At 39.4% G+C, this 62,764-nt stretch overlaps 2 protein-coding genes and 1 non-coding gene across 3 annotated transcripts; 2 read left to right on the top strand and 1 right to left on the bottom strand.

Moving 5' to 3' along the window:
* Positions 1-11,869: 11,869 nt before the first annotated feature.
* Positions 11,870-16,300, top strand: LOC133033942 (probable glycosyltransferase At5g20260). The gene is made up of 4 exons (XM_061108993.1): positions 11,870-12,359; positions 12,545-12,696; positions 14,105-14,471; positions 15,089-16,300. The coding sequence occupies exons 1-4, from the start codon at positions 12,111-12,113 to the stop codon at positions 15,749-15,751; spliced, it is 1,431 nt and encodes a 476-aa protein (XP_060964976.1). The 5' UTR covers positions 11,870-12,110; the 3' UTR covers positions 15,752-16,300.
* Positions 16,301-29,509: 13,209 nt separating this feature from the next.
* Positions 29,510-29,616, bottom strand: LOC133035279 (small nucleolar RNA R71). The gene has a single exon (XR_009686555.1). It is a non-coding gene; the product is annotated as a small nucleolar RNA R71 (small nucleolar RNA).
* Positions 29,617-30,178: 562 nt separating this feature from the next.
* Positions 30,179-30,871, top strand: LOC133034210 (uncharacterized). Its single transcript, XM_061109254.1, has one exon. It carries the CDS (start codon positions 30,179-30,181, stop codon positions 30,869-30,871), a length of 693 nt encoding a protein of 230 aa, XP_060965237.1.
* Positions 30,872-62,764: the final 31,893 nt, after the last annotated feature.

Genomic DNA, 62,764 nt, shown 5'->3' with positions numbered 1-62,764 from the left:
GCTAAATTGTGAAGAAAGAGTTTTTAGGGTTTATTTGTTAATTAAGAGACTTTGGTTAGTCTAATTAATAAATATATTAAATGACAATATTATTTAATAATTAATTTTTAGTTATTAAATAATTGGAATTGGCATTTAAGTAGTTAAATTGGAAAATTGGCGTTTTTGAGAAAATGAGATGTAGAAATGATAAAACAGCAAAATTATAAAAGTGGGGCCCATTATCCTAAACCATGGCCGGCCACTTATGTAGGGTATTTATCATTTATTTTTTCATTATTTTAATGCCAAATAAATCTAATCTAACCCAAGGTGGTTGACTATAAATAGGTAGTGATGGCTTCAGGAAAAAGATGATGCATCTTATTCCTTCAGAGAAAAACTGAGTGCCTTCTTCCTAAACCTAGCCGCCACTCTCTCTTCCTCTTCTTCACAATTGAAAATCGAACCCTATAGTGAGTGAGTGAGTGCCCCCACAAATCAAGTGGTACCTCAATCATAGTGCGGAAGATTGTGAAGAATCCAGATTCAAGAGAAGGACATTCGAGCTCAAATCTTGGTGATACTCTGCGACACAAAGGATACAAGGGTTAGAGATCTGAGTGGAAGGAGACATTATATTCCGTTGTAACCACTGTAAGGTTTCTTATACTTTATCTGTGTTTATTTCATATCATTTTAGAAGTTCATATTTAGGATGTTAAACAACATACTTGTTAGTAAATCTAAGATCATGGTAAAATATTTCCAATAACTTGTATCAGAGCCATGGTAATTGATTTACTTTCAAGAAATTTGGACTTAAAACGATTTGTGTGTGATTTGGATGGTTTCATGTCGATCTGTGTGTTATATGATGATTGATTGATGCTTGTGAAATTTTATGAAAAGTAATTGAATTTACATTTCTAGAATTATATTTGTTGGATAGTTTGAAAAAAATTAAGCAATTCACTTTTTCATAAAATTTAATTTCGATTTTATTTGAATTAGTTATGATTTTTTGATGTTTTGAAAAAAATAGGGTGATCACTCTCCCTCACGCGCACGGAACCGAGGTTCACTCGGTCAGTAGCGTGTTCGGACAGCATCTGTCCGAAGGAACACGCTCAGGGATGTCTGAAATCCCTCCCTGCGCACGCGGAGATCATGCCAGAAACCTCTGGCACCGAGAAATCTCGGCTGTGCACTCTGTGGGCGCGCGCGGATGAGTATGCAACGCATACCATCCGTATAGCTTACATTTTTTTTTTGTTTTTCTTTGATTTTTCATGCTATTTCATGGAATTAATTTCTGATTTCTGTGTAGTTTTGTATTTTGATTTTACTTTTCATATTTCAAATCTAATTATCAGAATTAAATTAATTAGTATTTTTTAAAATTAATTTAAGATATTAGTGTTATTTGAATTTGAAATAGGTAAAAATCTATCTTTTTGCTTAATTAGTTATCTTATTTTTAAAATTTTATTATTTTATCTTATTTTTAAATTTAAGGTCATATATTTATATTTTTTAAATTATTTTATTTTTAAAATAAATTGACCTTATTTAAATTTAAAATAAGATTATTTTAATCATGATATTTTGAATAGAAATAGGATATTATGCTAACTTTTAAATTTTGTTATTTTTTATTTAAATTAAATTATAAAATCAGAAAAAGGAAATTAAATTATCATTTGAGATTATTGAATATTTAATTTATGAAATAACATGAAATTTGAAAGACAGTTAGCATTTTTTTTAAAAGATATTTAGGTTAGTTGAAACCTAATTTTTTTTCAAAATTGTAGATTTAATTTTAAATTATTTATTTATTTATTTATTTTTTTAAAATCGAAATAAATATATATTTTTTTATTTATTTTTTTTTTGGAAATATTAAATTCATTAATTAATTTAAAATTAAATAAATCCTATATTCAACTTGTTCCAGGAGTATGTGTTTTAGCTTATTTGTAAGTTTTATAAAAACCTATTATTGCTTGATCTAAATTGCCATGGTTAACTTGTTGACAGATCCAATGATCTTATTTTAACCCATGGTTCAATTGTCAATAGGTCAAGTAAATAATTTGTAACAGATAAATTTTACATTCTTCTTTCATCTGTGTATGACCTAGTATCATGATAGGATCCATCCAAATCTGTGTTCCTGTGTGAGCCTATATGTTTACTTTATGTTTAGATGCATATAGGTAGTTCATTTAATTTTTAATTAAGCTAAACTAGGTTGCTAAATAAAATGTCACACCATGATAGATTTTATTTAGGCCCATTTAGTTTTTGGGCCTATTCAATTAATAACAGTTGTTCATTTTAAGGTTAAATTTCTCTCTTTTGGGCCTTGTGTGAGAGTTAGGGGGCCAATAGCAGTGGGTACGACATACTGAACCCAGCTCTCCCTCACATGAACAACCCCAACTGTGAAGGGCTATTTGCCTGATTTGAAATAACTGTACTAGGTTAATTAAATTAGTTTAACCTAATAAAATTGATTAGCAACATAATTAATTTCAAAATAAATGGAATTTTTTTTCATTAGTATATTTTGAAATTAATTTAAGAAAAACACACTTAGTTTAATGAAATTATTTCTAGATAAACTATATGTATTTTTCTTGTATTTAATTAAATATGAATTATAACTAACTATATTCTTTCTGAAGCTTATTTTAATTAATTCATTAAATATTCCTATTTAAGTTGTAAATTGGTTATTTCTAACTAATTTTTTTTATCAACTTAAATTTGAATATCTTTTTGAATTTCAAAATTAAGTTGAGGAATTCTAGGAATTGGTTATTGAAGATTCTTAAGATATTTTTTAAGTTGATTTTTTTTTAAAAAAAATTTTGGATCAACTTAAAATGGAATATCTTTCAAAATTGAGTTGGTTACAACTTAATTTGTTATTTAATTAAATTTTTGTTTGAAAGTAATTTAAGTTGAAAAATCAAATTTTTCTAGAACAACTTAAATTAGATATTTTTCAAAATATTTATTTTATTATATTTTATAATTTTTGAAATTTTATATATTTTATTATATAATAATTTTCAAAAATTAAACATTAAAAATTAAATTAAAGTTAAAAATTAATTTTTAATTAATTTTGGACCAACTTTAAATTAATAAATTTTCATTATTAAAATATATGAATTAAAATAAATGATTAATTAAAAATACACTGTTTTAAATAATGAGCTTTAATCAAGAGATGTTCGATCTCCATTGTTGGTCTTACAATAGTTAAATATTTTCAATATAACCTCGAGACGCTAGACTTCGTCCCCCTTATGGATAGTTATTCGTTGAAAGCATTTAACACCGTAAGATCTCATTTGATAAGTGTTTTGTAAGTTTTCGTCTCTATTAGACTCTCCCCTACGGTGACTACTTAGAGATAAATTTACAAAACATGAAACAATATGGTGGAAGCTCATAAAATGAGAATAACCTTAACTCTCGCCTACCGGGACAACGTTGGATTCTCATTTTGATTGAATAAAAGGTTGCTAAAATGGTATCCATTTTAGATGAGCTGACTACTCTATTCAACTAATGTTATCTTTGACTCTCGCCTACCGGACACTGTATTTCATTATGTTGGAAACTTTTAAACATATAATCATGATTATATTCTACTGTTCTGACGACACTATAATCATGAACAAATATATGCATATTTATATATGTTCTGGACTTAATAGAATTTATACATTAAACATAATCATGAAATAAATCATGTGAACCATGTAACATTGAATGATTTTTGATCTCTTATTAATTAGTAAATCTGATTATTTTGAAACGGGTTTTATTTAGGGCACAAACCCAACACAATCTCCCTCCTTAAATTCTGATACTCATTGGTGTCATAGCTGAAGTCGTTGTGGAACTGAAAGAACTTCGACATGTCCATCTTGCTTAGTTCCCTCTTGATGGAAAAGAGCTTTCTATATGGGATTATTCCTTGAGTGGCCATGAAGATGGCCTCACATTTCTCCGTTAAGAGGGTAAAGCATGTATACTTCTCCTCCTTGTCTTTCTGATTTTGTGGCGTGGGAGAAGTGTTAAACTTCCCCTTTTTGCCACTCTTTCTCCCAGAGTTGTTTTTGTTGTGCTTGCTCCTAGGGTTCTTGCCACTGGAGATTTGGGTAGAGTTGCTGGTGCCTGCCTTTGCACCTGACAAGTCATGGGACTTTAGGATGTCTTATGACTACCTATTGTTTACTTTCCTTGTCTGGGCCTGTCGTATAACTTCTTCTCGTTTGATGAAGTCATCAGCTCTATTGGGGAACTCCTTCATGTTGTTAGTTGAGATCCTCTGGATGTCTTTCCATAAGTCACTCAATGGGAGGATGCCACCCAGTATGGTCGTATATTGGACCTCTTTTGTAAGGCCTTTGACCTTTGTGGCCTCGGTCATCAACCTTTGGATGTAATCCTTCAAAGGTTCTCCTTGTCATTTCTTGACTTCGACAAGGTCTTCTAGCTACGATGGGACAAGCCTTGAGGATGAGAATTGTGTGTAAAATTCTCGAGAAAACTCAGCCTAAGAATTGAATGTTCCCAGAGCAAGTTTAAAGTACCATTGCTGAGCTATTTCTGACAAAGTTGCTGGAAATATGCGACATTGCACATCACTAGTAATCTTCTAGAGATCGAGCTACATCTCGAAGTATTTAATGTGCGTCAGTTGTCTTCTCGCCCAGTATACATCTTCTGATGGGGATTATTTACCAAGATCTAGATTTACTACAATGTATGTTATTTAACACCCTATATGTGAATTTCTAAAATAATGTAATTTAAACACATATAAAGTTTAAGAAACCTTACATTAGTTGCAGCAAAATTAAATGACTCCTCCCGCTCGGATCTCTAACCCTTGTATCCTTTCTTTAGCAGAGTATCACCAAGATCTGAGCCCGATTCTCCTTCAGTTGATTTGGATTCTTCACAGTCTTACACACTATGATTGAGTACCAACTTGCCATGTGTGGGCACGTACTCTATCACTATAAGATTCAAAATGAAGAGAGAAAGAGAGAGGAAGGATTTGAAATAGAGATAGATAGAAGGCTCAAAATTTTGGTTGAAAGGCTTGAGTGCATCATCATTCAATTTGAGACCATCACTATCTATTTATAGGAATTCATATAGGTTTAGGTTTGAATTATTTGACATAAAAAAATTGATAAAATAAAGGGTAAAATCATGCTTAAGTGGCTCGCCATAGGATGTGGGCCCACCACTTGCAATTTTGCCATTTTCAACTATTTATCTTATTTTTCTCAAAAATGCCATATTTTCCAATTCAACCACTTAAATGATAAAACTATTTATTTAATAATTAAAATTAATTATCAAATAAAATTACCATTTAACATAATTATCAATTAAACTTAACAACGTCGCTTAATTAACAAATAAACACTAGAATCTCTTTTCTTCACAATTAAGCCCTAGCTTAGTGAAAATTCATAAATAAGACATAGTCCAATTTTAGAATTATAATTGATTAATTAAAAGGGTAAATGACAATAAAACCCCCAAAACATTCATTTTGGTTTCACTTAACCCCCAAAACCCAAATTTAGGCGGTAAAATCCCCAATACTCGTGTTCTGTTAGCAATTTACCACTTCCGTCGAAATTTAGCTGTTAACTGCCAGGTTGGATTGTCCACGTGGACACAATATACACATGGCACAATTTTATTGGCCCACATAAATAATTATATTAAAAAATTAAAAATTAAAATAAAATTAATTTAAAATTAAAAAAAAAATTATAAATAAAAAATAATTTTGTTTTCCTTTCTTTCTTTTTCTTTTTCTTTTTCTTTCTTTTTTTTTCTTTTCTTTCTTTTTCTATCTGTTCATCTCAGCTCTTTCTCTCCCTATCAGTCCACCATATCCATTGACATTCACTCTAAACACCACCACCAACACAACCGAAACCACCGTAAACACCACCTCCATCCATAGCCACCGTAAACACCACCACCCACCATTACCGAAACTACCACCACAACCTATTTTTTAAATCCATATCACACAAAAAAATTAAATACTACCACCAAATTTAAACAAATTCAAATCCAACAAACAAATAAACACACACAAATATAAACACAAAATTTCAGTCCCAAAACTCAAATCTGAAAACCCTAAATTTATTTTCCCCACAACAATTATCTTTTCTCACATCTGAAAATAATAAACACATACCCAAATAGGGATATCTATACACAAATCTTCATGATTGCAAAAAACAAAATTATAGAAATCCCTAGATCTAAAGAGAGAGAAAGAGAGAAAGGAGATCGGGCAGATAGAGAGATAGGGGATCGGGTTTTACCTGGCTTGGTGGTCCTTAGTGGCGGCGATGACCCCTGGGTCCGTGGTCCTCAGTGACGGCGACGGCACCTCGATGGTCCTGGGGAGAGAAAGAGATGATGGCTGAGAGAGAGAGAGAGAGGATCGCGAAAGAAAGGATGGCTGAGAGAGAAAGGGGGATCGAGAGAGATGGCTGAGAGAGAGAGGGGGGGATCGAGAGGGTGGTCTTCGGTGTTGCTGCCTACCTGCGAGAGAGAGAAAGAGAAGATGGTAAGAAAAAGAAAGAAAATAAAAAAAAAAAAGAGAAAGAAAGAAAGGGAAAAAAAAAAAGAAAAAGAAATATTTTTTTATTTATAATTTGTTTAAAATTTAAATTAATTTTATTTTTTTTAAAATAATTTGTTACGTGGACCAATAAGATTGTGCCACGTGTATATTGTGTCCATGTGGACAATCCAACTTGGCAGTTAACAGCTAAATTTGGACGGAAGTGGTAAATTGCTAACAGAACACGAGTATTGGGGATTTTACCACCCAAATTTGGGTTTTGGAGGTTAAGTGAAACTAAAATGAAAGTTTTGGGGGTTTTGCCGCCATTTACCCTAATTAAAATTAATTAATTGAGTCTTACAAGCAGTATTGTCTCAACTAGTATGGAGACCATGGGCCTATATAACCAAGTTCTAATAAGCAGATCTAGAATTTATCAAGTAAATTCCATAACTTATTAATTCCTCATTGCACCACTATAAAACTTGGAATTGCACTCTCAGTTATATAGAACACTTTATATGTTCCACGATATAGATAGGCTATAAATATTAAACCATCGTTCTAATCCCAATAATTAAAGATCATTTATAGATGATTTACACCGAATATGGAAAAATTTATTGTTTTACCCCTCAATGTATTTTATCCTTAAAACACTTAGCTTCCTATAAATGATATTTTAGTAAACTAATATAATCATTGAAATAAGAGCTCTTCCATTTATCTCTATTAAGCCAAGCTCGAAGGAAATCATTATTTCACTTCTATGTCAAGATAGAAGTTATAGATTCCATATCTATGTTTAGCGCTCCCACTCAATTGTACTATCATGTTCCCAGAATGTACGTTAGACTTGGACCAAATGGTAGGTTTTAACTAACAAATCAAAGAAGACAAATAACATTCTTGAGATCAGACCTAAGCATGTCAGGATTAAGATGTTTTGATCTAAGATCAACCAGTGATATTTACTTGTAAGATTATAATATCTTTACCAAGATCAATATCGGTCCTAGTCCAATGTATACTCCATACATCCAAAATTAGCATATTTTGCCAATGTTCTGAAAGAACATAACACTTATCAAAGGTGTAAGTAAGCTTTATCGCTGACTATCACATTAGTGTAAATCCAGTGCACTAATGAATTAAGGGACATTATCTTTTGAAGCATATAATCACAATTACCTTCTACTGTGTTCACATCACTATAATTATGAATAATTATATGCTCTGGATTTAACAGATTTTGTACACATTAAACCATAAACATGAAACTACATGTAAACATAAATGATTTCTAATCTTTATTAATTAAAAAAATCAGATTATATTGAAATGAGTTTTATTTAGGGCATAAAATCCCAACATCTTCCATACCGACATCTTAAATTTGAGCAAGGGCAAGACATTAATGTATGCCGAGAATAGTGATCCCCTTGACCGGTCTAGCATAAGATTTGAAGGTTTCAGACCAGCTAGGCCTTGGATCATATCCCTTAGTTGGTCCAATTGTGCTTGCACAGAAGGATCAGTTGTTGTAGGGATTTGACTGAATGGCCCTCCTTGGAGGGGTTGCAGGCTTTGATGTGCCAAGGTTTGGCAAGCCATACTCTAGGAGAGTGTACGGTGGAGGTCGGCCAGACCTGTGTTTTGTTGCAGGCCTTGGCCAGCCACTCTTTAGTAGGGTTATGAGCTCTGGCCAGCCAAGCCTACACTTGGTAGCTATACATGACAGGCCAGCCCTCTACCAGGCAGGGCCTGGCTGCCCGTGATTCTTCAATTGGCTGATGTTGTCGGTGTGTTGATAGGAGGTAGATCACACCAGTTGCTAGAGTTTAGTGGATCTGTACATACCTAAACTGATCCGTTTCACTTTTCAAATTGTTACTTTAGGTCCGCTCCTTGTCCTTGTCGGTTGAAGGTTGTCCTTTGAGTGGCCTGCTCCCCTACAGGAGGGATTGTACTCCCTTGGCTGGCTAGAGGTGCTCTTGTAGGTAGTTGGCCAGCCAAAGGTTGGTTGATGGGGACTGTTGTTGAGCCTGAGATCCCTAGCCGACCCCCCATGCCCCTGGTTGCCGAGATCTGACTATTCTTGCCATTAGACCTTTGTAGGATGACCTGTCCTCCCTCGAGTAGGGGAAGGTCGGTCCTGGTTCGTGAAGAACCTGGTTAGTTAGCTTGTTGATAGACCCTCCCTGATCTATCAACCAGTCTTCTTTGGAGTGGATCTCTAATGAGATCATGGTCTCTTCCACCAGTTCTCTAATTGAACTGGCTTATCAGGTCACTGGCTTCTCTGTTGCAACGATCCATCTCTATTTGGTGAGATCAAAGTATGTACTCTTGGTCATCTATCCATCTCAAGAATTGTAATTCTGCTTAGCAAATACATCACAATCAGCAGTGTGTGGTTCTTCAGTTGGGTCAGCTTGGTAGACGACCTCTCTAAGTCTGGCTAACTCATGATCTTCTTCCAAGTCTACATGAGGCTCGCCAATAGTAGGCTCACCAACTGCCAGTTCCATCTTTCCTGCATAGTACTGGGGACAAAGTTCGATTGTTGTTCTTGGGGGCTGTTCCCCAAGGGTCCTTCCTTCAGTGGGAGGCGCTAGTGGAGGTTCCTCCCGCAGAGGCAAGGGCTTGCTATTCAGATCCATCAGGATGTTCGTGTCACTCTAGCCAGTTGTAGAGGCCAAATTTGTGGTGCCTACCGTGGTAGCAAGATTGACACATTTTTAGTGTTCATGGAAATTCCAGTCGTGGCTGGAACATGGACATTGAGATCTGCAGTCTTTGGGTCTTGAGGAAGACCCGAAGATGCATATGGTGCAACAGGAGTTCTTCTCGTGTTAACAACAGCGTTTGATCAAATGTGATATCAACTCGCTCTAAATGAAACTTTTGACCTCAAAAAGTAGCCAACCGATAGAAGAGTCGTATTAAGCTGATGCTTGCCACATGTTAAACAATTAGAACTAGAAAGTAAAAAGAGACAAGGATTTTTAAAAAGGTTCGACCCCCTTAGTTAGCAGGTAATGACCTATGCCCCTTTAGTTATATTGATACCGAGGGATAACACTATTCACTTCATCATTAATGGGATCTGATATAGCTCTCATAAGGTTACAAAGTGCGAATTGAAGATGGCAAATCTCAAGGGTTAAGGAATGCTCTAGTTGGAATGTGTGAGAGAAAGAGAGAGAGTCAGACTTAGAACATTAACAACTTAAATGAGACTTAAAGAGACTTAGTGACTTAAGGTTTTTAGGGTTGAGTTAAGGCTCTTTATATAGAAGAGCTTAAACCCTAATTAACAAATAAAATAAGTATATATTTACATATTAAATTGGTAAAGTCTAAAGATTAAAATGCCCCTTAAACATAGGTATTTTTTATCTACTTTATTAGGTTGTTAAGGCTCAATTTGCAGTTTAGCTGGCAATCCACTTGTAAGGCTGTGCACCAAGATCCTGCCAGGTCCAATCATGGCCGGACAGGCACCTGCAGAAAGCAGGCTGGCCGGCCTTGTGCTGTCCAGAGGCTGGCCGGCCAACCCTCTTGAGGTGGCTGGTCTGTCACTTGTCGTCCCATTTGAGTGCTTAGACTCCCGTTGGCTAAGGTGCTGACTTGACCTCCTTGTTGGTGAGCTGTACTGCCACGTGGCGCTGATATTATCCACTCAATCATGCCACCTCATGTGGGCAAAAATTGGAATCTATTCTACCCAGTTTTTTTGATGGTCAACTAGACAACGGTCTTAGAGATCAAAATGAATATTTTATCCCACTTTTAAAAACAGTTGGGAAAATCTAATTTTTTTAGTAGTGTTATTTTCTAATGTAAAACAACAAAAAAGATATATGAATAGTTTATAATTTAATGTTATAGTAAATATACTAAAAAAAAATAATATTATGATATAAAATTTATATATAAAAAAAAATAGTGCATTTAGGCAAAGCTAGCCTTAAGAAAAAAAAAAATAATTCAGCTTTTTATTAAAAAAATATATATGTTATTTTTGAAAACCACAAAATATATAAGAGGTAAGTTGAGAAATACTATTTTTATTAATCAATTAATCAAATTTCCCTCTAATTTTATATTTAATTGAAACATACCTCTTTTTATATGTATTATACGTAAAATATCCTGACATAAAAGAATCACATGGAGAGTATCTTGAAGTGATAGGGGCAAAATTAGTACAATGTTTAAAGAAAGAGGTAAAAATGATAGACTTTCAGAAAGAGGGTAAAAATAAAAGAGAGCAATATAAAAAGGGTATATAGTGTAATTTCCTCCATATATAATTTTAAAAGAAAAACATGTTTTTTTGGACTCTTAAACTGGATGAGCCCAAAATGCAAAACTTTTCCATTTTGCTCAGCCCAGTCTTGCATTTATAGTCATCTCAAATATTATGTCAAATTTGTCATAATATTTATTATGTGACATATTTATATTTTTGCTAGATGAATTATATTTTAATCATGCATCATTTATTTACATCTTCATTAAAGATATGGTAAAAAAATAATAATATATGTTTTGTTAGTTATACTAAATTGATGTTTTTTTCTTTTTTTATTCTTTGTAAGATAATGGTTATTGAAATTATATCAAACAAAATAATTTATATATTGGATATAAAAAAAAATGTAGAGAAACAAAATATACATTGAATATAAAAAACACGTATAATATTATCACGAGTTTTATTTGCATTTTAAAAATTTATAAATACACGATATTTTAATAATTTTTTTATTTATCTAAAATATATATCTTTAATTATATTATTTTTTTTTTTATTTTTTTCTTCTAATAATATTCTTAAAAAATATACTTATAAAAAATAAATGATCTTTTAAATATTATAACAAAAAAATTAAAATAAGAAATTATATAAAATTTTATGTAAATAAAAATTAAAAAATATATACATGGTTTAAAAAATAAAAACAATAAAATAAATTTAAAATAAGTATTGAAAAAATTAAAAAAGTATAAAAAGTGACTTTCAAAAATTATTTTAAACTTCACTTTTTTAAATTTTGAGGTGTACTAGCTTGTGTGTGGAAATTGGACTCCGCATAGTACTAAAGAAATTAACTTTTCTATGCGAAAACAAATTAATTAATTAAATCTTTCTAAAAAAAGTAATTGAAAATAACGTGATAAAAAGAATAAGTAATTCATTATAATTAATAATAAATTGATAATATATAAAAATATCTCCTTACTAAATACTACCTGGAATTTAAATTAGTTAATCAATTAATTATATCATCAATTAATAAATATCCTATATATTATATCTAGTTTAACATTACCGAAGGGAGTGATAAATACGCTATCGCTATATATATAGAGAGAGTGATCATAGAAGGCGTAACATGACTAAGTAGTGAATTTGTTAAATAAATAGATCGATGCCTATAATTTTGGGTGAATAGCTCTCTCCCATCAAAATCAGATATATATGGCTTCATTAATGAAAAACTACTTACCATACTTAGTCCCTCCAATTTTTGTCATACTCTTCTTTTTCATCTCATTCTCCTCTCCATTAAACAAATATCACACATTACTAAGCCCTTCTCATCATCATCTTAAACCACCTGCTTCTCCATCAATTAACAATTTTAGTAACCCTAATTTCACATCACATCATGATCAGCAGTACTCTTCTTCGAACTTTTCTACTCTTGCTAGCAGCAACCACGTCAAAGTATAACATTATTATTATTATTATTATTATTATTATTATTATTATTATTATTATTATTATTATTATTATTATTATTATTATTATTATTAATATGATTACTATATATCTCTCTCATATATTTATTATTTATATGTGGTTGTTTGATTAGTTATATAAATTAATTTGTATTATATATATTTGAGCAGAATAAGAGCAGTGTGCAGAGACTTGAAGATGGGTTGGCAAGAGCCAGAGCAGCTATACGGAAAGCCATTCTTACTAAGAATTACACTTCTGATAGAGAAGAGATTTACACTCCTAGAGGACCTGTTTACAGAAATCCTTATGCTTTTCATCAGTTAAGTATCTTTTCTTTTAATAGTACCACTGATTTCTTTAATTATTTTCTTTTGATTAGTTTTGAAAAATTTCTATAATCTCCTCCCCTGAATATCTAAATTAAGTTAATCATTTAAAAAAGTAGATACAGTACTCTCAATTATTGGGGGAAGAGTTGTTTTCATGTCTATAAATATAATTTCGTAATATGTGTGCCTAATTTGGCAAATTAAAAGAATTAGTATTATAATTTACCAACTAGCTAATTGAGTCTTTGTTATACCATAAATAAATGATTTATCTTTTCTTTTTCTTGCTTTGAATCGGTAGTTCTTTCTAGGAATTTGAACCTAAATTAAAATCCCAAAGCTAAAATTAACCCTATTTGGAATATATTATTAAGTGACTCAATCTAAAATTTACACAAAATTATCTACTTAAATATTTAAAATTTATGAGTGTAAATTTGTTTCCCATAAACTATTCACAAACATTGACTCTTATAATATTTAGCTATATAATTAGTCAACTCAACTCATCTCGATTTTCCAGTAGAAACACTTGGCGAATTTTTACGATAGATTTGAAAAGGTCAAGATCATAAACTTTATAATAACCAACTAACAATAATGGCATGAATTTATCTATTTAATCTTTCTAATATATATGTATATATAGAGAGAGAGTGTGTGCATATATGCTACGTAACTTAATTGTGTTTGTTTTATTAAATGTCATAAAATGTAATCATACTATAACCAATTTGTCTTAGCTTTTATAAAGTTTTTTTTAAACTTTTAGAATTAACAAAGTCTTTAGAGTCTTTTGGCAAAAAGAAGAGGTATTGTTAGATACTAGTAGTGTCTAATACTTTGTTAACATCCCATTAGTGATATTTTTTAAAATCTAACTTTTTAAATTATATGAGATTCGATATAATTACACCAATAGCAGATGGTATGATAACGTAGAGCGTACTTATTATGCTAACTGGACAAAGTATTAAGTACCAATAATACTTTTTAACAATTCTAAAAAAAAAACATTACTTTTTAATTTAAAAATCTTTTTAAAAGAAGCTAGAATTTGTAGTTTCTTCTAAAAGAATTCTTAAGAAACTATTTTATAAATTAATAATTTATATAATTTTTAATTGACATACAAAAGATATTTTTTATAATGCCATTCAAATACTACTTTGAAAAGTATTTTTTATTAAAAATGATCTTCTTATAATAGTTATCTACATGTAAAAATAATGAGTCAAACTTATATTTATCATAAACAAAAGTAAAAGTAGAAATTACCCAGACTAAACCTATATATATTATATATGATTGTCCATACACTACATAGGTCACATGCTATCACCAGTACCACATAAGATATGGGAAACTATAACAATTAATTATATACATGTATTGTAGGAGTCATATAGAGATGGTAAAGAGAATGAAGATATGGAGTTACAGAGAAGGAGAAATGCCAATGGTCCACAATGGGCCAACAACATACATATACTCAATAGAAGGACAGTTCATTTTCGAGTTGGAAAGTGAATTATCAAATCATTCATTCATGGCAAAGCATCCTGATGAAGCACATGCCTTCTTCCTACCCATGAGTATATCAAAACTCACAGACTCACTCTACCCAACCTATAGTAAAGGTGGACGCTTCTCTGAAACTCTCTCTCGTGTTTTCACTGACTACGTTTATGTTCTCTCTCGCAAATATCCTTATTGGAATCGAACTAATGGAGCTGACCACTTTTTTGTCTCTTGCCATGACTGGGTACGTACATAACTTAGCTACTACGTTAATTACTTATACTATTGTTTATATGTATTTTCTTGTTTTAATTACTTTCTCCATCCATTTAATATTAATAGTATTTTGTATCATATCTCATGATCATATATAAAATATGAAAACGAAAAACGTAGGTTACAGATTACTATGTTAAAATATAGGAAACTTAATTGTATAATGCTCAAACACGCCATATATATGATGATGCAATTTCATATAATTGGTGTCCATACTCTTAAATTAGACTAATATTAACTGCCCTTTTAATGCATCAAAGTAACCTTAATTTATATCTTAAGATCGATATTAAACAACAACACTTATTTTTCTTAATGTGTTTTCTTCTTTTCTAATTAATTTGTATTTGTATATTTTCTGATTATTAAGTTTTGTTAAGCTGACTATTCATAATGTTTGTAAATATGAAAACCCATTATACATTCTTTTGAACTTAATTGCATTTTATTTTTTACTGATCTCCATTCTTTTATTAGTCCATTATAATCACACAAATATTTATCCTAACAATTAATAGTTGCATTACTATCATAAATTATGATCATATCATGACTAATTAAATTATTTTTAATGATAAATAGGCACCACTAATTTCACGTATAGATCATCACATATATGACAACTTCATGAAAGTATTATGCAATGCCAACACATCCGAAGGCTTCAAACCATCAAGAGACGTATCCATACCCGAATACAACCTAAAGAAATTCGAACTAGGACCGCCGCGATTGGGCCAACCGCCCAATCAGCGGCCGGTGCTAGCTTTCTTTGCCGGTGCAGCTCACGGCGACATAAGAGCAAAATTATTCAAGCATTGGAAGGAAAAAGACAACGAAGTACTCGTCTTTGAACAACTTCCAAAAAACTACAGCTACCATAAAATCATGGGAGAGACCAAGTTTTGCTTGTGCCCTAGTGGTTCGGAAGTGGCGAGTCCTCGAGTTGTTGAGGCAATGCGACAAGGCTGTGTCCCAGTTCTCATATCTGATTACTACTCCATACCCTTTGAGGATGTTCTTGATTGGACCAAATTCTCTGTACAAATCCCACCTAGCAAAATACCTGAAATCAAGAACATTTTGAAAGCTATTCCTTACTCGAAATACTTGACATTACAGAAGAGGGTGATGAAAGTGAGTAGACACTTTGAGTTGAATCGACCAGCTAAGCCCTTTGATGTGTTTCATATGGTGCTTCACTCAGTTTGGCTTAGAAGGCTTAATTTTAGGTTGCCATTTTAAATAATTAGTTAAATTAAATTATATAATCTTTTTATATAGTAATAGCTAACCATAAATTTGTTAGGAAAAATTTATAGTTTGATGTTTGTGTTCCATATATTTTATATCATTATTTTTTCTTAATTATAAAATTAGAGCATTGTTATTAGGTATACCAGTTGTACAGGTTAGGCTTTGAATATAGGCGGATTAAGCTTGTGTCTAGGGCCCATCTAGCTCAGGGTTCAAAAAAAAATCTTTTAAAAATACATATTTTCTTACTAATTTTGAAAAATAGCACAATTTTTTCTAAATAAGGGTCCAAAAATATTGTTTTCCTATGGCTCGCTAATTTTAAAAGGTCAGTCTTGCAGTGACGCCTAGCACCACTTAAAAGTGGCGCCTTGTGATTGATAATACTCAATAGAAGTTATTATATTAAAATACATGTCATTCGACATTTAATTGTACCAATAATAATATTACACCTTAACAAGGTGCTAGACATTACTGGTGTCTTTAAGCGTTTCTCATAAATTATTATTATTGTAAGAACATGCATAAAAGAGAATTCCTTTGGCAACAATAAAAAAAGTAAAATTACCTTATATACTAATTTTTTATTTTTTTTTTAAAAAAAAATTACGTGTTTATGAGATTTTCATTAACCAAAATTAAATAGCCTTTAAGTAATTAATATTCCACAGAAATTAATAAGCAATAAAAGAAATTATAACTCCAGATATTTTTATGTAATTTTGTAGTTAAAATGTACATACTCCACGAGTCCTTATTATTAGGGATCTTTTTTGAGCACAGAGTACAACTTCAGAATTTGAATAATAATAATTTACTTCTCAAATTTTTCATCTCTTTTCTCATGGAATCTGCCCCTATTTATATGAATATAGGTTGGCAGTTATTTTTTTTGAGATTAATTCAAATATAATTGTTCATGAAACGTAGACAATCCCCACGCTTCATTTAAATTACATGTGGGATAATTGTTAGGCTATTTTTAGCCTAAGTTCCGAGTTAATTTTATAGTTGTTTTCTATGTCAATGTTATCTTTTGGAATGGTTTTACACTTAATTTTCCTTGTTTTAGATCCCTGAGGCATGAGAGCTCAAATTGTATCAATTGTTCAGAAGACAGGGCATTCTGGAGAAAAATCTGCTGAAGCTGACAAAAACGCTTCAGTAGTCGCGACCCTTTTCTATGGTCCCGACCAGGGTCGCGACTATGGAGTAGGCAGAAAGCTTGATTTTTGTGCTTTGCCTATGGTTGCGACTAGGCTTTAAGTAGTCGCGACTATGGGCTAAACACGAGAATTTTGGGCAGTTTTTTACTTTGACTATTCAGAGGTAAAAACACTAATTTCTATTTAAGGGGCTTGTGTTTTAGAACGAAAATAATTAGAGATTGGTCACGAAAAGTGAAAGAAGGAGGAGAGGAAGCTATTGTGACGATCCGGAGCGCAATCACTAACTAGTTCTTTCTTAAACTCTTGATTTCTATGTTAATTTCTGTTTTAGATTTGATTATGGATTTTATGAACTAAACTCCTATTTGGGGAGATGATGAATATCGATTGACATTATCTTTAGTTAATGATAATTGTTGTTGCCCCTGATTTTGCCCAATATACGTGGACCAACCAGACAGAGACACGTGGACACGAAGATTTTAACACTCAAATTAATAGCTAAGTCTTTATAAAGAAAGGCATTATCCCAGAGGTGCCTCCCGGAGAAGGCATTCGAGGTTTTCTATCTCCCGGAGATCAAGGTGGCTACAAAGCATCTCCGGGAGATGTCAGGCTTCCTCTGAGCAGTCATCTCGCATTTAATGCCGCATGGGAGGAGGCGTGTTGGAACTACCACACGCAATAAAGTCTGACGACACAACCCCCACTTTGCACCTACGAGATTATGACCACTAGAGTCTACTGACGGCTACTTTGTGAACAATCACATTAGTCAAAAGGGAATAAGGACAACCCACATAAAATCCCTACAGCACCTAGGGATTTGACCATGCATTACCCATGGTATATTCATTGGGAATACCCAACTTTACGGATAGTTACAGAAATACATGTACTATAATTCTGGGAATCACCCCACAAAAACACTATAAATACCCCCTCAAAGCTTATTAATGGGGGTCGAGAATTTTGGGTTGCATAAGTGCAAGAAGAGTAAATACTCACCAAGAACATTCTCTGTATTAAATACACTCATAAATATACAGACTCGTGGACTAAGGCTCATTAACGCCCCAGCCACGTAAAAATCCTTCTCTTAATTTCTTACAGCTCTTTTAATTCTTATTATTTTATTGGTTGCCGAAAACCTCGGTCAACATTTTGGTGCTTTCATTAAGAGCTGAAGAAAGCTTCTATAAACACACCGTACATTACAACAATGGTGGAGACTCGAAGCACTCGTCAACCTCGCCCTCTAGAAGATGCTCAAGACCCGAATGAGGAAGACGTAGCCTCAAGAGCAGTTGAGGGTTTCGAGGAAGAAGAAGGAATTCCTGATGATGATTACGAGGGAAACCTCGATGAGTACGCCTACGATGACGGTAGCTACTCAGAATTAGTGCTCTTAAGACAAAAGGCTGTCGATCATAAAGCTGAGATCGCAGCCCAAAAAGCACAAAACCAAAAGATGCAAGAGGTAATGCTGGCCATGCAAAAAGCCATGGAGGCAGCTGCATCCACGTGCATCCCAAAGCCATGTCTGCTGGACTTGGAAAGGAACCAGAGGAATCCTCGCCAAGTACCCAACGGCAAAAATCTAGGGAACCAAGCCCTATAAGGTATCCCGCTGAAGGGAACCAAAACAAAAACCCTACTTCTACCCCCGGGAGAAAGAAAAAGGCGCAGGATCCGCAAAAGGTCCGCTTAGATTTCCCGAAAGGGAAAGGTCCGCAGAGGGGCAAACTCCAAAAGGGGAGTCTTGGCCCTTAGGATCGAGAGGACCGAAAAAGCGTTTCCGTGCACCAGGAGCCCGGAGGTAGAGGAAGAAGAGGACAGAAATGTCCTCCCGTTGTTTTGAGAAATCAAATCAATGGAATCAGGGTGACCTCCGGGATCACCTTGACCAAAAGAAATACGGGCCCGCGGTCTCCACGGGAACGTTAAACGAAGGAATCATGGCGGAACTCGCCATACTCCGAAAAGATATCGCCCGAGTCTCCTGGAGACATAAAGGCGACGACTCCGACTCAGACTGTGAGGACCGGGAGTCGTGTGCCAAGCACATCCTGGAAGCAGAGCTGCCCAAGAATTTTAAGATGCCCGAAATGGTAGCTTATACCGGGAACTCCGATCCAAGCGACCATCTGTCAGGGTTCAACCGCGTCATGACGGTCATGAGAGTCAGCAATGACGCTAAATGTCTGTGCTTCCCGCTTACTCTAAGCGGGTCCGCGGAGGAATGGTTCAAGAAACTGGAGCCAGGATCCGTGGGCTGTTAGAATAAGTTACAGACCAACTTCCGGAGATAGTTTGTCGCCGCAAGAAAGGTTAATCTGGAGGTCAGCGCTTTGACTAACATCAAGCAGCTGCCTACGGAGACCTTAAAGAATTACATAAAGAGGTTCCGCGAGGAAGCCTCGAAGACCAAGAAAGTTGATGACGGACAACAGCTTGCCCTTCTCCAGGCAGGCATCCGTACAAAAACTCCATTTTGGAACGAACTACAACAGGAAGGAGCTGCGAACCTTCAGGACTTCCAGAAGAGAGTCCAAAAATATATCAATCTTGAAGAGGCCCAAATAGTGGCCTATGGAGGATATTATCCCACCGAGATAGCAGGGTATGTGCCCGGAGCTCAACCGTCGGGTACTGTCCCGACAGTAACTCCACGAATGACCAGCATACAATTCTCCGTTACTCCCGGATACAGCCAGGGCCAAGCCTTGGCCCCCGCATCGTCTCATTTTGGAAATCCCTCGAGGATAAATGGACAAGCTCCCTCGCTCTCCGCTCCAACTGCCAGTTTGGTCGGTCCTTCCCAAGGTTCAAGGAGTAAAAGGTCCTCCAAGGGTAGTACCCGGACAGAGGAAAAGCGACAAAAAAGGGGGTACAACCCCCAATATACCCAGTATACGGAGTTGACAGACTCCTAAGAACGTGTGTACTTTGCTACTAGGAAGAATACACACTACCGGAGACCACCTCCTTTGTACAAAGATAGTTCCCGGAGGGATCCCAACAAGAGATGCGAGTACCATAACGACATTGGGCACAACACCAATGAATGCAAAAATCTCAAAGACGAGATCGAAAACTTAATCTGGTTGGGACACCTCTACGAGTGGATCAAAAATCGGCTGCCTCATCTCAACCCGGGGCAGGCGGCTGGAGCTGTGCCTCAGGGAACACCAGGGGGTGCGCCAGGAGTATTGGCTCCAGTTGCTCCCCCCGGAGATGCCCAGCATATCCCTGGTCTGCCGCCCGGACCTAACGGGAGAGTAGCCATGATCTCGGGAGGACCCCATATCGGAGGAACTACCCGCAAAGAACTGAAGCGGTATGCAGGGGTCGTGAAACACAATGAGGTTTGGGAAGTTACCCAACTCCCAGCTCAAAGGCCCCGGCTGATGGATCAACCCATCACATTCACGGAAGAAGACGCTAAGACGGTGCGTTTTCCCCACCATGACCCGTTGGTCATAGAGACCCCCATCGCCAATAAAGTTGTGGCCAGAGTTCTGATTGACAATGGGAGTTCCGTGAATTTACTTTTCAAAGAGGCCTTCACTGCAATAGGCCTGACAGACCGAGACCTCTCACCTAGTGGTTCCCAACTCACAGGGTTTAATGGAACGACACTTATTCCAATGGGGAAGGTGAGACTTCCAGTCACCTTGTGCCCGGACACCCCCTAGAGCACGTTCAAGTACTATACTTTCGTGGTGGTGGACTGCCCGACAGCATACAACGCAACCCTCGGCCAACCGGCCTTGGTAGACTTTGGCGCAGTCACATCAATACAGCACTTGTGCCTGAAATTTCCCACCCAGGAAGCTGGATAGGGACGGTGAGAGGAAATCAAGGGGAGGCCAGGCAATGCTATAACGTTGCGACCCGCCTACCCGTGCTGATGGTCCGGGAAACCATTGAGCCAGAAATGGCTGAAGAAGACGAGTTGGATCCCCGCGTGGGGTCCAAAAAAGTTATAGAATCGATGGAGGACATCGAGGAGATATCAATGTGTGACCTGGACTCCACCAAGGTACTCTGGCTAGGAAAGAGCCTAGACCCGGAGGAAAAGGAAAAAATAATAAAGACACCGAAGGGGGCCATTGACATTTTTGCATGGTGCCAAGAGGACATGACTGGCATAAGTCCCAACATCATCACCCACGTCCTCAACGTCAACTCGGACATGTCGCCGGTCCAACAAAAGCGACGACCCCTCGATTCAGTAAAGGCTGAGGCCTTAGAGAAAGAGGTGGATAAGCTTTTAACAAACGGCATGATCCGCGACGTTTACTACCCAGAATGGCTAGCCAATCCGGTCCTTGTGCCGAAGCCTAACGGAACCTGGAGAGTTTGTATAGACTTCACTGATCTAAACAAGGCTTGTCCAAAGGACTGTTTTCCTCTGCCAAGGATCGATCAGATGGTAGATGCCACTTCCGGATTCAAGCTACTGTCCTTCATGGACGCGTACGCCGGGTACAACCAAATAAAGATGCACACGGTAGACCAACAATGCACTAACTTCAGGGGCGAAACATGGAGGTGTACGTAGATGACATGTTGCTCAAGTCAAAAGCGTGCAATAGCCATGCGGACGACTTAGAAGAATGTTTCGAGGTCGTCCGGAGATACGGAATGAAGCTCAACCCAAGGAAATGCACCTTTGGGGTCAAATTAGGAAAGTTCCTGGGCTTCATCGTCAGGCAGAGAGGGATTGAGGCAAACCCGGAGAAAATTCAAGCTCTCCTGAGCATGCCATCCCCCAAGAAGCATAAAGACGTGCAGAGCCTAACCGGAAAGGTTGCTGCCCTGAGCCATTTTATCTCCCGGTCTACAGACAAGTGCATTCCCTTCTTCAACATTTTGAAGAAGTGCCAAAAGTTTGAATGGTCTGACGAGTGCGAGGAGGCATTCAAAAAATTGAAAGAGCACATGGCCAAGCCTCCAATCCTGTCAAAACCCGTTCTCGGAGGGGACCTGTTCCTATACTTGGCCGTCTCCGAGCACGCGGTCAGCGCTGCCTTAGTCTGGGAAGAAGAGAAAACTCAACATCCCGTGTACTACGTCAGCAAGCGCATGATAGGGGCGGAGACGCGATACCCTATCATCGAAAAACTAGTTTTCTGCCTCCTAATGGCCTCAAGAAAATTAAGGTCGTATTTCCAAGCGCACCCAATCAAGGTGTTGACCAATCACCCACTCCGGCAAGTCCTGCAAAAGCCAGAGGCGTCTGGAAGGCTCCTCAAATAGGTGATGGAGTTAAGTCAATTCGACTTGCACTACATACCCCGTATCTGCATAAAGGGGCAAGCCTTGGCAGACTTCATCACCGAATGTAATGAAGCTGAGGCAACCGCGAACGCGATGGTACCATCAGTCCCCACATGGAAAGTATTTATGGACGGAGCCTCCAATGAAAATGGATCCGGAGCAGGGGTCGCAATTATCTCCCCGAGCGGACTTTGACTCCAAGCAGCCCTACGGTTCGACTTCTCAGCCTCAAACAACGAAGCCGAGTATGAAGCCCTGATTGCAGGGCTGAGATTACAAAGGCTGTGGGGGCCAAAAGAGTAGAAGTCTACAGCGACTCCCAACTGGTCGTGAACCAGATATCGGTAGAGTACCAAACGCGCGGTGAAAGAATGGCCGCATATGTAGCGATAGTCCGGGAACTGCTCCACCAGTTCACGGACTATAAAGTGGAAAGAATCCCCAGGGAAAAGAACGCTCACGCGGACTGCCTGGCTAAGTAAGCTTCGGACAGTGAAATTGAAGGACTGGGGGTAGTACCCGTGGAATGCTTGGCAGAGCCAAGCATCAAAATAAAAGAGGCCATAGCAACGGTTTGGCAAGAACCCAACTGGATGGTCCCCATCATAGAATACATAACAAAAGGTGAGTTTCCCCAAGAAAGGGCACTGTCCAGAAAGATTCAATATTAGGCTCATCGTTATGTGATGATGGATAAAATTCTCTACCGAAGAGGACTCAGCATGCCTTATTTAAGGTGTGTATCGGACCCTGAAGCTAGACAAATTATGCTAGAGGTCCATGAAGGGTTCTGTGGAGATCATACAGGAGGACCAAGTCTCTCAAAGAAAATATTGAGACAAGGATACTTCTGGCCAACAATGAAAAAAGATTGCATAGACTACGTCCAAAAATGTGATTCGTGCCAAAGGTTCGCGAACATACCGAGAGCTCCTCCCAATGAGATTACCCTGATGACTAGCCCCTGGCCCTTCGCGGTCTGGGGGATAGATCTTATTGGGTCTCTGCCAACAAGAAAGGGAGGAGTAAAGTATGCAATAGTAGCAGTAGACTACTTCACCAAATGGATGGAGGCTGAGCCCATGAAGACTATAACTGCTAAAAAAGCACAAGGATTTGTTATTAAAAACATTGTGTGTCGATATGGCTTGCCTCACAAAATAGTCTCTGACAATGGAAAGCAATTTGATTGCGAAGAGTTCACTGACTTCTGCAACCAACACGGAGTCGTAAAAACCTTCTCCGCGGTGGCAAGGCCGCAAACAAACGGACAAGCAGAAGCAGTCAACAAAATTCTAAAGGTCACCCTAAAGTAAAAGTTGCTGGCCTGCAAAAACAATTGGCCCGAAGAGTTGCCAAGAGTGTTATGGGCCTACCGAACGACCCCCAGAACCACGACCGGTCACTCGCCTTTCTCAGTGGCATACAGTTGTGAAGCAATGGTCCCGGTACAAACGTTATTCCTGTCCCACAGGAGAACGACTTACGATTCAGCTACAAACCAAGCTTTATTACAAGAAGCGCTGGATCAAGTTGAAGAACTCCGGGACGAGTCACAAATACGAATGGCAACTTATCAAAAGAAGGTGACCAAATATTTAACTCCAAAGTTAAAAAACAGAAAATTTGCTATTGGGGATATGGTCTTAAGAAGAGTCTTCCCAGCCACCCAAGAACCCGGAGTGGGGGTACTTGGGCCAAATTGGGAAGGGCCATATGAAATCGAGGACGAAATCGGCTCCAGAACTTATAAGCTAAAAAGGATGGATGGAACCATTGTGCCAAGGGCCTGGAACGCCGATCACCTCCGAAAATATTACCAATAGTCCAAATGTATAACTTAGGCTTTGTTTTAAGGGTTTGTACCGTCTAAGTGTATGCAACCTCTGTATTTTAAATAAAACTGAGTGCCTTAAAAACTAAGTTTTCATGCCACTCAGGGGGGTACTAAGGCATACCACACGGACAGACGAAAAACAAGCCAAAAGTAAAATATCCTGACCGAAAGGGCTAGTCCAAAAAGAGAAATTATGCATAAAAAAAGATCATATGTATAAATATCCTGACCCAGAGGGCAGGTCCAAAAGAAAAATATGCATCAAAAATGGTCATGCATATATAAAAATCCTGGCCCTAAGGGCAGGTCAAAAAACATATATATACAAAGGGCCCGGGGACAGGCCTTAATCACTGTCTCCCCTTAAAAAAAATAAGGCAGCTATTAAGATAATCATTGTCTTAAATAAAAGAAAAATAGCTGCAAATAAAAAAAAAGATAAGAAAAAACTTAGTGAAATGGGCTGGATTCAAACGGCCAAGTCAATGCGAGGAGGAAGGCGAGGACCAATACGCGCCTCAAGCATGGCGTCAACCTTCTTCTTCTTCTCCCGAAATTTAGCAATCACTCCGCAGGTTTGGGATAGAAGTCAAGCTTGATGTTCTGGCCATTTGTCGACTAGGCCATGTAGACGCCTTCATCAAAGCACTTAATGCAGCGGCTGCAGGAGACAGGGGAGAGGAGCTCATCTCTCTTAGCCTTCTTTAACGCTTGATCTTTAAAGTCCTTGAGCTCCTTAATCTCCACGGCTAGGTTGGCCCTGGACTCCAAGTCCGCCCGGTGAAATTCCTCTAAGGACCTCACCTTGGCGGCCATCTCATCTAAGGCCTCCCTGGCCTCCCGGAGCTCGCATTTAGCCTTGGCGGTAGCCTCGCCCTCTAACCTCAGCGCCTCCCGGTGCCTCGCCTCCAGCCTGTCCCTCCGAAGGACCTCCTCCCGGAGCATCGCCTCCGCCTGGACTTCCCTCTGTTTAGCCTCCTCCTCGAACTTTGCCTTAGCAAGAGCCTCCTTTCGCTCAGCCTCCTCCTGGAACGCCCGCCTTTCAGCAGATAGGTCCTGCAGGATCTTCACAACCTTGTCTATGCCCCCAAATTCGGACAAGACGAAGCCGTGGTTAATTATGGTTTTGGAAAGGCGGCCAGCCTCTGCAGTAATCTGGAAAAGGAAGTAAGAGTGAGTGAAGGCCTTAAGTAAAATGATGAGGAAAGAAATAAATCACAAAGTACTCACCGCAGCCGAGACATGGCTGATGTCCTGAACGTAAAAGACGGAGTTCAAGGATGCACAAGCAGCGTACCGTTTAGGCGCGCATCGAGTCAGCTGGGAGACGTACTCACCGGTCATCTCGGAGGCAAAAGGGGCCAATGTAGGCCCGAGGAAACGGTTGAAACAGTCCGTCAAGGGGTCCAGGTTCAGATCCCACGGGTTTCGGAAGTTCTCCTCGTTAAGAGAGTTTTGCACCTCCTCTCGCAAAACCCTCTTCAGGGCCTCCACCTCAGCGTGCCCCCAGGTGTACTCATCGAGGGCATAATTATACTTGGCAATCCGAAGCTCTTGCCTCTCCTCATCTCCGGGGACCGGAGTCAGCACAATGCCGTGAGGCGCTGTAAACTCCTCCGCCTCGGGAGGAATCCCAGAGTCATGGCTCGGGGCCGGAGTGTCTACCCTCCGCGGGCGTTTAGAAGACTCCTCTGCTACCATCTTGCCTTTCCGCTTGCGCACCAGAGCAACCTCTTGCTCTTCTTCACTTTCTTCAACTTCCCAAGAAGTACCTCCTCCTCATCCACTAAGTCAATTGTGTTTGGAGGGGCACTGGAAGAAGCCTTCCCGGGGGTGACCATCTGGGAAGAAGTAGGAGGAAGGGAAATATCAGGACTGTGGGCTCCAGCAAGGGTGGCCAAGATCGCCTCCATGGGGTCAGCTGCTACAACAAGAGAAAAAAGTCAGGTGTTAGAATGTTTGCGAAAGAAGCGAATACTTAAAAAGCAATCAAGCTAGTCCTACCCTGACTCTCTAATTTGGCCCTAGCAAAGTCCCGAATCTTAACACCAGCTGCATCATCCCCGAGATAGCTGTCCGAGGGACGGAACCAGCTAGAAGACAGATAGGCCGAAGGATCCAAGGGAACGGGCACCGGAGGCCCCGAACCCATCCGGGACAGGCCTAAATAATCACTTAAGTTGGAGAAGTAATACTCCTTTGCATGATCCCCCCACCGAGTAGAGGGCATCGTAAACCTAAGGATACGTTCATAGAACCCTATAGGCCTAAGGCTAGCATATTCACGAACAGGAGGGACGTAATGTATCGTTAGAGGGGACTTACTAGAACCAGAAGTGCTGGCATCGGGAGCCCCCGTATTCGACACCTGGACAGTAGGCCTTGGTTTGGGGGCCCTCCTCTCCACCGGGCTCCCAATACGAAGGGGCCTCTCGGCAGCCGCCTGGGCCTTAGAGTAAGCCTGCTCCTGGGCCTTTCGGAAGAGGTACTCCTGGTACTTACCTTCCGTCGTGGCGATGATGTCATCCCGGAATACCTTCTCCGCGGCCGGAGCCCTCACGTTCGGGCAGATGACCTTGGAAAGGTTGGAGTCCTCCACCGACTGATGCCCCAGGATCAGCTTGGCCTTCCGGCAATTCTCGGTTGTGACCAACCCCCCGACGTCAAGGTCCTTCTTGTCATATGTGGCGAAGGTCTTGGCCCGTTGGAGGAAGAGCTGAGTAGGTGCAGTCCGCTCATAAGGAGGAATCCTAACCCACTCCTTGAGAAGCTCCGGGTGTTCCACAGCCTGGAACCCGGAAGAGAAGAAGAAGCGGTGACGATACTCCTTGACGTGTTTTTGCTGGTTGAAGGGGACCGGGCCCTCATTCAAAGGGTGGGCCCGAAAACCATAAAAGTTGTCCTTAAGTTTGTCCCCCTTCTTGGGGACAGAAACAAGTTCATAAAAATACAATATCTCTGCCGGACTGGGAGAGCCCCAGCCCCGGGCAGAGTAAAAAATAAACAAGCCTGAAAGCAGGCGGTAAGCTTGAGGAATAAGTTGATATGGCACAAGGCCGACGAATACAAGGAAATTAATGAAATAATCCTGAAGGGGAAGCATAGCCCCAGTCATCAAATGCGTTTGGCTCCAAGCTCCGAAGCCTCCGTAATTGTGATTAGGCGTCTCCGCGTCCCGGGGCAGCCGGTGGTAAGTCCCGGAGGTCGCGGGCTTGATGCCGGCCACCAGCACAATATGCTCCAGCTGATGAGGGCAAGTTAGGGTTGAGTGAAGCTCGGCCGCTTCCCACCCCGTGGCACGAGGCTTATACCCTTCCTGGGCGACAGGACCTCTCATCACCTCCTCCAGGGTGGCCAGGCGCTTTCCTCCTTTCTTAGAAGATTTTGAACCGGATGTAGACATTTTGGTTCTGAAAAAGATTTAAACAAGGCTTGGGGGGTAAATGTTGCCCCTGATTTTGCCCAATATACGTGGACCAACCAGACAGGGACACGTGAACACGAAGGTTTTAACACTCAAATTAATAGCTAAGTATTTATAAAGAAAGGCATTATCCCGGAGGTGCCTCCCGGAGAAGGCATACGAGGTTTTCTATGCTCCCGAAGATCAAGGTGGCATCAAAGCATCTCCGGGAGATGTCATGCTTCCTCTGAGCAGTCATCTCGCATTTAATGCCGCATGGGAGGAGGCGTGTTGGAACTACCACACGCAATAAAGTCTGACGGCACAACCCCCACTTTGCACCTACGAGATTATGACCACTAGAGTCTACTGACGACTACTTTGTGAAGAATCACATCAGTCAAAAGGGAATAAGGACAACCCACATAAAATCCCTACAACACCTAGGGATTTGACCATGCATTACCCATGGTATATTCATTGGCAATACCCAACTTTACTGATAGTTACAGAAATACATGTACTATAATTCTGGGAATCACCCCACAAAAACACTATAAATACCCCCTCAAAGCTCATTAATGGGGGTCGAGAATTTTGGGTTGCATAAGTGCAAGAAGAGTAAATACTCACCAAGAACATTCTCTGTATTAAATACACTCATAAATATACAGACTCGTGGACTAAGGCTCATTAACGCCCCAACCACATAAAAATCCTTCTCTTAATTTCTTACAGCTCTTTTAATTCTTATTATTTTATTGGTTGCCGAAAACCTCGGTCAACAATTGCTATTTCTCTTCTCTGGATTGTAAAATTTATCCATATTTGTGTTTAATTACATATTTAAGATTAATCACCTTTTGTATGTTTTATGATCCCAATTCAAAATCTGAAAAAGTGAGAATTGTGAATGCTAAAATTGGATAAACTAGGTTTTGATGTAATACGAAAGTATTTGCATAGCCTTTGTGACATTTAGATTATTGCTTAAGGTTGATTACATGTTAATCTAGTTCAGAGATGATTACATAACATGTGATTTAGGGCCTAAAAGATCTGAAAAGAATTAGGTTAATTAGCATTAACAATTGGGTAATTAAATCAGCATGATTCTTTTCCCTAATTTGTCATCTTTGATTAAATCTTTTTAGCTGAATTTTATTTTCTTGTTAATCTTTATTTTTATCTCCATCACAAAACTATTGGTTTGCCAAATAGAAACATAAGTCTAATCTAGTGGTATTTAGTCTAATTCCCTGTGGGATCGACCTCACCTGTGTGAGTACTACTTGATTATGTACGCTTGCGTATTATTCATATTTTTCGCAACAAGTTTTTGGTGCCGTTGCCGGGGAGTTGTTTAAACATTGATATTACATAAGATTAGATTAAATTCTACTTTGGTTAATTCTTTCTGCTAATTGCTAACCTATTTCTTTCAAATTGTCTTAATCTATTTCAGGAATTGAAGTTGTATGCGACGTCAAGGACAAAGTGTAATACTGTCGGTTGATCCTGAAATTGAAAAGACCTGTAGAAGAAACAGAAGAAACAAAAGGCAAGAAAGAAGTGGAGCAAGAGCTGAAATAGAAGAAGTCATGGGTGACAATGCTAATTCCGGTAATAATGGCAACAACAGCAGTAATAACGGAGGTGCCGTTGAAGACCAGGCAAACGGTCGTAGTCTGAGAGACTACATTCTCCCAACATTGACGGGGGTTCAGTCTTGCATAAGACCACCTGTCATGGAGGCCAATCACTTTGAAATAAAGCCAGCCATACTCCAAATGGTGCAGTCTTCAGTCCAGTTTGGTGGACTCCCATCTAAAGACCCAAATTTGCACTTGTCCAATTTCATTGAGTTATGTCAGACTTTTAAAGAAAACGAAATCAGCGATGATGCCATCCGTTTGGAACTATTCCCATTCTCGCTGAGGGAGTGAGCCAAAAGTTGGTTCATCTCCTTGGCACCGAAATCCATTGCAACATGGACTGATTTGGCAACAAAGTTCTTGTCCAATTTTTTTCCTCCAGCAAAAGTTACCAAGCTGCGAGGAGTTATTAATAATTTTTGTCAGCTGGACAATGAATCTCTCTATGAGGCTTGGGAGAGGTTCAAGGATCTAATTAGGAAATGTCCACATCATGGGATTGAAAAAGTGAATGCTGGTTCATAATTTCTACAACGGGCTGATTGGTAACACTAGAACGATTATAGATGTCGCAGCTGGTGGGGCATTTATGAGAAAAAGTACAAACGAGGGCTATGATTTGCTCAAAGAAATGGCCATGAATAATCAATAATGGCCAACTAAAAGAAGCCAAACAAAGAAGGTAGTTGGTATGGACGAGGTAGACACCATCACAAAATTGACAACCCAAGTAGAGGCCCTAACAAAGCTGATGGTTGTTCAAGCAAAACAGGCTCAAGTTACTTATGAGCTCTGTGGGGGTCCTCACACCTATGACCAATGTCCTGTAGATGTGAATAGTTTGCCAATGGATCAAGCAAAAGCATCAGGAATTATTCTCAAAACAATAATGGGTATAATCAAGGAGGGGGTCGACGATAGAATGTACAAGGGCAGTCTTCTAATCAGCAACAACAGGGGTTCTATTAGCAGAGAAATCAACCCCAACAGAATCAACAACAACCATAGAAACAAGGTTCTAGTGGAGGACCCAGTCTACAAATAGATCTGTTGCTACAGTTTATGACAGAAACTAGATCATCCATTAAAGCCTTGAAGAATCAGATGGGGCAATTGGCGACACAAATAGCTACCCACCCTGAAGGAAACTTGCCTAGCACAACAAAGGTGAACCCAAAAGAAAACTGTAAGGCAATCACCTTGAGAAGTGGGAAGAAGTATGAAGGGCCTGATGAGAGACAACCAGTGGAAGAAGAGGTTCAAGATCAACCGGCACCGACACCAGCAAAAAAGAAAAATACTGAGGGTCTTGCACCAAAGGAAGCTTCTCCACCAGTCAGCATAGACCACCATGTAAAGATCCCTTATCCGCAGAGGCTCCAAAAGACCAACCTAGACAAGTTGTTTTTGAAATTTCTAGAGGTATTTAAAAAGCTGCACATCAACATCCCCTTTGCAGAAGCCTTGGAACAAATGCCAAGCTATGTGAAATTCATGAAAGAAATCCTGTCCAAAAAGAGAAAAATGGAGGACTATGAAATAGTGGCATTGACCGAGAGGTGTAGTGCGATATTGCAGAAGAAACTTCCTCCCAAACTCAGAGATCTTGGGAGTTTCACCATACCTTGTACTATCAAGAGAATAGAGGGGATAAATGCATTGTGTGATTTGGGAGCAAGAATCAATTTGATGCCTATGTCAGTTTTTAGAAAATTACAGTTGGGAGAAGCAAAGCCTACTACAGTGACCTTGTAATTGGCTGATTGGTCGTTGGCTCATCCAAGGGGGGTCATCGAAGATGTTCTAGTCAAAGTGGATAAATTTATCTTCCCAATAGATTTTATAGTTCTGGAAATGGAAGACGGCAGCAATGTTCCAATTATTCATGGGAGAACATTCTTGGCAACATGCCAAACATTGGTTGATGTTCAGAAGGGTGAATTGAAGCTGGGAGTGCAAGCGAAGAAATGGTCTTCAATGTTCTTAAGGCAATGACTTTTCTAAAGGCAAGTGATAAATGTTTCTTTGGGGATCTCATGGACACTATAGTGGAGAAGAAAAAGTTGATGGAAGATTCATTAGAAGTGAGTTTGACTGAAGACGATCTGAATGAGCAAGATGGAATTGAGGCGATAGGTTACGCCAAATGGCTTGACCCCTATGGGCCATTGAATAAAAAATACTTTGAAGAGTTTGGGGTCGTTCTAAAGAAGCATGTGCCATCTACAAAAAAAAACCACCAGAACTAGAGTTGAAGGTGCTTCCTGATCATTTACGGTATGAGTTTTTGGGCAAAGACAAAAAGCTTCCAGTCATAGTGTCAGCTTCACTTTCTGATGTGGAGATTGATAAGTTGCTAAGAGTACTCCGAGCACACAATAAGGCTATTGGGTGGACATGTTGGGTTTTATGCCCTAAATAAAACTCCATTTCAATGTAATCCAGATTATTCAATATCAATAAAGTAACAGAAGTATTTTTCATTCATTTGTGTATGTTTTGGTTCACTTTATCAATTGTTTGTCTTTTTATTTATAAATTCATCCCAACCCCTTTCACATACTTGATCATGTTTATTGTGTTGTCAACACAGTGGAAAGTAAACATGACTATGTGAATAAAGGATTCCTAGATTTATCAGAACACTGGGTTTTACTGATATGACAATCTACAACAGAGTTTACTTGCATTTGGAGAAATGCTATGTTCTTTCCAGAACATTGGTTAAAGTAAAGCTCAGGTTGGATGCATGGAGTATGCATTGGAATGGACCGATATTGAACTTTGAAATAGATTTATAAAACTTACCGTAATATCTATTCAATTCAATATCACTAAGTTTATCCTAGATCAAATGATCTAAATCCTGATATGGTTAGGCTCAATCTCAAGAGTGTTATTCGTGTTTTTTGATTTGTTAGTTAAGCCTACTTTTGGGTCAGGGTGATACGTACATTTTGGGAACACGGTAGTGTAATTGAGTGGGAGCGCTAACATAAATATGGAATCTATAGCTTCTATCTTGGGAATAGTAAGCAAAGGATGATTTCCTTCGAGCTTAACCAAACGAGATAAATGGTGGAGTATTCATTTCACTTAGCTGAAATATCATATATACAGGGTTAAGTGTTTTAAGGATAAAATACATTGTAGGGTGTTACGGTAATTAAGTCCCTTTACAATGTAAATCATCCACATAGAGGATCATTGATCACATTAGGATTATAACAATGGATAACTAATGATGTGTCTATATGGTGGAACATATAGAGCATTCTATTGTTGGGTTTTGTGCCCTAAATAAAACTCATTTCAATATAATCAGATTTACTTATTAATAAAGATCAGAAATAACATTTTATGTTGCATGGTTCACATGATTTATGTCATGATTATATGTATATAATGTATGAATTCTTTTTAAGTCTAGAACATATGAGTTTGTTAAAGATTATAGTGTTGTCAGCACAGTGGAATGTAATCTTAATTATATGTTCAAAAATTTATTCCCTGATTTGTCAGAACACTGGATTTAGACTGACATGGTATAATCAGCGATAGGTATTCTTACACCTTGGAAAAGTGTTATGTCCTTTCCAGGACATTGGCAAAGTTTACCAGTATCAGATGTATGGAGTATACATCGGAAGGGATCGATATTGAATTTTGATTAGATATATTAAAACTTACCGTAATATCTATTCAATTCAATATCACCTGTTGATCCTAGATCAAATGATCTTAATCCTGATATGGTTAGGTTCAATCTCAAGAGTGTTATCCGTGTTCTTTGATTTGTTAGTTAAGCCTATTTTTGGGTCAGGGTGATACGTACATTTTGGGAACACGGTAGTGCAATTTAGTGGGAGCGCTAACATAAATATGGAATCTATAGCTTCTATCTGGCGAATAGAAAGTAAAGGATGATTTCCTTCGAGCTTAACCAAACAAAAATAAATGGTGGAGATCTCATTTCACTTAGTTGAAATATCATTTATACCAGGTTAAGTGTTTTAAGGATAAAATACATTGTAGGGTGTTACGGTAATTTAATCTCTTTACAATGTAAATCATCTATATAGAGGGTCATTGATCACATTAGGGTTATAACAATGGATAACTAATGACGTGTCTATATCATGGAACATATAGAGCGTTCTATATGACTGAGAGTGCAATTCCAAGTTCTAAGTGTGGATTCAATGAGGAATTAATAAGTTAGGGAATTTACTTGGTTAATTCGATTCGACTTATTGGAAGCTCGGTTATATAGACCCATGGTCCCCATACTAGTTGAGACCATACTGCTTGTAAGACTCAGTTAATTGATTTTGATTAATCAATTATAATTCTAAAAGTTAGACTATGTCTACTTTATGAATTTTCACTAAGCAAGGGCGAAATTGTAAGTAAAAGAGATTCTAGGTTTATTTATTGATTAAGAGACTTTATATGTCTAAATTAATAAATATATTAAATGGCAATATTACTTAATAATGGTTTTTAAGTTATTAAATAATTAGAATTGGCATTTGAATGGTTATATTGGAAAATTGGCATTTTTGAGAAAATGGGAATGAAAAATAACAAAATGGGAAAGTTGCAAAGTGAGGCCCAATTTCCTATTCTAGCCGCCCACTATGCATAGGCCTTTACCATTTTATTTATTTATTTTTATTACTTTAATGCCACATAATTCTAACCTAAACCTAGAGGGAATTCTATAAATAGAAAGTGTTGGCTTCAGGAAACTCATAACTTTGCACTTTGTTTCCTTCAGAAAAGGCCACACGCCACCTTCTCTCTTTTCTTCTCTCTAACTTTCAAAATTCCTTGAGTGATGAGTAGTGCCCACACACATCAAGTGGTATCTCAATCATAGTATGTAAGACTATGGAAATTCAGCATCAAAGAAGGAGAAAAGAAGATCCAGATTCAGATCTTGATTATGCTCTGCTACAGAAAGGAATCAAGGGCTAGATATCTGAATGGAAGGAGTCATATTATTCCGCTGCACCCACTGTAAGGTTTTCTAACTTTGTATGTGTTTATTTTCATTGTTCTAGAATTCATATTAGGGTGTTAATCAAACATACTTGTTAGTAAATCTAGATCCTGGTAAAATAATTTCCAACATCTATATACTGAGAGTGCAATTCTAAGTTCTATGTGTGGATTCAACGAAGAATTAATAAGTCAGTGAATTTAAGTAGTAAATTCTTGATCTGCTTATTGGAAGCTCGGATATATAGACCCATGGTCCCCCCACTAGTTGATAAAATATTACTTGTAAGACTCATTTAATTGATTTTAATTAATCGATTATAATTCTCAAGTTAGACTGTGTCTATTTGAGAATTTATCACTTATTAAGGGCAAAACAGTAAATAGAGAATTTGAAGGGCATATTTATTAATTAGGAAACTTTAATTAGTTTTATTATTAATAAATAAATGAAAATATACTATTTGATAATTAATTTTAATTATTAAATAATTAGATTTGACATTTATGTGGTTGAACAAAGGAATTGGCAGTTTTTGACAAAACAGGAAACTAGCAATGTAGGAAAAGGAAAGTTGGAAAAGTGGCAAGCCTTGTTTCCACAATGCCTAGGCCGACCACCTTACTTGCCTTTTCGCATTGATTTTTCAATTTTTAAATACCAATTAATTCAACCATAGCCCTAGGTGGTCTTCTATAAATAGAAGGTAAAGGCTTCAGTTTTTGTACAGCACTTTGAAAGAATTTTCTCACACAAAAACTCTCTCCAAGCCGCCACCCTCTCTCTCTCTACCTTCTCTGTTTCGAAATCTATGAGTGATAGAGTAGTGCCCACACACATCAAGTAATACCTCAATCACAGTGAGGAAGGCTGTGTAGAATTAAGATTCAACAAAGAAGGACATTCGGGCTCAGATCTTGATTATACTCTGCGACAGAAAGGAATTAAGGGTTAGAGATCTGAGTGGGAGGAGACATATATTCCGCTGCACCCAATGTAAGATTTCTCTTACTTTTATGTGTTTAATTTTCCATCGTTTTAGAAGTTCATATTTAGGTTGTTAATTCAACATACTTGTGAGTAGATCTAAGATCCTGGTAAAATAATTCCAATAGCTGGTACCAGAGCCATGGTAATTGTTGACCGAGATTTTCGGCAACTATTAAAATATGATTATAATAAAGAGCTGTAAGAAAGTGAGATGAAGGTTTTTTACGTGGTTGGGGCGTTAATGAGCCTTAGTCCACGAGTCTCTGTTATTAATGGATGTAGTTAATACAGATTCCACACTTGAGAGAATGTCTTTCTCTTAAATACAGAGAATGTTCTTGGTGAGTATTTTCTCTTCTTGCTTGTTTGCAAACCAAGATTCTCGACCCCATTAAATGAGCTTTGAGGGGGTATTTATAGTGTTTTGGTGGGGGGATCCCTAGAATTGTTCTTACACATGTATCTGTAAGTATCCATAAGGTTGGGCATTTCCGATGAATATACCATGGGTGATGCATGGTCAAATCCCTAGGTGCTGTAGGGTTTTTATGGAGAATGTCCTTTTTGCCTTGTGATTGACATGACTCTTCGCATAGTAGCCGTCGCTAGACTTAAATGATCATTACTGTAGCGCTGCTGTTTGGGGGTTGTGCCGTCAGACTTTATTGCGTGTTACAGTCCCAACACGCTTCCTCCCATGCAGCATTAAATGCGACTTGATTGCTCGGGAGAGACCTGACACATCCCGGAGAGCCTTCACGCTATGCACGCCTCCTGGAGTACCTTGTACTCCGGGAGCCTACTCCAGGACCCATGCTAACAGCCCTTTCTTGTGACGCGCAAAGACTTAGCAAATGTTTACAAGTTATCTGATCCACGTGTCCCCTCTCGACTGGTCCACGTATTTTGGGCGAATTCTGGAGCAACATTTACCCCCCAAGCCTTGTTTACTTAGTAAAAATAAACCAAGGCTTGTTCAAGTGCTTCCGGTCGACTTCTCGTTTCCCTGGCTCAGGCCTCGAGCGCGTGGGGGCACATTTAATGATGCCATTTAATGCAGCGATTCGCCTTTTGCAGGAATGTCTCCAGCCGCCTCCTCGGCCTTCCGACACGAGCTTGGGGCGCGTGAAGGCGTGTCTAATGATGGCATTAAATGCAGCGATTCGCTTTTGCAGAGGTCGATTCGTTTCACGCCCTTTGATTGATGCGGCGCATTAATGGTGTCAGACGGATACTCAAACGTTTCCACCGCCTTTATGGCAGATTGATCTGATCCGTTGATCTTCGGGAATTCGAATCGTGCATCTCCCCCACCGTGCGATTGGTAGGTGATGACGCCTGTCCCTCATGCGTTTTTGCCTATAAAAGCCACCACCTTTCCTTCATTTCGGTTACTTTCCATTCCTTGCCATTTCTGCTCGAATTTCTCAGAGAGAAAATTCCTCAAAGTAGCACGAACTGCCTTAATACTTAGACATTTCTTTCAATTTTCCAGTATTTGACTTCGCCAGTTCTTCTCAACTTTCACTCAACCACATTCAGTATCCCCAGTTCGACGTTCTACTGTAAGTTTCTTGCATTCTTATTAACATGCTTATATTTACTTCATTCGTTTTCTGGGTTCGTACTTAGAGACTGTGTGAGTGTTTAAGTCCTTCGAGTTCTGCTTTACGTTTACTGCGTTAGTTGTAGAATCGTCATTATCATGCCCCTGTTGTAATCATACTGCTTTGTTTGAAGAGAGCCATGCATTCTTCGTTTAACAGTTGCTTAGGGCATAGGATGGTTTTTCTTTCTCTTTTTTTTTTTCTTTTTGCAAAACCACTTTCTGCGATTTCACTGCACCCGACACTTGTTCAGGGATTTTCTCCAGAATTTCTCATGTGACACGTGTCCGGAGGGGGCCTCTTTCCAGCGGTTAGGGGACCCCCACTCCCTTTTTCTTGATTTAGGGTTTGGTATGGGACCTAACTGCTGGGATTTTTCTTTTTCCCTTTTTGTTTTTCTCAGAACACAAAATGTCTGCTTCTGGCTCAAAATCTTCGAAGAAGAAAGGCAAAAATATGGCCACGCTGGAGGAGGTTTCTCTGGGACCCGTTGCCCAGGAGGGGTATAAATCCCGTGCGACTGGTTGGGAAGCGGCCGAGCTTCGATCCACCCTGACTTGTCCTCACCAGCTGGAGAACATTATTAATGTTGCTGGGATCAAACCCACCACCTCAGGGACCTTTCACCGGCCTCCTCGTGACTCGGAGACGCCTAATCATAACTATGACGGCTTCGGGGCTTGGAGTCAGACCCATTTGATGGCCGGTGCCATGCTCCCGCTCCAAGATTACTTTGTTAATTTTCTTGTATTTGTCGGCCTTGCGCCATACCAACTTATTCCTCAAGCTTACCGCCTGCTCTCGGGCTTATTTATTTTTTACACCGCCCGTGGCTGGGGGTCTCCCAGCCCGGCGGAAATTTTATATTTTTATGAACTTGTATCCGTCCCCAAGAAAGGGGACAAACTTAAGGATGGTTTTTATGGGTTCCGGATCCACCCTGCTAACGAGGGGGTGGTTCCGTATAACAGGCAGACTCACGTTAAGGAGTACCGCCACCGCTTTTTCTTCTCGTCCGGGTTCAGGGCCGTGGACCACCCGGAGCTTCTCACGGAGTGGGTGCGGATCCCACCTTATCAGCGGACGCTTCCCACTCTGGCTTTTCTTCGAAGGGCACAAGCCTTCGCCTCCTATGACCACGCCGATCTTGATGTCGGGGGCCTAGTCACCACGGAGAATTGTAGGAAGGCCAAACTTATCCTTTCTCACCAATCCGTGGATGACTCCAACCTCTCACGGGTCATCTGCCCCAATGTGAGGGCGCCGGTTGCGGAGAAGGCCTTCCGGGATGAGCTTATTGCTACGGCAGAGAAGAAGTACCAAGATTATCTCTACCGGAAGGCCCAGGAGAAGGCGTACTCTAAGGCCCAGGCTGCCTCTGGGAGAGGGCTTCGCGTGGGGAGTCCGGTGGTGCGAAGGAGCCAAGCCATTGGCGGGAAGTCCGAAGCTAAATTTTTTGACAAGATACTTCAAGAAGAGATTGGGGATCGTCCCGCCGGGGGGCCCCTTCGTCTTGAAGATTCTTCCGAGAAACAGACTTCCCAGCCACAGCCTTCAGTTCCCGAACCAAACTCGGGTGCTCCCGGTGCGAGCACTTCCAGCGGTAAGTCTCCCTTGATAATTCGCTATGTTCCTTCCGTTGATGAATACACCAGTCATAGGCCCGTAGGGTTCGACGAGCGTCTTTGTAGATTTAAGATGCCGTCGATCCGGTGGGGGGATCGTTTGAAGGAATTTTATTTTACGAACTTAGGAGATTACCTAGGTCGGTCCCGGATGGGCTCCGGCCCTCCGGAACCTATTCCCTTAGGTCCTTCAGCTTACATAACGTCCAGTTGGTTTCGGCCCTCGGACAGTTATCTCGGAGATGACGCCGCCAGCATTAAAGTACAGGACTTTGCTAGGGCCGAATTAGGAAGTTCGGGTAGGAGTAGCTTATTTGCTGTATCTTGTATAAGCGGTTCCTCACGGACTTCTAACACTTGCTTATTTTTTGAAACAGGTATCTCCATGGATGCCATCCTGGAACAGCTCGCCGGGGTTCATACTCCCGTGGCTCCTCCGGCCTTCACCCCCTCTCCCTCGGCCCCTTCCTTGAAGGTTTCTTCTAGCGCTCCCCCCGAAACCATTGACTTAGTGGATGACGAGGAGGTGCTTCCGGGAGAAGGCCAAGGGAAAAGGTGGGACTTCTCGGAGGAAGCCGTTGAGGGTGCAGGAGAGCCTCAAGCCCCTCCGGAGTTAGCAGAGGAGGACGAGGAGGAGCCCGAAGCGGCTCTGATTCGCAAGCGTAAGGGCAAGATGGTTGCCCAGGATGAGCCGAAGAGGCCTCGGAGAGCCGGCACTCCTGCCCATGGCCTAGACGGTGGGGTCTCCCCGATGGAGGAAAATCCTGCTCCTCCCCACATCGAGCTTACCCCTATTCCGGGGGACGAGGTGAGGCAGGAGCTCCGCATAGCCAAACACAACTATGCTATGGATGAGTACTCCCGGGGGTATGCTGAAGTGGAGGCTCTTAGGAGGATCCTGCGAGCTGAGGTTGAGGCGAGTATCAACAACCCGGAATACCAGGATCCGTGGGACCTTAATCTGGACCCCTTATCGGACTGGTTCCGTCGCTTCCTAGGGCCTACCTTGGCTCCTTTTGCCGCGGAGATGACCGGCGAGTTTGCTTCTCAGCTCACACGTTGCGCGCCCAAGCGTTTTGCCACTTGCGCTTCCCTGAACTCTATCTTCCAGGTCCAGGACCTCAGCCATTCTCTCACGGTGGTAAGTACTTCGCAATTTTTGCGTTTCCTTTTATTGTTTGTATTTTGTTTTCTTCCTTTGAGAAATTTTTCCTTATACTTCGTTATGGTTCGGCCTTTTGCCGCCGAGGGCTGGCCGCCTCTCCAAGAACATCATAAACCATGGCTTCACTCTGTCCGATTTTGGGGACATGAATGACGTCAGGAAGGTCCTCCAGGACCTCACAGCGGAGAGGCAGATCTACCAGGAGGCTGCCGAGCGCCAGGAGGCAGCGGCCAAGGCCAAGGAAGAGGAGGCCAAACGGAGGGAGGCTCAGGCGGAGGCCATGATCCGGGACGAGGCTCAGCGGAGAGACAGGATGGAGGCCCATCACCAGGAGGAACTAAGGGCTCAAACCGAGGCTGCTGAGAAGGCCAGGCGAGATCTCCGGGAGGCCAGGGAGGCTTTGGATGAAATGGTCGCCAAGGTGAGATCTTTAGAGGAGACTCACCAGTCGGACATTGAGTCCAAGGCCGCTCTAGCTGCGGAGTTGAAGGAGCTTAGGGATTTCAAAGAACAATCCACCAGGAAGGCCAAGAGGGCCGAGCTCCTTTCTCCTGTTTCCTGCGCCCGGTGCCCGAAGCGCTTTGATGATGGTGTCTATATGGCTTGGGCCACCAATGATCAAAGTATCAAGCTTACTTTTTATCCCAAACCCGAGGAGATGATTGCCAGATTTTGGGAAAAGAAGAAGAAGCTTGATGCCGCGCTTGAGGCACGGATTGGACCTCGTCTTCCTCCGCGGGCTGACTGAGCTGCCGTATTATTGACCCAGATTCTACCCATTTCTTTTATAACTCTTTTTTTTTTTGTTTGTACATATTTGCTGCTGCCTTAGAACAATTTATATATAGGTGGCAGCTTTCGTTTGAAGGGGAGACAATTATATTTTAAGGCCTGTCCCCGGGCCATTTATATGTATATGACCTGCCCTTTGGGCAAGGATATTTTTTATGCGATCTTTATTTGTCACACTTATATGTTTTAACCTGTCCTTTGGCTCAGGGTTTTTACACTTATGCTTTTTATTTTTGTGCATACTTTTTGACCTGCCCTTTGCTTTCCATTGTCTGAGACTATTTTGTGAGGCAAGCCGTATCGACACACTATGTTTTTGATAACAAAGTCCAACGCCTTCTTAGCAGTTATTGTCTTCATAGGCTCAGCCTCTGTCCACTTGGTGAAGTAGTCCACTGCTACTATTGCATACTTTACCCCTCCTTTTCCCGTAGGTAGAGACCCGATGAGATCTATTCCCCAGACCGCGAAGGGCCAGGGGCTGGTCATCAAAGTGATCTCATTTGGAGGAGCTCTCGGTATGTTCGCGTACCTTTGGCACGAGTCACACTTTTGGACATAGTCTATACAATCTTTTTTCATTGTTGGCCAGAAGTACCCTTGCCTCAATATTTTCTTTGAGAGGCTGGGTCCTCCCGTATGATCTCCACAGAACCCTTCATGGACCTCCAGCATGATTTGTCTAGCTTCAGAGTCTGATACACACCTTAAATAAGGCATGCTGAGTCCTCTCCGGTAGAGAATTTGGTCCATCATTACATAACGATGAGCTTGATACTGAATCTTTCGAGACAGTGCCCTCTCTTGGGGCAACTCACCTGTGGTTATGTACTTTATGATGGGGACCATCCAGCTGGGTTCTTGCCCAACCGTTAGTGTGGTCTCTTTTATTTTGATGCTTGGCTCTGCCAAGCGTTCCACTGGTACTACCCCCAGTTCTTCGATTTCACTGTCCGAGGCTAACTTAGCCAGACAGTCCGCATGAGCGTTCTTCTCTCGGGGGATTCTTTCTATTTTATAGTCCGTGAACTCGTGGAGCAGTTCTCGGACTATTGCTACGTACGCGGCCATCCGTTCGCCGCGAGTTTGGTATTCTCCGGAGACCTGGTTTACGACCAGCTGAGAGTCACTGTAGATTTCCACTCTCTTGGCTCCTACAGCTTTAGCCAATTTTAGCCCTGCTATCAGGGCCTCATATTCGGCTTCATTATTCGAAGCTGTGAAGTTGAATCGGAGTGCTGCCTGGAGCCGCAATCCAGTAGGTGATATCATAGCCACTCCGGCTCCCGAACCGTTCTCATTAGAAGCTCCGTCTACAAATACTCGCCAAGTGGGGATTGGTGGTTCCGGTGTATTGGTTGTTGCCTCGGCTTCATTGCATTCGGTGATGAAGTACGCTGGCTTTGGCCTTTTATGGAAATCCGGGGCACGTAATGTAAGTCGAATTGACTCAGCTCCATCGCCCACTTGAGGAGTCTTCCGGATGCTTCAGGCTTCTGGAGAACTTGCCGGAGCGGATAATTGGTCAGGATTCTGATTGGATGGGCTTGGAAGTACGGTCTCAACTTCCTTGATGCCATCAGGAGGCAGAATACTAATTTTTCAATGACCGGGTACCTTGTCTCGGCCCCTATCATGCGCTTACTAACATAGTACACGGGGTGTTGAACTTTTTCTTCCTCCCGGACCAGTGCGGCGGCGGCCAGCGTGCTCGGAGACGGCCAAGTAAAGGAACAAGTCTTCTCCAAGGACGGGTTTTGATAGGATAGGAGGTTTGGACATGTGGTCTTTTAACCTTTTGAATGCCTCCTCGCATTCATCTGACCATTCGAACTTTTGGCATTTCTTCAGTATGTTGAAGAAGGGTATGCACTTGTCCGTGGATCGTGAGATAAAGCGGCTCAGTGCGGCTACCTTTCCGGTCAAGCTCTGCACGTCTTTATGTTTCTTGGGGGATGGCATGTCCAGGAGAGCTTGGATTTTCTCCGGGTTTGCTTCGATCCCCCTTTGGCTTACTATGAAGCCCAGGAATTTTCCCGACTTGACCCCGAAGGTACATTTTTTCGGGTTGAGCTTCATGCCATATCTCTGGACGACTTTGAAACATTCTTCTAAGTCGCTTGCATGGTTGTTGCATGCTTTGGATTTGACAAGCATGTCGTCTACATATACCTCCATGTTTCGTCCCAGGAGGCTTTTAAACATCCGGTTCACCATTCTTTGATAGGTTGCTCCGGCGTTTTTCAGTCCGAAAGGCATGACTAGGTAGCAGTATACCCCCTTATCGGTCCTGAAGCTAGTGCACTCCTGGTCTGGCGTATGCATTTTTATTTGGTTGTACCCAGCATAGGCATCCATGAAAGACAGCAGCTTAAATCCGGATGTGGCGTCTACCATCTGGTCGATCCTGGGTAGCGGAAAGCAGTCCTTTGGGCAGGCTTTGTTTAGATCTGTGAAATCTATACAAACCCGCCAAGTCCCGTTTGGCTTAGGCACCAGGACTGGATTGGCCAGCCATTCCGGATAGTACACGTCGCGGATCATGCCATTGGGCAAGAGTTTGTCCACCTCTTTCTCTAAGGCCTCGGCTTTCACCGAGTCGAGCGGGCGTCTCTTTTGCTGTACAGGGGGCATGTCCGGGTTGACATTGAGTACATGGGTGATGACATGAGGGCTGATGCCGGTCATGTCTTCTTGGCGCCATGCAAAGATGTCGATGGCGCCCTTCAGTGTTTTTATTATTTTATCTTTTTCCTCCGGATCCAGGCTCTTCCCTATCCGGAGTACTTTGGTGGAGTCGTCGTCGCACACTAGTATTTCTTCGACGTCCTCCATTGGTTCCACGACCCTTTCGGACCCTATGCGAGGATCCAACTCATCCTCTTCAACCTTTTCTATCTCAGGGGGCCCCCGGACCATGAATACTGGTAAGTGGGTGGCAACATTGTAACACTGCCTGGCCTCTCCCTGATTTCCCCTTACCGTTCCGACGCCGGCTTCCTGGGTAGGGAATTTCAGGCATAGATGTCGGATTGAAGTAATCGCACCAAAGTCGACGAGGGCCGGTTGGCCTAGGATCGCGTTGTAGGCTGTTGGACAGTCTACCACCACGAAGGTGCAATACTTAAATGTGCTCTGGGGGGTATCCGGGCACAGGGTAACTGGGAGCCTGACTTTTCCCATCGGGATTAGCGTCGTCCCGTTAAACCCTGTGAGCTGTGACCCACTAGGCGAGAGGTCCCGGTCAGTCAACCCTATCGCAGTGAAGGCTTCTTTGAAGAGTAAATTCACGGAACTCCCATTGTCAATCAGGACCCTAGCCACCACCTTATTTGCAATGGGGGTCTCTATGACCAGCGGGTCGTGGTGAGGAAAACGCACCGTCTTCGCGTCTTCTTCCGTGAACGTTATGGGCTGGTCCATTAGCCGAGGCCTTTGAGCCGGGAGTTGAGTAATCTCCCACACCTCACTGTGTTTTGCGGCCTCGGCATATCTTTTTCGCTCCTTGCGAGTGTTTCCTCCGATATGGGGACCTCCGGAGATCATGGCTACCCGTCCATTAGGCCGGGGCGGTAGCCCGGATATATGCTGGGTGTCACCTGCGGGAGCAGCTGGAGGCAATACTCCTGCTGTACCCCCTGGCGTCCCCGGAGGCATACCCCCGGCCACCTGCCCTGGATTAAGGTGGGGCAACCTATTTTTGATCCACTCATAGAGGTGGCCCAAGCGGATCAAATTTTCAATCTCGTCTTTGAGATTTTTACACTCGTTGGTGCTATGACCAATGTCATTGTGGTACTCGCATCTTTTACTCGGATCTCTCCGGGAGCTGTCTTTGTACAATGGCTGGGGTCTCCGGTAGTGCGTATTCTGCCTTGTGGCAAAATATACACGTTCCTGAGAGTCCGTGAGCTCTGTGTACTGGGTGTATTGGGGTGTGTACCCCTTCTTTTGGCGCTTCTCTCCCGTTCGGGTGCTGCCCTTGGAGGACCTTTTGCTCCTCGACCCCTGGGTAGGGCCTGTTAAGCTAGCAGTCGGGGCAGCCTGTGAAGGAGTTCGTCCATTCACCCCGGACGGGTTGCCGTAATGGGAAGATGCCGGTGCCAAAGTTTGGCCCTGGCTGTATCCGGGAGTAGCGGAGAACTGTATGCCACTTACTTGTGGAGTTGCGGTCGGGACAGTACCCGAGGGCGACACTCCCGGCATGTATCCTGCTATCCCGGTGGGATAGTAGCCTCCGTAAGCCACGATCTGGGCTTCTTCGAGGTTAATATATTTTTGGACTCTCTTCTGGAAGTCCTGAAGGTTAGCAGCGCCTTCTTGCTGCAACTCGTTCCAGAAGGGAGTCCCAGTGCGGATTCCTGCTTGGAGAAGCGCAAGCTGTTGTCCGTCGTCGACCTTCTTGGTCTTCGAGGCTTCCTCTCGGAACCTCTTGATGTAATTCTTCAAGGTCTCGGTGGGCAGTTGCTTGATGTTGGTCAAGGCACTAACCTCCAAGTTAACCTTCCTGGCGGCGATAAATTGTCTCCGGAAGTTGGTTTGGAGTTTGTTCCAGCAACCCACCGATCCTGGTTCCAGTTTTTTGAACCAGTCCTCTGCTGATCCGCTCAGAGTGAGGGGGAAGCATAAGCATTTGGCGTCATTGCTGACCCGCATGACTGTCATGACACGGTTGAACCGTGACAAGTGATCACTGGGGTCGGAGTTCCCAGTATATGCCGCCATTTCGGGCATCTTGAAGTTTTTAGGGAGCTCCGCCTCCAGGATATGTTTGGCACAAGGCTCCCGATCCTCACTGTCCGAGTCGGAGTCGTCTCCCTTCTGCCTCCGGGAGACTCGAGCAATATCCTTTCAAAGTATGGCAAGTTCCGCCATAATCCCTTCGTTTACAGATGCGAGGAGACCACGGGCCCGTATCTTTTGGTCAAGGTGATCCCGGAGGTCACCTTGATTCCCATTGATTTGATTTCTCAGATCAATGGGAGGACATCTCTGTCCTCTTCTTCCTCTACCCCCTGGTTCCTGGTGCACGGAAACGCTTTTCCGGTCCCCTCGATCCTGAGGGCCAAGACTCCCTCTTTGGGGCTTGCCCCTCTGCGGACCTTTCCCTTTAGGGAAATCCGAACGGACCCTTCGCGGATCCTGCACCTTTTTCTTCCGACCAGGGGTAGAAGTAGGGTTTTTTGTTTGGTTTTCCTCAGCAGGGTGCCTTATAGGGCTAGGTTCCCTAGGTCTTCGCTGCTGGGAATTAGGCGAAGACGTCGCTGGCTCCCCGTCGAGCCCAGCGGCCATCGCCTTGGGATGCACGTGAATACCAGCTGCCTCCATGGCTTTCTGCATGGCTAGCATCACTTCCTGCATTTTTTGATTTTGCGCTTTCTGAGCTTCGATCTCAGCTTCATGATCGATAGCTTTTTGTCGAAGGAGCACCAACTCCGAGTAGCTTCCTCCGTCATAGGCATACTCGTCGAGGTTTTCCTCGTAGTTCTCGTCGGGAACTATCTCTTCTTCTTCTTCCTCGGACTCCTCTGCTGCTCTTGAGGCTACATCCTCCTCATTGGGATCTTGAGCGTCTTCTAGAGGGCGAGGATGACGTGTACTTCTTGTCTCCACCATTGTTGTGAAGTCAAATGTTTGTTATGTAGCAGCTTTCCTCAGCTCTCAATGAAAGCACCAAAATGTTGACCGAGATTTTCGGTAACTATTAAAATATGATTATAATAAAGAGCTGTAAGAAAGTGAGATGAAGGTTTTTTACGTGGTTGGGGCGTTAATGAGCCTTAGTCCACGAGTCTCTGTTATTAATGGATGTAGTTAATACAGATTCCACACTTGAGAGAATGTCTTTCTCTTAAATACAGAGAATGTTCTTGGTGAGTATTTTCTCTTCTTGCTTGTTTGCAAACCAAGATTCTCGACCCCATTAAATGAGCTTTGAGGGGGTATTTATAGTGTTTTGGTGGGGGGATCCCTAGAATTGTTCTTACACATGTATCTGTAAGTATCCATAAGGTTGGGCATTTCCGATGAATATACCATGGGTGATGCATGGTCAAATCCCTAGGTGTTGTAGGGTTTTTATGGAGAATGTCCTTTTTGCCTTGTGATTGACATGACTCTTCGCATAGTAGCCGTCGCTAGACTTAAATGATCATTACTGTAGCGCTGCTGTTTGGGGGTTGTGCCGTCAGACTTTATTGTGTGTTACAGTCCCAACACGCTTCCTCCCATGCAGCATTAAATGCGACTTGATTGCTCGGGAGAGACCTGACACATCCCGGAGAGCCTTCACGCTATGCACGCCTCCTGGAGTACCTTGTACTCCGGGAGCCTACTCCAGGACCCATGCTAACAGCCCTTTCTTGTGACGCGCAAAGACTTAGCAAATGTTTACAAGTTATCTGATCCACGTGTCCCCTCTCGACTGGTCCACGTATTTTGGGCGAATTCTGGAGCAACAGTAATTGATTTGCTTGCAAGAAATTTGGACTTAAAACGATTTGTTTGTGTTTTGGATGGTATCATGTTGCTTTGTGTGTCATATTGATGTTTGATTGTTGTTTGTGAATTCTGGGGAAAATAGTTACTTTTCTGTCTCTGTAATTATTTTTGTTGGATAGTTTGGAAAATTCTAAGCAATTTACTTTTTTATAGAACTCGATTTCGATTTAATTTGAATTAGTTATGAATTTTTTAAAATTGGAAAACCCGAGATGATGAAAACCTTCCCACGCGCGCGAATTGGCTGCAAGCAGCCTCCCTGGGCCGTGAGATCTCGGCATGCATCCCTTGGGCGCGCGCGGATGGGTATGCCTGGCATACCATCCATACTGTTAATCAATTTTTTCAATTTTTTTTCGATTTTTCATGCTATTTCATGGAATTAACTTCCAATTTTTTGTGTAGTTTTGTATATTGATTTTTGTTTTTCAAATTTCAATTCTAATTATCAAAAATAAATTAATTTGATTTTTCAAAATTAATTTTATATATTAGTGTAATTTGATTTTGAAAATAGGAAAAAATCAAGTTTTGCTTACCTCTTTTCTTATTTCCTTTAAAATTTAATTATTTTTTTTTAAGGTCAGATATTAATTTTTTTTGGTAACTTGACCTTATTTAAAATAAGATCAAAATAATCATGATATTTTAAACGAGGAAATAAGATTTTTTTGTTAACTTTTAAATTTTATTATTCTTACTTAAATTAAATTGTAAAACAAGAAAAGGGTATGTATTTACCATTTTCTATTTTATTATTTAATTTATTAAATAACATGAAATTTAAAAGGAAAGTTAGCAATTTATTTTGAAAGGATATTTAGGTTACTTAAAACCTAATTTTTCAAAATTGTAGGTTTAATTTTTAAATATTTTTTAAAAAAACTGAAATTTTTTTATTTTTTCGAAATATATGTTTAAAAATTAATTAAATCCTACATCCAACTATCCAAATCTAACTTGTTGCAGGAGTATGTGTTTTAGATTGTTTGTAAGTTTTCTAAAACCTATTATTGCTTGATCTAAATTGCCATGGTTAACTTGTTGACAGATCCAATGATCTGATTTTAACCCATGGTTCAATTGATGATAGATCAAGTAAATAATTTGTAACTGGTAAATTTTACATTCTTCTTTCATCTGTGTATGACCTAGTAACATGATAGGATCCATCCAAATCTATGTGCTTGTGTGAGCCTATATGTTTAATTTCTGTTATAGATACATATAGGTTGTTGTTGCTAAATAAAATGTCATAACCTGATAGATTTTATTTAGGCTCATTTAGTAGTGAGCCTATTCAATTAATAACAGTTGTTCATTTTAAGGTTAAATTCCTCTCTTTTGGGCCTTGTGTGAGAGTTGGGAGCCTTAGAAGTGGGTACGACATACTGGACCCAGCCCCCCCCCCCCCCTCACATGAACAACCCCAATTGTGAAGGCCCATTTGCCTAATTTGCATAACTGTGCTAGGTGAATTATATTAGTTTGACCTAATAAAATTGATTAGCAACATAATTAATTTCATTCTTCCTTGAAATTAATTTAAGAAAAACATAGTTTGATGAATAATATTCTAGAAAAACTATATGTATTTTTCTTGTGTTTAATTAAATATAGAATTATAACCATGTAAATTCTTTCTGAATCTTAATTTTATAATTTCATTAAATATTCCTATTTAAGTTGAGATTTAGTTATATCTAACAAATCAACTTAGATTTGAATATTTTTTTGAATTTCCTATTATAAATTAAGTTGAGGAATTTTAGGAATTGGTTATTAAGATTCTTTGGATATTTTTTAAGTTGATATTTTATAAATATCGGAACTTAAAATAGAATATCTTCTAAATTAAGTGGTTACTACTTAATTGTTAATATTTAATTAAGTCATTGATTGAAAAATATTTAAGTTGGATATTTAGATTTTACTAAATAACTTAAATAAGATATTTTTCAATTTCATTCTATTTTTTGAAATTTAATTAAAGTTTTACTTTAATTTGTAATGTTTCATTATTGAGATATGGAATATAAATGATTAAACAAAATACATATTTTAAATAATGAGCTTTAATCAAGAGAAATTCGATCTCCATTGTTGGTTTTACATAGCTATTATTTTAGTGAGTAATCCTCCCTAATGGAGGAACGTTCATTAGCAAGTTAGCACCGTTTAATCTCGAAAGATAAGTATTCTTATAAGTTTTTTATATTGTTTATGACCACCTTAATGGTGGCGACTGTATAAGACTTACAAGAGTATGAAACAATGGTAGAAGCTCATAAGATAGAATTGCCTAGACTCTCGCCTAAACGGGACAACGCTGAATTCCAATCTTGATCGAATAAAAGGTTGCTAGAATGTTTGACATTTTAGATGAATTGACAACTCTATTCAATGGATGATGCTTTGACTCTCGCCTAAACGGGACACTGTATCAGTTCGTTGGAAACCTTGGAAAATAAACTATGTTAGATTTAGTATTTTTATAACATATGTGATTATTTGTTATTTTCTGAACTTGTGTATGAATTTATAGAACCAAAACCTTACTTCTGTTTATTGATATGTTGTAGTGCCAATATGAATAACCCTTACCCCGATCCACTCCTAGTTAGTATCTTTTCAAAAGAGCTCAATAGTGTGAAAATGCATCCTGGTAGTTGCATTAACTTGCACCTATTGTTGATGAATCTGAAGTTCCAAAAGGAAAATCTACTTGGAATTGATTTATCAAAGGAACAATGGGTACGACTCATCCTTAATAGTCTTCCTCAGGAGTATGATAGTTTTGTTCTATATTATTGAACAATCCTCACTCCTCCGACATGGACAAACTCGAGACTGAGTTGAGGGCCCATGAGCGGAATTTGATTGCAATGGGACCTCCTGGTATTGCAAACTTTAATCAGAGGAAGAAGATTAAGCATGAGGGCTCTAACAAAGCTGCTTCTTCAAATACAATTATCAGACATCATGTTCTATGTGCGAATTGTAATGGAAAGGGACATAAAGAAGAACAATGTCCCAGGCTTCTAGACAATTCAAACGAAGGTGGTGCTTTTGTCTTTGAATCATGTGTTTTAGAGAATGACAAATCCACCTGGATTGTTGATTCTGGATCTACTAACCATGTATGTTCTTCATTGCAGCTGCTTGAAACTTGGGAGAATCTTCACCGAGATGAGTTAAAGCTAAAAGTTGGCAATGGCGAGTTGGTATCAGTTAAAGCTAGAGGAACAGCCCGAATCAAGTTTCATACAAAGAAGTTTTTACTTTTAGAGAATGTCTTATATATTCCCAACTTTAGTAGAAACTTGATTAGTGCTTCATGTTTACAAACACAATTTTATATATTGAATTTTTTGAGTTCAAATTGTTCAATTTCTCGTAATGGATTTCATATATGTGTTGCTAACATGGAACAAGGGTTTTATGTTTTAAGACCTGATACTCAAATCTCACTAAATACTGAACTTTTCAATGTAGCTAAACCTAGAAGCCTTAAGAGAAAAGAGATTGATAATGATGATCAAACTTATCTATGGCATTTAGGTTTAGGTCATATAGGTTTTGATAGACTCAATAGGCTAACCAAAGACGGTCCATTGATAAATGTCGTCTTAGGAGAACTGCCAGTACGCGAGTCTTGCCTAGAAGGAAAAATGACCAAACGTTCTTTCTCTGCAAAGGGAGAGCGTGCCAAACAACCCCTAGGGTTAGTGCATTCAGATGTTTGTGCACCTCTGAATGTAAAAGCCCGAGGTGGTTATGAGTATTTCGTCACTTTCATTGACGACTTCTCTAGATACAGTTTTCTTTACCTGATGCAAAAGAAATCTAAAACATTTGAAAAGTTTCAGGAATTTCATGCTTTGGCTCAAAACCAATTAGGTAAAAACATTAAAGATCTTGCGAACTGATAGGGGTGGAAAATATATGGATATGCAGTTCAAAGATCATTTAACTGAACTTGGAATTGAATCCCAATATACTGCCCCAAGCACTCCACAGCAAAATGGAGATGCAGAAAGAAGAAATCGCACTCTCTTGGAAATGGTTAGGTCTATGCTGAGTTATTCAACTCTGTCTACGTCCTTCTGGGGATATGCTATTCAAATGGCAAACGACATTTTAAATGCTGTACCATCCAAAGCAGTCCCTAAGACACCCGTCGAACTATGGAATGGTCGTACACCTAGTTTACGCCATTATAGGATTTGGGGGTGCCCTGCTCACGTCTTGAGAAAGAAAGAAGGCAAACTGGAATTGCGAACTGAAGTTTGCTTGTTTGTCAGAAATTCTAAAGAGACTAGGGGTGGACTATTTTATAGTCACAAGGATAACAAAGTATTTGTTTCTACAAATGCCACTTTCCTTGAAGATAACTATATGAAAGACAACAAACCGAAAAGTGAAGTTGTATTAGAGGAAATGCTTACAGATTCAGTTCCTTCAAATGTTCCATCCTCTTCTACTCAAGAAGAGGACCATCCCACTCCCTCAGTTGTAGCAACTGAGAAAACTACTACCAAAGCTCCTATTCTGAAGGTCACCGCTCCCTGTCGTAGTGGGAGAGTTTCTACAAAACCATCTCGTTATGGCTTGGATGGTGAAATCAATATGGTCGTTGGTGACGGTATTGATGACGACCCATTAACCTATAAACAGGCAATGGCAAGTCCGCAACGGAAGCGATGGTCAGCCGGCATGGATTCAGAAATGGATTCCATGAAAAAGAACAAAGTCTGGGAATATGTAGATCCACCCGATGATTATCGTCCAATTGGATGCAAATGGGTCTACAAGAAGAAAAGAGGCGCTGGAGGCGAAGTCGAAACTTTCAAAGCTAGACTGGTCGCCAAGGGTTATACCCAAAGAGAAGGTGTGGACTATGAGGAAACTTTTAGTCCGGTTGCCATGCTCAAATCCATCCGAATTCTTCTCTCCATTGCTGCCGCTTTCGATTATGAAATTTGGCAAATGGATGTCAAGAAAGCCTTTCTTAATGGGCTTCTTGAAGAAACCATCTATATGGAGCAACCAGAAGGTTATGTTCTTCCTGGGCAGGAAAATAAAGTTTGCAAATTAAATAGGTCCATTTATGGACTTAAGCAAGCTTCTCGCTCATGGAATAAAAGGTTTGATGAGATCATTAAAACCTACGGCTTTCATCAGAATGAAGATGAACCTTGTGTTTACCAACTCAAGGAAGACCAAGTAGTAGTATTCCTGGTCCTTTATGTTGATGACATTTTGATCATTGGCAACAATGTCAAGAAAATGACTCACATCAAGGAATGGCTTGACACTCAATTCGACATGAAAGACTTGGGTGAGGCAGCCTATGTTCTCGGTAGTCAGATTATCAGAAACCGGAAGAACAGATCCCTTGCTCTCTCTCAAACAACTTACATTGACAAAGTTCTAGAGAGATTCTCCATGACTAATACCAATGGGGCGAATATGCCTTCTAGATATGGTATCCGTCTATCTAAGGAATAGTGTCCTACTGATCCTCAAGAGATAGAAGACATGGCAAAAGTTCTCTATGCTTCTGCAGTTGGAAGTCTAATGTATGTTATGTTATGCACTAGACTTGACATCTGCTATGCAGTTGGAATCGTGAGCAGGTATCAGTCAAATCCAGGACAGGAACATTGGAATGTTGTTAAGTATATTTTGAAATACTTAAAGAGTACAAGAGATTATGTATTAGTCTACAAGGGTGGTGCTCTAAATCCCATAGGCTATACAAACTCAGATTTCCAGGCATGTCTTGAAGATAGGAAATCTACATATGGGATGGCGTTTACTCTTGGGGGTGGAGCAGTGGTTTAGAGAAGTGCGAAACAAACCGCGATTTCGGATTCTACCATGGAGGCAGAATACATAGCTGCGGCTGAAGCAGCTAAAGAGGTTGTCTGGCTTAGAAAGTTCTTCACCAGTCTTGGTGTAGTACCTGGAATGGAAAAGCCTCTAGTCCTGCTTTGTGATAACAATGGAGCTATAGCCAACAGTAAGTAACCTCACAGCCACAAGAGAAGTAAGCATATAGAAAGAAAATATCATATTATCAGAGAATATGTGACAAGAGGGGATGTACTGGTGGAGAAAGTGGACACACAGGATAACTTAACTGATCCATTCACCAAAGTCTTGGCAGTGACTGCATTCGAAAAGCACCGTCAAAATTTAGGGTTAATTGAAATGTACTGATTTGTTTTATGTTAGTGCAAGTGGGAGTTTGTTGGGTTTTATGCCCTAAATAAAACTCCATTTCAATGTAATCCAGATTATTCAATATCAATAAAGTAACAGAAGTATTTTTCATTCATTTGTGTATGTTTTGGTTCACTTTATCAATTGTTTGTCTATTTGATTTATAAATTCATCCAAACCCCTTTCACATACTTGATCATGTTTATTGTGTTGTCAACACAGTGGAAAGTAAACATGAGTATGTGAATAAAGGATTCCTAGATTTATCAGAACACTGAGTTTTACTGATATGACAATCTACAACAGAGTTTACTTGCATTTGGAGAAATGCTATGTTCTTTCCAGAACATTGGTTAAAGTAAAGCTCAGGTTGGATGCATGGAGTACGCATTGGAGTGGACCGATATTGAACTTTGAAATAGATTTATAAAACTTACCGTAATATCTATTCAATTCAATATCACTAAGTTGATCCTAGATCAAATGATCTAAATCCTGATATGGTTAGGCTCAATCTCAAGAGTGTTATTCGTGTTCTTTGATTTGTTAGTTAAGCCTACTTTTGGGTCAGGGTGATACGTACATTTTGGGAACACAGTAGTGCAATTGAGTGGCAGCGCTAACAAAAATATGGAATCTATAGCTTCTATCTAGCGAATAGTAAGCAAAGGATGATTTCCTTCGAGCTTAACCAAACGAGATAAATGGTGGAGTACTCATTTCACTTAGCTGAAATATCTTTTATACAGGGTTAAGTGTTTTAAGGATAAAATACATTCTAGGGTGTTACGGTAATTAAGTCCCTTTACAATGTAAATCATCCATATAGAGGATCATTGATCACATTAGGATTATAACAATGGATAGCTAATTATGTGTCTATATGGTGGAACATATAGAGCATTCTATATACTGAGAGTGCAATTCTAAGTTCTATGTGTGGATTCAACGAAGAATTAATAAGTCAGTGAATTTAAGTAGTAAATTCTTGATCTGCTTATTGGAAGCTCGGATATATAGACCCATGATCCCTCCACTAGTTGAGATAATATTACTTGTAAGACTCATTTAATTGATTTTAATTAATCGATTATAATTCTCAAGTTAGACTGTGTCTATTTGAGAATTTATCACTTATTAAGGGCAAAACAGTAAATAGAGAATTTGAAGGGCATATTTATTAATTAGGAAACTTTAATTATTTTTATTACTAATAAATAAATGACAATATATTATTTGATAATTAATTTTAATTATTAAATAATTAGATTTGACACTTATGTGGTTAAAGGAATTGGCAGTTTTTGACAAAACAGAAAACTAGCAATGTAGGAAAATGAAAGTTGGAAAAGTGGCAAGCCTTGTTTCCACAATGCCTAGGCCAGCCACCTTACTTGCCTTTTCACATTGATTTTTCAATTTTTAAATGCCAATTAATTCAACCATAGCCCTAGGTGGTCTTCTATAAATAGAAGGTAAAGGCTTCAGTTTTTGTACAACACTTTGAAAGAATTTTCTCACACAAAAACTCTCTCCAAGCCGCCACCCTCTCTCTCTCTACCTTCTCTGTTTCGAAATCTATGAGTGATAGAGTAGTGCCCACACACATCAAGTAATACCTCAATCATAGTGAGGAAGGCTGTGTAGAATTCAACTTCAACAAAGAAGGACATTCGGGCTCAGATCTTGATTATACGCTGCGACAGAAAGGAATCAAGGGTTAGAGATCTGAGTGGGAGGAGACATATATTCCGCTGCACCCAATGTAAGATTTCTCTTACTTTTATGTGTTTAATTTTCCATCGTTTTAGAAGTTCATATTTAGGTTGTTAATTCAACATACTTGTGAGTAGATCTAAGATCCTGGTAAAATAATTCCAACAGGACATTGGTTGATATCAAGGGAATCAGTCCCTCAACAGTTATGCATCGAATTCTAATGGAGGAGGGAGCTAAACCAACTATTAACACACAACAAAGACTCAGTCCACCAATGAAAGAGGTTGTGAGGAAGGAAGTGGTCAAGTGGTTAGATGCTGGGGTGGCCTACCCAATTTTAGACAGTAGATGGGTTAGCCTAGTGCAAGTGGTGCCAAAGAAAGGTGGGATGACAGTGATAAAAAATGAAAGAAATGAGTTGATCCCTATAAGAACTGTTACTGGTTGGTGAATCTACATTGACTACAGGAAGCTTAATAAGGCAACTAGAAAAGACCATTTTCCTTTTCCATTCATTGACCAGATGCTAGACAGGTTGGCTAGACAAGAATACTACTATTTTCTAGATGGCTATTCTGGTTACCATCAAATAGCCATAGCACCGAAAGACCAAGAAAAGACAACTTTTACATGCCCATATGGCACTTTCGCTTTCAGGAGAATGGCATTTGGACTATGTAACGCTCCAGCAACAATTTTAGAGGTGCATGATGGCGATCATTTCAGACTTGATTGACACTTGTATAGAGATCTTTATGAATGATTTCTCAGGTTTTAGTTCATCATTTGACAATTGTTTGAGGAACTTGGAGAAAGTACTAATCAGATGTGAGGAGTCAAACTTGGTGCTTAATTGGGAGAAATGTCATTTTATGGTGATAGAGGGAATTGTGTTGGGACACAAGATCTCAAAGGCCAGCATCGAGGTGGATAGGGCCAAGGTGTCTACAATTGAAAATTTATCCCCTCCAGTTTGTGTAAAAGGAGTAAGGAGTTTTCTAGGCCATGCAGGAGTTTACCAAAGATTTATTAAGGATTTCTCAAAGATCTCCAAGCTATTGTCCAATTTGCTTGTTAACCGGGTACCTTTTGAGTTTGGAAAGGCATCCTTGAAGGCCTTCCAAGCTCTTAAGGAGAAATTAATATCGACACATAGTCACTTCACCGAATTGGGAGTTGCCATTCGAATTGATGTGTGATGTAAGTGACTACGCCATTGGAGCTGTCTTAGGTCAAAGAGTTGACAGGTGTTTCATACCATCTACTATGCTAGTAGCCTAAATGATGCTCCGCTGAACTATGCCACTACGGAAAAAGAAATGCTAGTAATTGTGTTTGCGTGTGACAAGTTTCAGCCATATCTATTTGGGAATAAAGTGATAGTTTGCACGGATCATTCTGCGATAAAGTACCTTATGACCAAGAAGGATGCAAAGGCAAGACTGATTCGGTGGGTGCTTCTGCTTTAAGAATTCGACATTGAGATAAAAGACAAGAAGGGGACTGAAAACCTAATTGATGATCACTTGTCAAGGCTTGAATTGGAAGAGAATCAAAATGCAAAAGAGGTGCAGATAAATGAAGAGTTTCCCGATGAGCAACTTTTTAGTTTGAGGGGAAGCTTGATGGTACCGTGGTTCACAGACTATGTGAACTTCTTGGCTGCAAATGTTACACACTCTAAGATCTCTCGTCAACAACTGAAAAAGTTCTTTGCAGAGGTGAAGCACTACTACTGGGAAGAGTCGATCCTCTACAAACACTGTGCTGATCAAATAATAAGAAGATGTGCACTTGAAGAAGAGATGTATTCTGTCTTGAGCCACTGCCATGCCTTACAATGTGGGGGGTATTTCAGTGGCACAAGAACTGCTGCCAAGTTTCTTCAAAGCGAGTTCTACTGGCCTACTCTTTTTCAGGATGCTAACGATTTTGTGAAGGCATGTGATCATTGTTAGAGAATGGGGAACATTTTAAGGAGAAACGAAATGCCTTTGACAGGTTTTTTGGAGGTGGATTTGTTTGATGTGTGGGGCATAGACTTCATGGGACCTTTTCCATCTTCCTTTAACAATCAGTTGGTTGTGGACTATGTATCGAAATGGGTGGAAGCTGCTGCAACACACGCCAATGACGGTAAAACAATTTTTTCTTTCCTTCAAAAGTACATCTTCACTTGGTTTGGAACTCCCCGAGCAATCATTAGCGATGAAGGGAGTCATTTTTGTAATAAATAGTTTGAAGCATTGCTAGCAAGATATGGAGTCCACCATAGGACTTTTTTACCTTACCATCCGCAAAGTAATGGCCAAGCCGAGATTTCCAACAGAGAGATTAAGATGATATTGGAGAAAACAATGCAACGATCAAGGAAGGACTGGTCAAGGAAACTAGATGATGCATTGTGGGCTTACAGAACAGCATTCAAAACACCTATCAGAATGTCACCATATAGGTTGGTGTATGGAAAAGCTAGTCATCTGCCGGTGGAATTGGAGCATAAGGCATTCTGGGAAATGAAGACTTTGAACATGGATTTAGCAACTGCATGAGAGAAGAGACTGCTATAATTAGATGAGCTTGAAGAATTTAGAATCGAGGCATATGAGAATGCAAAGATATACAAAGAGAGGACAAAGAAATGGCACGACAGAAATCTAGTCAGGAAGGAATTTCAACACGAGCAGCAAGTTTTACTTTTTAACTCAAGGTTAAAACTTTTTCCTAGAAAATTGAAGTCAAGATGGTCTGGACCATTGACGGTGGTCAAGATATTCTCATATAGAGCGGTGGAACTGAAAGGCGAGAGTCCAGAAACTTTTAAAGTTAATGGACAGCAGTTAAAGCTCTACTTGGGAGGTCAAACTGACCAAGCCAAGTCTGTATCATACTGGCGCCTCTTTGAAAAGAAACTCAATGTTCGACTATATGACGATAAAGATAGCATTCTTGGGAGGCAACCCAAGTGATTTTATTTACTTTGATTATTTTCGAGACTCTTGAATATTATTTTTTAGCTTTTAGCATTTTAAGTTTTTGTTCTGTAAAATTTCAGACGTTTATTTTTGCTTTGAATCGTGCAAAGCGTGAAAAGTCAAAAAAAAAGGAAGAAAAAAAAAATTGCCATGACCCAGTAGTCGCGACTATCTAAACCTGGGTCGCAACCCTTTTCTATGGTCATGACCAAGGTCGCGACTTGGGAATTTGGCAGAGAGGTGTTTTGTTTTTTAAGTCAGTAGTCGCGACCACATAGACCAGGGTCGCGACTACAACATTAGGCAGAGAGGGCCTTTTCCATGTTTGAACCATGGTCGTGACTAGACCATTATATGGTCACGACCATGGTTCGAATCAAAACCCTAAAATCCCTATAAAACTAGATTTTACCCACTCATAACCTAAACATTTCAAAAAAAATTCAAATTTTCAAATCCCTCTCAGCCGAATTCTCTAACAACCTCACCAAATTTCAAAATTTTCATCCTATTTTCATCAAATAACCAAATAATTCCCATCCCCAACCAAATCCCGCTCATCAATCTCTTATTTCCCACAAAAATCACACCCAATTTCATCAATTCAACCTAATTTCGAATTTACTATTCATCATCTTCAACCGTGGGAAATTCTTCAACAATGGTGCTTCATTAAGAGATTTCTCATTTGTAAGTGCTTTTCTCATCATCTTTCTATTTGGATTGAACTATGATTTTTTGGTTGGATTGTTGTGGATGATTTTTGATGGTGTGATTGAGTTATTGTGAATAATTGGGTATTTTGAAATTTTGATTGCAATATTTTGTGAGAAATTGTTGGTGGATTGGTTTAGTCTTGTGATTATGTGATATTGGGAAGTCAAAAAATTAGGGGAAGTGCTGTCAAAATTTCTAGGGGACATTTGTGCGTGAGAAAGTTTGATTGTTGTGAATATGGGACCAAAAGAACAAGGGTGAATGAAGAGGGTGGTTCATCATCAAATCCTTCTCGAGCCACGTCAAAGCCATCTTTTTATAAGACCCAATTTGTAAGTGAAGCGGCGCAAGAGAGGTTCCTCAATTTGAAGGATAAGCCTTACATTAAAGACCAGGGGATTGATTACACCAATACCCCTTTAAGACACCAACCATGGTTTGAAGTGATCCGGAGTCAAATTGAAAGCATGAACTGGACCACTTTTGTGGATGCCAAAGACCGAGCCAATATCACCATGACTTGTGAATTCTTGGCTAATTGACCCAAAAGGAAACATGGAATGGTTAAGGTTCACAATAAAAAAGTCCCAGCCACATTTGATGCTATCAGCATGCTCTACGAATTACCAGATCATACTAGAGATGAACAGCGATTGAGAGTGATTGAAGAGGATGAACATCTTGACTATGTGAACATAGCTGAAACTGTTGGGTTCCCGGGATTGAGGTTCCATGAACTGGATGGGTCGCCGAATCTGTTGCATAGGTGTGAAATAAATCCTGTGGCAAAAATATGGCTTTACTTTGTGAGTGCCTGATTGGTGCCTAGCAAGCACTTCTCTGATGTGCAAATTGATCATTTAAAGTATGTGTACGCCATCATGAAAGGGTACAAGATTAATGTGGGCCAGGTTGTTCGAGGCAGTTTTGACTTAATAGATCAAGGTGCCACGGGAGGTGGAGTTGGGTTGGCTGGAATAATTACTGATCTGTGTCAAGAATATGAAGTGAAAGAATTGCCCTATGTCAACAAAGTAATGCCGCAAAGAAAGATAGATGTGAGCATGGTGAATAGGCTCAAGGAGCCCCCATCCCTATGGGCAGCCACTACCTGAGGGCCAACCACAAGGTAGAAGGTGCCATGTTGAACAAGATGCAGAGGAGGAGGAAAATGTGCCACAACGATTGCCTGGTCCAATTGATTTAGCGATGCAATACACACATGCCCAGCTCAACTACATCATTCAACAAAATAATCATATGCAGAATTACATGGTTTAGAGGAGCATCTATGATGAGAGTCAAGTAACTCAACTCAACTCTCTTATCACTTGCATGAACATTGGGATCGAGGACCCCAACTATCTGACACCACCTCCTCAATTTCACCCATATATGATCAGCCGCCACCACCGAACCCCTTCTGATCAGGGTCTCAGGTAAGTCTCTTTCCCTTTAGTTTTATTTGCACATGGGGGACAATGTGAATTTTAGTTTGGGGGGCTTAAAATTATTTTTTTAAAAGTTATTTTGCTTTAGTTTAGTTTTTTTTTTTATTTTGTTGTTAGTGATTAAATAAGCTGAAATATTTTTACGATTTTTTTTATTTTATTTACAGAAAATGCGGTCTTTTATGTTATACTCTTGTTAATTTGTGGTTAATTTTTTATGTTATTTTTTGTTGTTGTTTTGATATTTTTTAGATATTATTTTCATGTTACTTTTATGTACGTTTCTTGTTGTTTTCGTGTTGTTTCTATAGAAAACCGTAAAAATGTAACAAAAAAAATTCTTTAAACGTAAAAGTGTAATTTTTTTTTACAAAAAATGGTGCCTAATGTAATTATTTTTTATTTATTTATACCATAAAAAAAGTAAACTCTTATAATTTTTTTATATATTGTGTAATTTCTACAAAATAGTTTATAAAGTAATTCCCTTATTTTATACAGTAGAATCTCTATCCAAAAATACATTTGAGACTAGGCAAATTATATTCTAATTGAGAGGTTACAACTAAATAGAGTTACACTAGGAAAAAAAAAATTCAAAACACCGAAAAATATCAACGCAACAACAATAACATTAAACAATCCTTAATACTATATCATAATAGAATTATTTTTGAGTAAATATAATATTTATACATGTATTAAAATTTAGAATAAAATTATTAAGTCTACTTAAATAAATTTATAAAATATATGCATATATTTTAGGGTGATTCTACAATGCACTCCCTTAAAATTGATGTATTGATGTATCCTTTACTATTTTCGGCATCTAGAAGAATTGTTTAGTCTAATTTTTTTTATATTCATATACGTTATAACTATTTAAGATATCCTACAAAATTTTGAGAAATTCAGAATAATTTACAATATAGAAAACAATGTTCAAATAGTCTATTTTACACGCGTATAAAATAAAATAGTCACACGTGCAACACATTGCTTGAACGTAATTTTCGGCATGTTAAACTTTTCTGAATTTCTTAAAATTTTGTAAGATGCCTTAATTAATTATAATTTACATGACCATGAGAAAAAATTTGACTAAAAAATTATTTCGGATACTAAAATAGATAGAGATATATCGATGTGTCCCTTTTAAGGGGATGCATTATAGAATTTCCTATATTTTATTAAGATGTAATTAGATACTTTGTTAATACGAGACTTAAAAAATGTATAACTAATTATAATTTAGAAGTTATTCTTATTTATAATTAGTTCAAATTGGGACTTGATTTTTTTATAACATAAATTAGAGGTTATTCTTGAATAGAGTATTCTTAAATAGAAGTTCTACTGTATATGGTTTTGGAAAATTCTACAATGCACCCCCTTAAAATGGATATATTGATGCACCCCTATCTGTTTTAGCATCTGAAATAATTTTTTAGTCAAATTTTTTCTCATGGTCATATACGTTATAGTTATTTAAGACATTCTGCAAAATTTTAAGAAATTCAAAAAACTTTAACACGCCGAAAATTACGTTCAAACAGTGTGTTGTACGAGTGACTATTTTATTTTATACGCGTGTAAAATAGACTGTTTGAATATTATTTTCTATATTGTAAATTATTCCGAATTTCTCAAAATTTTGTAGGATATCTTAAATAGATATAACGTACATGAATATGAAAAAAAAAAATAGACTAAAAAATGTTTCTAGATGCCAAAACAAGTCAAGGGTCCATCAATACATCCTTTTTAAATGGATATATTGTAGAATCACCTAGGGCTGAACATCGGGCGGGTTTATCGGGTTTCGGGTTGGCGGGTTTCAGGTTCAAAAAATTAAAACCGAACCCGGACCCGAATAGGGCATGGGTTGGCGGGTTGGCGGGTTGGCGGGTCATGGGTTGGCGGGTTTCGGTTGGTCGGGTTCAGCGGGTTGGCGGGTTGACCCGGTCAATTCAGTCAACTCGGTCAACTCTTTAAAAAAAATTAATTTTTTATTCAAATAATTATTTTTTTTACTTTTTTATTTATTAAATTAAGCATATATAATATAACAATTTGTTCATAGTATCTATTATTGAAGAAAAAAATACATAATCAATCCAACCAACAAACAAACAACCTATTTATCAAAGATTCAAATCAAACTTCATATTCATGTTCATGAATCATGATAAAAGTGAAAACTAAAATATTTCAAAATACATCCATATCCAATATCCATAGTCTATAAAAATCTAAAGTCCATATTATATATATATATATAAAAAAAGAGTAATAAAAGAAATATATATAATATATAATATAATACAACATTAAGGACCAATAGCGGCGGGCCCCTCGGCCGCTATTGGTCCACAATCTGGCCGCTAAAGGGCAATAGCGGCGGACCTCGGCCGTTATTGGTCCGCCGCTATTGCTTGGCCGCTATTAATAGTATTAGCGGCCAAAAACTGGGTCCTCCGCTAATACTATTAATAACGGCGGAGCAATAGCGGCGGGACCCCGCCGCTATTGCCCTGTGTCAGTTTCGTGTTTCGAGACTGACACAGGGCAATAGCGGCGGGGTCCCGCCGCTATTGCTCCGCTGCTACAACACCCCAGAATAAAAAAAAAAATAATTATTTTTAAAAATTTATTTATATATTAATCCTATATATATATAAATAAATAATTAAATATTTAATAAATAAATCTAATTAATATAATTAAAACAATTTAATAAAATTTATTAATAATTTAAAATTGTCTCCAAAGTAATTAACTTTAACATATTAATCCTAATAAAATATTGTCTCCAAATTAAACTAAATTATTACAAAACATAAATAAATTATTCATTAACATCTTCATTC

Source organism: Cannabis sativa, chromosome 2 (genome assembly GCF_029168945.1).
Source record: "Cannabis sativa cultivar Pink pepper isolate KNU-18-1 chromosome 2, ASM2916894v1, whole genome shotgun sequence".
NCBI classification, from domain to species: domain Eukaryota; kingdom Viridiplantae; phylum Streptophyta; class Magnoliopsida; order Rosales; family Cannabaceae; genus Cannabis; species Cannabis sativa.
The sequence above is the reverse complement of the archived record's forward strand: the minus strand, read 5'-3'. Positions and strand labels throughout refer to the sequence as shown.

Excerpts from the sequence above, each read along its gene's own strand:
- LOC133033942 (XM_061108993.1), top strand. The coding sequence starts at position 12,111 with ATGGCTTCATTAATGAAAAACTACTTACCATACTTAGTCCCTCCAATT. Across the intron at positions 12,360-12,544 it reads CTAGCAGCAACCACGTCAAA|AATAAGAGCAGTGTGCAGAG; the intron begins GTATAACATTAT and ends ATATTTGAGCAG. Across the intron at positions 12,697-14,104 it reads AATCCTTATGCTTTTCATCA|GAGTCATATAGAGATGGTAA; the intron begins GTTAAGTATCTT and ends CATGTATTGTAG.
- LOC133034210 (XM_061109254.1), top strand. The coding sequence starts at position 30,179 with ATGACAGAAACTAGATCATCCATTAAAGCCTTGAAGAATCAGATGGGG.